Source organism: Nyctereutes procyonoides, unplaced genomic scaffold (assembly GCF_905146905.1).
Source record: "Nyctereutes procyonoides isolate TBG_1078 unplaced genomic scaffold, NYPRO_anot_genome, whole genome shotgun sequence".
NCBI lineage: Eukaryota > Metazoa > Chordata > Mammalia > Carnivora > Canidae > Nyctereutes > Nyctereutes procyonoides.
Window position 1 is genome coordinate 4,800,661 of NW_026575146.1, and position 72,089 is coordinate 4,872,749.

A 72,089-nucleotide genomic window follows, 5' to 3' on the forward strand; every position below is an offset into this window, starting at 1 on the left:
AGCGCCTTAAAATAGTCCCAATATATTTGGAATGCTTACACACACTGTGAAACCTGCTTTTCATAATATGGTAATAATAAGTATTAGTATTATTAGCACAGCGCAAAAAGCTTTCTATGCAAGAAATAACTTACTGCTCACAAGAGGTAGGTACAATTGTTCCCCCCACTTAACTGTCTGCAGCTTAGATTAGAGACTTGGCCAGTGGGGTCCAGACTCTAAAGCAGATCTCCAGCACAGCCTTTATCCCCTTGCTGTTCTGCCTCCCTTAGAATAAATGTACTTTGGGCTAGGTGTCCCCCACTTCCCACCCATCTTATAGTGGGGGGGCTTCACTACTAAATCTTAATTTGTGGGCAATTCATCCATACTCTTCGCACTTATTTTCTTAGCCAGAAAATGACAACTGCCCTTTACCTAGCTCAGTATTCTATTATTTTATTATCATGACACAGATGAATGTGATATAGGCTTATAGCAATATAAGCTATATAAGCAACATAGCTTTAGCTGGCCAGGGATAATGAAGGAAAATATATCTGGAATATATCCTGTTTACATTGTGTGTACAGCTGTAACCCCTTCCATGTTTGCCAGATTGCCAGTTAGGTAAGATATTCAAAGCCATGTAAAAGTAACTAAAAGTTATTTAAGGAACCAGATTATTTTTGTATTTCTCATATCTTCATTAACCTTCTCCTTCTTGCTAAGATTATGTATTAGATTTATTTCTCTGTATGATTTTTTTAAAGTGGCTCCTCTATTTTGTCAAACGGTATGTCATAACGTAGTTGGATTTTTTAATTTTTATTTTTTAAAGGTTTTATTTATTTGAGAGAGAAAGAGAGCATGAATGAGGGGAGGGGCAAAGGAAGAGGGAGAAACGGGCTCCCCACTGAGCAGGGAGCCAGACGTGGGGCTCTATCCCAAGACCTTGGGATCACGATGGGAACCAAAGCAGACACTTAACCAACTGAGCCACCCCGGGTGCCTCACGTAGTTAGATTTTATTGGTTCATGACTGTGTCTTTATCTCAGTACGTTTAGTACTATAAACTTTCTTCTAAAATATTTTCAAGTTTTTAAACTTCATATGCTTTGAAAAAATTGATTAAAAGGTCTGTTTCTGGTTGTGTATTTTTTAAACTACTGGTATTTAATTGTGGCAATAATTGATACCCTGGCAAAATTTTGGTTTGTGCATGTATGCAAATGGTAATTGAAGATTAATGTCTATTTTCTAAACATAAACTTTCCAGAGAAATGGAATTATTTGCAGCGAAGAATGTCACTTAAAAATTCCACTTGAATAATGAGTTATCAAACACTCCAGTGTTTCTCTTTCCCCAATTATTAATGAGCTGCTACCCAAAACTCCTTAAAGTTACAAGAATGATTTATAAACATCATTTAGATTTACTATGGTCGCTTACATTACGGAAAATAATATTTCTTTACAAGTATAAATTTTCTATTTAATTGCCAAACATGCCATTTACTAATATCGATACACTTCTGCTTTATCTGCTAGGTTCTATGGAAGAAGGGTCTGTCTGCCTTTATTTCATTTTGAAAAATGTCATGTGGACCAGTCATACCAGCTGGTGGTGATCTTTCTTTCAGTTTATTCAGAGCCTTATTTCTGGGAAATAACTTACATTTTGGTACCACATTCTTCAAACTGCAACTAATATCATCTGAAGACTTTCCCCTTCATGCCATAAGGGCTGGGTTGTGATGGTGGAGGTGGATGAGGAAGTGGCAGTAAAGGGATGAGAGAGGTGACCCAACTGAAAAATCACTTGGATCGCGGATGTCACTTAGCATCCTGGATGCCACTTTCTAGTTAGCTGGTAAGTATGGTAGAAGGATATTTATCATACAGATGGGTCTTTACAAAATCAGCATTCTCTCAACTGTAAGGTTGTTGATTTTTAGGATTAATTAGTAGGGTTATTAATCCAAACAATTAAGTTCTCTCCTAAGAGTACAGCTGTCTGATTAATTAATCTATTAATTAATCAGTGGCTTCTCCAGATGTCTGTTGAGATACTGTCCCTTGAGCACTGCTGAGATGTGCTTTCAGACCATGAATTAATCCCTTTCATTTATTCAACTTTACAGTAAAAGGAGACTATTTATTAAGAGAGTTTGTTGTGGGTTTGCTGTGAACAAAAATCTATTTGTAATTATTTCAGGTTATCCTTCTCACTCACGTATGTGACACACTTCTGTGTCATGAATTGATAACGTTTGATAAAATCTTAATGGCTTTTCAGATGCATTTCCTCTCACCATTCTGGAAAGTGTACTTACAAAATTAAACATTTTAGTTCAAAAGAGAAGAGTCATCACATTTTAAAACATGATTTATTTATTTCAATAAAGCAAGAAAATTATACCAATATTTCTAGTCATATAAATTTCATGACCTGTTTGAGAGCCCCTGTTTTCCAAGGCAAAATTTTGTGTGGCAAACTCTTTCTTCCTGCGTCTTGCTTCAAACTCATGTAGGACTCAGGTCCCCTGAACAAGTCCTTCTGTGGTGATTTTTGGGAACCCCCAGGGAGTGATTGTTTAGTAAGTGTAGAAGTGACTTTCTTCTCTGGGCATGGCTGAACTGTTCTGCCATCTGGTCACCTAAGTAGTGCTGAGATAGAACCACCTTCTCTCTTCCCTACAGATCACCCAGCACCTCAGCCGTACTTGGCCAGTCCTTCTGATAGCTGGCTCCTTTCCGGAGCCATATTACTTTGGCTGGATTATGCCAAGCCCTTCAGTGTAACCTCATCACCTCACTAATAGAGTTCTTGAGGTGATAAAGCTACAGGATATTCTTTTGAAAAGTGAGAAGAAAAAAAAAAAAGAAAAGAAAAGTGAGAAGAATGATTCTCTCTCCCACTCTTTTTTTGTGTGGGCCAATAAAATAGAGCAGAACACAACATCAATTTTACAGTCAGAAAGACCTGAATTTTAATCATTCAGCCATTAGTGTCTGCATAGATTAAAAAGAGGATAGTGATAATGATACTGACTTCCAGGGTAGCTCTGAGATACTGCATTTGAAAGACAGAATGTTATCCAGGCTCCTCCATCAGGAACTCAGCCCTTGGCCCCCTAAGCAGAGTTAAGAACACTTCTGTACATCAGATGTATACATTCACTCATCAGTTGGTACTTATGGTGCATTCGTTATGTGTTCAATACTTGCACATGTCTTATGTCTTTTTTTGTATAATTTTTATTGGAGTTCGATTTGCCAACATATAGTATAGCACCCAGGGCTCATCCCATCAAGTGCTCCCCTCAGTGCCCATCACCCAGTCACCCCATCCCCCCGCCCTCCTCCCCTTCCACCCCTTGTTCGTTTCCCAGAGTTAGGAGTCCTTCATGTTTTGTCACCCTCTCTGATATTTCCCACTCATTTTCTCTCCTTTCCCCTTTAATCCCTTTCACTATTTTTTATATTCCCCTATGAGTGAAAGCATATAATGTTTGTCCTTCTCTGATTGACTTACTTCATTCAGCATAATACCCTCCAGTTCCATCCATGTCAAAGGAAATGGTGGGTATTTGTCCTTTCTGATGACTGAGTAATATTCCATTGTATACATAAACCACATCTTCTATATCCATTCATCTTTCGATGGACACCGAGGCTCCTTCCACACTTTGGCTATTGTGGACATTGCTGCTATAAATATTGGGGTGCAGGAGTCTCGGTCTTTCACTGCATCTGTATTGTCTTGTGTCTTGAAGGTATGTTGCAAACACATAAGATGGAGAAGACTGGGAGGGAGGAAAAGGCTCTGGGCAGTAGTTGAGTCTATGGACCCATTTGAACTCACCAATATGAGTGTGCATATTAAGAGACAAGAGTTGAGAATGGACCTCTGGGGAATAAAGACCATTAGAGGGATGGTTGTTAGTACTGAACATGGAGGAGGTATGATCAGTGGAGTGGGAGGAGGACCACAGTGAGTAGTGTCATAGAAGACAAGATAGGAGTTCCAAAGAGCAAGTGGACAACGTGACAAATGAGTCTAGGTATCTCTTGGCTTGGGCAAGGCTAAGACGTTGTTGACCTTGATGGAGTCATGCCAAAGAATGCCAAATTGCTATTGGTAGAGAGTGAATGGGAAGGAGAAAATACAGATTTCTTGGAAGAAGCATGGGTTTGAAGGGAAGAAGACAGTGAAGGAGGCTAAAAGGATTAAGACAGATTCATTTTTTAAGATGGAGGAGACAGAACATGTTGTGATATGTTCCAGAGAGTTTTACTTGCCAAAACAATTTAAAAATTGCAACAAGATAAGGCTTCAAGAGCTGTAAGAATGGAAGTTAATCTGTCAGTTCAATTTTAATTATTAAAGCAAAGCATAAATTCTAGTCTAATCTAGCTCTCGTGTTTGTCAGAAGTGGAGGAGAAATGCATTATTTTCATTTCTTTAATTCTTTTTTTCTCCCCCAGATTAAACCTAGTATTTTGACTAGTGAAATAGTTTGGGGGAAAAAGAACCAATCCAAACACTTTCTTGTGAACATCTTTGATGCTTCAACATTCAGTTCAGTTGTTTTCTTCCTGAGTAAGCATCTGAGGCGATGGGAACCAGACCTATCCTCAGATCACATTTCAGTCAGTTTCTTCTCGTCACAGAAAATTTGTAAAAATGAGCACATCTTTGCCTGACTGCTTGGTAAAACTGAAAATCCCTCCACGTACATCAAGCTGGGCCTTTGGCTATTTCTTTCAGTCATTCATTGACGGGCCTTATTTCCATGTATCTTACTGGACTGGCCTGACCTGTGAGGCTGAACCCAGAGGATCTCTGATCCTTCCCCGTGCCTGGGTTTCCCTGAAGTCCTCTATTTCTCCAAAGGAGAGCCACCCCTATTAGCAGAGAGTGGGAGTAAAATGACCCAAGGATGTGGACTCTCCCTATCACAGTGTGGCCAGAAGTGGTGCTGCAGAGTCACCTCTGGGACCCTTGAGAAGCCCCCTTACAGTGGAGAGAGCCCGAGGGCACAGCCCCTCTTGGATGCTCCATCTAGCAGTGGACTGTAATGAGTTTTGCAGTGATTCTCCATGATCCCTCCTTTGTAGCTCTCTCTGCTTTCACTCCAACCCTGCTTTGCAGAGTTCATCTGTGAGTCAGCGTGTTCCTGCATGGGAATGAACTAAGAGCCTATAGTTTGAGATGCCAAACTTTTCTTTCTTTCTTTCTTTCTTTCTTTCTTTCTTTCTTTCTTTCTTTCTTTCTTTCTTCTTTCTTTCTTTCATTTTTCTTCTTTCTTTTTTCTTTCTTTCTTTCTTTCTTTCTTTCTTTCTTTCTTTCTTTCTTTCTTTCTTTCTTTCCTTTTTTTTTTCTTGTGGATTCAGACACAGTCTCAATTCCTTGATAGATAAAGGAAGTAACTAAACAGAACTGAGAAATGATTGCCCCCCGCCACCATTTCCTTCTTTTGGGGAGAGTTTCATTTAGAATTCCTCTACTCCACCTCTTCTTCCCCCCACAACCCCCATTTAGGTCAAAGCACTCCTTGCCCTCAGGTTTGTCTCTCTTTCTCCTTAATTTCAAAATTAGATGAATAAACATATCTATTCTTGGAGTACATTACTTTTCCCCACTTTTCCTCTCCTCATTTAGAATCCTATGTTTTGACATGATTTATCATGGGTTGTCACCCCTGATGATTAGAAAAGGCACTAATGAGACGGAGCTTGTCAAGACTTGATCACAGGATCTCTATGTTCTGTGGGATGGTAATAGGACACCTTTGAGAGACTTGGAGAAAGCAGAAAGTGTGAGAACAAATTATGGATTCTTGTGGATGAGGGCAGAGGTGAGGTGAGGCTCCTCCAAATCAGAATTCCTTAAGGATATCAAATACTACCATAGCAGCTCTGTTCTTGACTGTGTAAATAGTGCACCAAGCAATAAAGGTGAAATGCTAAAACTCAGAACAAGCTATTCATAAGACCTGAATTTTCGAAAAATAGATGTAGGTTTTTCTGGCTGTGAAGATCGTTTTATTTGTGTGACAAACATAACGTGAAAAACTGACAGATCGATTAGCTTTCCCTAGGTTTCATGTGGAATGCACGAGCTGACCCCAAAACAGATGAGATTGAATTTACGTGCTCTTCCGACAGGATTTCTTGTTTGAGATCCAACTCTTATTCTGGATCATTGTGATGTAGCTAGCAAGCTGGCAGCAGTTCATTAGGAAATGAGTATCCAAAAATAAACACATCGGGAAATCCATCAGGTTTCTGCCGTATGAATTTACAGATCATAGTTTTATAATGTCATACATACTCTCAACACCCTAAATTGGAAATCTTCTGTCGGCCTGCACGTGACTGTTTCATTCAGATGTTTAGCTAATCCGGTTATTATTATTATTATTTTTATATCCAGAACAACTTCTCTACCTCAGGTAAGAACTTACTTCAGTTTAAGATTTGCATTCAACCATAACCTATAATTTATTATTTAAAAAAAAATCCCACTGGACATGTGTCTGTTTAATTTTGTTGTAGAGAGTTAGAACTTCAGTACATCCGCGAACATGCTCCCAACCGTCACAACTGAAAACTTGTCCACATTTTATGAACATAAATGTACCTTAGATTATAATCCTCAATCCCCATCATGAATCAGAAAACTCAGGACGAAGATATACAATTTTTTAAAAATTAAATAATTAAGCCAAAGCACTATTTTGTCTTGCATTACTGTTATCCTGGTCTCACATGGTACTAAAGGATTAATCATGGTCCGTTGCTGGTCGACCGGTAGATTTGACACAGCTAACTCCACCGTGAATGTGATTATGCATTTCAGAATTTTCACGAAGAAGCAGCTGCCAGAAGGAACATGTGCTAGGGAGTGTTCATATTTTATGAAAACTATCTTGGTCCATTGCCTCCTTCCCTTGAATTAGCGCTCAATTATCCTAAAGGAAGAGGCTGAAGACTCAGCAGAGCTAGAAGATAACCTCCAATCTCGTTAGCCCAGCAGCAGCTGCCCGAATTTGCTCGCATCAAATTGCAGCACCTCATTTCATTTCATTTGTGCTGTCTTACTTTGTAAAAGACACAAATGTATTTTGCATTTTTAAAATGTCTTAGCACAGATTGAGAGCTACATAACAGCCTGAAAACTGGTAAAAATCTCTCACTTAGGAAATCTCTTTCATACCCATTTGAGAATGGACAGGCTAAAGGCTGCATGCTCTCTTTCTCTTTTTTTCCCCTTAACTTCTGGACTGGAAAGGGTGATGGGGCCGAGTCAGTACCATTAATTCTGTAGTTTTTTTTTTTAATTATGCTAACTTGTTTTCTTTAAAATATTATTTATGGAGATAGTCAATTAAGTCATATTTGGGAAGTGTGCCTTTACTATGTTTGAGGGGATTCTTGTGGAAACAAGCGTAATCACTCACACACACCACACACACACACACACACACACACACACATCTCACCCAATGGAATAAGAGTAGTTCCAGAATAAGGTAATTGTTAGGTAATTTAAAATAGAGGAAGAGAAGAGAGAAATATTTGGCCACGGATACCGAAACAAAATGGTGTGACTGGGGCTGTGGGAGGCTCTGAAAGCATGTGATTCAGCAGACCAACTGGGAACGAGGCTACATTATTTGAAGCTGATAAGCATCAACAAGAATGCATGTAATGGAAATACATTTTCTAAGTATGAAACAAGTTACGGTGCTATAATTTTAAAGTCACATAAAGGTAAAGATGAAATTGAAAGATAAGACTGCAAAAGTTCAAGATTCACATTCTTTCAAAAAGGAACTGATCTTATGTTTCTTCCTAGGGAATTACATCAGATATGTTAACTGAAGTGATTTCTAGGTGATTACAACAGAAATTAAATTGAGTTTTAGGGAGGAAAAGATCACAGGTTATTAATAAAACAGAGTCTTTTGTCAGCATAATTTTAGGCTTACTGATACATGACCCAGGCAAGTGGAATATTTTTAGCACTGTATACAATCATTCTTTTGTGCATGGAGGTCTATACATAGATGTTACTATAAGTTTATATTGACAGACATAGGGATATTGTTCATTAGATTTCTGGTTTTAGCCTTTTTTATTAGTGTCAGGCATTCCCTGAAGGCAATCCTGACTAAAAAAACCACAGGAATCAGAATCAAGATCTCAAAGATCTATACTCCCGTGTTCATTGCCACATTATTCACAAGGGCTAAGATATGGAAACAACTTTAGTGTCCATCAGTGGCTGGATAAATAAACAAGATGTGGTATATACATACAATGGAATATTATTCAGCCTTATAAAGGGGGAAATCCTACAGTATGTGACGAATGAATGACGTTGGAGGACGTTCTACTAGGTGAACTGAGCGGATCTCAGAAGGTCAAACGCCACATGATTCCACTCCTGTGTGGTATCTAGAACAGTCTCATACTCATGAAGGCAGAGATTAGAGAGGTTCTTGCTGGAGCTGGACAAAGGGGGACATGGCAGCTGGTAAATGATGGGTATAAAATTTTAGTCTTGCAAAATGAAGAAATTCTAGAGATCTGTTGTACAACATCATAACTATAGTCAAGAATAGTGTACTATATGCTTAAAACTTTGTTAAGAGGATAGGACTCATGTTAAATGTTCTCAGTACAATTAAAAAAAAACAACGACATAGGAATTGATGTTTCAAATTTGCTCTAGCTAGAAACTGACAAGAATATGTAGATTGAGCTGAGGGAATAATGTACTTTCTCATACCTGCATGGCTGGGTGCCTCTGTTTAGTACTTTTGGGGCCCCACAGGAGTGTGTAACTTGCTGGGTCACAAAACTAGTTATGTGATAAGCCAGGTTTGGGATTCTGGTTTCCCAATTCCCTGGCCAATATATTTCCACTAAGCTGTTGTACGAAGATTTCAGGTCAATTGAAAAATTAGCATATTTATGAATGGAGCAGACCCATTCGATATGATAAACTATGTTGTTGAGAGGGGGAGTTTAGATTTTCCCATGTTTATGCAGAAATGGAAAGCTGAACAGTAGCTTCTGAGACTGCATAGATATTGTTAGGCCTTCATTTTCCATAGTGGCTGGATTAAAATGAACAGTTAATGTGGACTCACTGGTTTTTTACTACATGATGCTTAAATTTCTGCATCTCAACTTATGCCTTACATTACTGCTTAGATCACTTTTTAATATTACCCGTAGTTTGTCCTACTATAAATACCTGGCAGTTCATGACGAATATAGTTTTAAAAGACAACAAAAGTGTTCAGCTCTTTATAGGAGATTGTGATGGCATTATGCCCTTTGCCCCCTACCACGTACATCTGAGCCAGGAGATAGTTTCTCTGTTAGGTTAAGTGCTATATAATTACAAAATTATTTTCAAGAAGAGGGGAGAGACAGTTGGCAGATTTGGGGAGTTTTGAAACACAGGAGACTGTGCCAGCAGTATTAGATGGGGATCCAATTTCAATTCTGGTTTTCAAAAAGGGAATTAGTTTTGACTCATCTTTCCTTGAAGTGCCAAGGATCCTTTACTCAGCTTGGTTGGGAGAATTCTTTTGATCCTGACACATTGACTTAATTAAGCTTCAGCATCATGGAATTTGTGAGGTTGGCAGATTAACCGAATGAATTCACCTAGCACATGATTGCCTTGAGGAGAGCTTCCCATGTAGGTCTAGAATAACTTTTGTCCACATGTGCTGATGTTAGGAAAACACTAGGCTCTACCTTATTGGAAGACTGGAGCATGGAGAATAGGGTAGTTATTCAAATAAATAAATAAATAAATAAATAGGAACTTAAAATGTTTGGCCAGAAGAACTTTTGCAGCTTTATTTTTATTTTATTTATTTTTAAAGATTTTATTTATTTATTCATGAGAGACACAGACTGAGAGAGAGAGGCACAGACACAGGCAGAGGGAGAAGCAGGCTCCACGCAGGGAGCCCGACGTGGGACTCGATTCCGGGTCTCCAGGATCAGGTCTCTGGGCTGAAGGCAGGCGCTAAACCGCTGAACCACCCAGGCGGCCCCTTTTGCAGCTTTAAACTGTGGTCAGTGATTTATATCTTGTGTGGGATGAAGTCGGAGCCTTGACTGCTAAAATATGATCTGGTTGCATTTCCACATCTAAGATTTCTCTGACACTGTCTTGTCACTTTCTGCGTTAGGTTGGTGTCTTGCTCTTGTTGCTGTTTTTAGCAGCATTTTTAACTTTATAAAATATATTGGTAGGAATGGATGGTGAAGAATTGGAAAATAATCTTTGTGCTTTTTTAATCCTATTCTGAAAACCAAAGAATCATGTAAGCTACTTGAAATAGAAATGTTTGTCAGATTTTTTTCTTAATAGAGCAACTTATTATAGAAAGCAGGGTGGACATGAGGGATGTTTTAAAAAATATTAACTCATTTTTAAAAATCTGTTAAAATTCCATTCCAATCAACCATTTATTCCTCTATGTTTTCTTAAATTCAACAGATTTTATAATTAGATTGCAACATTTTGCAAGTTTATCAAGAAACAATCTAAGATAGAATGATGAATTGAACCCCCCCCCCAAAAAAAAAATTATCATTATGATTGGTTCTGGGCAAACATACTTTAGAAGGAAAAAAATTCCTCTTTTGAACAAAATGGTAAAGGGAATACAATTAATTTTTTTTTCCCAGGAGGGATGTTTGAGGTACAAGAATGTTTATTATAGAGAAGACTCTAATTGGTCTAAGGCTGCATCTACCACATAGTACATACACAGGAAATACTTGTTGAATGTCTGAATGAATCACAAGCTTCAAATACTTGGGGTATTGTCATGTGAAAAAGGAATTAGATTGTGTGGTCTCATAGAAAGAATTATGATCCGCTTTGCTGAATATATGAAAGAAGTTTCTACCTCCCAGCTCTTCAGAGGAGGATGGACGTCCTCTAGGGTGGGTTTGCTGCCTGGCACAGACTGGATGAGTCTTTGGTATGGACTCAAGAAAAGAGTAAAAGGTTGGGTCAGGTGGCTTTGGTGGCTCCTTTTAATTCTGACATGCTGTAAAGTGATCTTTTTTGTTTGTTTTTCTTGGATTCCTACTCCATTTCCTCATTTTGTTATGGCAATGTTGAAGATTTAATAATGCCCCTGGACTTCTCAAACCAAGACCAAAAAGCCATGAGTGTGATAAGGCAGGCTTGATGGCCCAAGGTGGGTCGTCCATCACAAAACTGTCTAAGGCATGAGAGGCATATGTTGACACTGCATTTTAGTTTTTAGAATGATTCTTATTAACCCTGATGGAATTTTGAAATTCCTTTTAAAAAGAGCAGTTACTTTTTAAAGGAAGCTTTTTTCCTATATCACACGGGTGAGAGCTACCTTTAACAGCTATTATTTTTTAAGCCTCTCATTATGGGTTTCACAACATTCCCCCCAAATTCATATGCTGAAGTCCTAACCCCGATACCTCTGAATGTGACCTTATTTGGAAATAGAGGTTTACAGAGGTAATCAAATTAAAATGAAGTGTGCTTAGGGTAGGCCCATTGTAATATGACTGGTATCCTTATAAAAAGGGGAAATTTAGAGACCGGACACACATACAGGGAGAATGTCACATGAACATGAAGATGGTCATCTACAATCCAAGGAGAGAGGACAGAAACAGAGCCCTCCCTCACAGCCTGCAGAAGGAACCAACACCATCAACACCTTGATCTTGGCCTTCTAGCCTCCAGAACTATGAGACAGTAAATCTCAGTTAAGCCACTCAGTCTGTGCTGCTTTGTTATGGCAGCCCTAGCAAACTAATACACTCTTTAAAGGACTTTAACATATCTATTGGGTTGCAAAAAGAAGAACATATTTGGTAGGTCAGAGAAAACAGTTACTCATATAAAACATTTTCTTTGGTACACCTGGGTTTAATTTTCCTAACAGTCCAGTTCAAGTCAACACAACTTGTGGCTTTTGTTGCTTTCATTAAACAGCTGTTGACTAGCCATCAACAAAGCATGAAGATCCCACATTATGTTGTATGCTGTGCTTTGTAAACGGTGAACATAATTTTCTCACTTATGAGATACTTTCCATGCTGGGCACATACCTCTTGTTACACACTTTACATTGTGCGCGTTCAGGTTTCCATTTACATTTATATGTGAAAAATATTTGGGCTGGCTGATCAACACACAGGGAAAGGAAGGAAATGGATAATTTACCTGCAGCGTTTAGCCCGTCTCAACTTTTATTATTCCTAGCTACCCCATTGAAGTAAAAATAGGAGGAAAACGTCCCCTTTAAACAGAGACTTTATTCAAGACATGACTGGCTTTGGTGCAATGACTACCCTCCTGGGAGCAATTTTCGTGCCAGGCGATGTTGTGTGTAAGCAGACCTCCAGGGATATGATTCCTAGCTGTCTCACTCCCCACCACCATCTGTTGTACAATATATTTCCTACAAAATTGTATTCAAGCATGGAATTGAAATTTGTATCATTACCAGTAGTTTACTACGAGTGAGACACTTGCTGGACATGTCAAAGAACATCAGGATATCTCTTTGAAATTCAAATCACCTACTGGTCCTTTTAATCAGACCTTTACATACTCTCTGAGAACATCATTATCAGCCTCCATCTTAAAAGACAGACCAGTGTTCTTGAATCGGTCCTTCCAGTGAGTGTTTGGCTTTCATTTCCTTCATTGTTGCAGAAGGTTTGACCAAGGTTTGGGGTTGGGTCCAGAAGGATGGTCTGAGATGGATGACCTACTGGAGACAGCTGAGTCAGGAAGAACTAGTGGGGGTCAGTAAAAGCTAGAGTTCTTTTTTTTTAATTTTAAAATATTTTATTTATTTATTCATGGGAGACAGAGAGAGAGAGGCAGAGAAATAGGCAGAGGGAGAAGCAGGCTCCATGCAGGGAGCCCGATGTGGGACTTGATCCTGGGACTCCAGGATCACACCCTGGGCCGAAGGCAGACGTTTAACTGATGAGCCACCCAGGCATCCCAAAAGCTAGAGTTCTTTATAACAAGTTAAGCTATGGGCACCTGGGTGGCTCAGTGGGCTCAGCATCTGCCTTTGTGATCTTGGGATTCTGAGATCGAGCCCCACATCCAGCTCCCTGCTCAGTGGAGAGTTTGCTTCTCTCTCTCCTTTTTTCTCCCTCTCTCTCTCAAATGTTAAAAAAAAAAAAAAAAGTTAAGTCTAGTTCTGGGAATGTCTAGATACACTCTCCTAGATGGGAAGTGAGAGAAAAGACAAAGAATGAAATTGGAAGCAGGTCAGAAATAACCAGGGAGAGTGAGGGACAGCTGCTGTGACATCCAGTGGGGGTTTTCAGTGTCAGATGGGAAGGGTGCTTTGGACTCCTCTGAAGATTTGAAATTGAGCCAGATAGTTCTCAACTTGTCTGCTGGTCGAAAACTTTAGTTAAGAAGAACAGAGACCCCCTGAAGTCACCCGAAAGTAGTACAGTCTGATTGTAAGGATCCATGGTCACCCAGAACCCTAGGACCAGTCATAGAGTTGAGTCCCATGGAGCTGAAATGTCACCTGGGGAAAAGATACTCCTCATCAGAGTTTTAAGATGGCTGGAACTTCTGTCTTCCCACCACCTCAGCAGAACAGGTACCTGCTAAAGCTGGCCCCTGATGTAGTTCACTCCTCTCTCTGATTCTGTTTTTCTGTATCTACCTTTTGACTTTCACTCCTACCACCAGTTGCTTATCTATCATTGTTTGTTTCAAACAAAGCAAGGGTAGTACTGGTTTAGTTGGTTGGACCATCACCTAAGTGCTGTCCAGCACTAGGTGGATTAATTCTGGGTCAAGTACCCAGCTCTAGCCATTAAGGGGAGGTCACATGGTATCTGTGTTGGTGACTGATGGCAGGGGCTGTGGGCTTGCTACCATTCTGAGACCTGAAGAACTCAAACACGACGGCTCAGTAAGCCACCGTGTCTACCACTGCCAGATTAACCTGGGGCCTCAAATAGTGTTTAAACCTTATACATTCTTGGATGAAAAACAACAACCACAACAACAACCTTAACTTCATTACTGCTTCTCAAGGATCAAGCTTACACTTCATTAGTTGGCATGGACATCCTTAGTCTGGCCTCACACTACTTTCCTAACTCCTCTTTCAATAGTGTTTTATTCTAACTTCTACTTCTTGAATTGCTCTTTCTGAGTTTCTTTCCCTGTCAAATCCTGCTCCTGAACCTCCTTTATTTTGGTGATAGGAACAGTGCTAGACTTGGCCTCAGTAAAACTGCTGGAGAAGAGAGGAATCTGCTGTGTGATATTGAATGAGTCACTGCTTCTCTCTGAGCTATTGTCTCATTTACAAAATATACCAAGTTATACCATATCATCTGATTTCTTTCTTCCTGCTACACGTGTTGTAGGGCTGAGCCAGTGACAGGATTCAGTGCTCTTTCTTTTCTCTTTAATGAAGTCATTGCATTTAAAGTCTCCTTTTTTTCTTGGAGGTTCACTATGGGGCAGCCTGGGTGCCTCACTCAGCAGTTTAGTGCCTGCCTTCAGCCCAGGGCCTGATCCTGGAGACCTGGGATCGAGTCCCACGTCGGGCTCCCTGTGCGGAGCTTGCTTTTCTCTCTCCCTGTGTCTCGGCCTCTCTCTCTCTCTCTCTCTCTCTCTCTCTCTCTGTCTCTCATGAATAAATAAATAAAATCTTTAAAAAAAAGTGAAAGTTCACTATGTCATGTAATCTGCTCCCTACATGCTTGCATGCCCTAAAGTGGCCAGGAAGTGCATGGGGAGTGCATCTAGTTAATGCATCCTCTCTTGTGAATCTACAGCTTTCCCTCCATATTGAAGTTAGAAAAGAAGAAGAAAGAAAATTAAAAATAATAAAAATAGGGGCGCCTGGTCGCCCAGTCAGTTAAGCATCTGCCTTTGGCTCAGGTCATGATCTCAGGGTCCTGTGATAGAGCCCCACATTGGGCTCCTTGCTTAGTGGGAAATCTGCTTCTCCCTGTGATCCTCTCCTAACTCATGCTTGGGCTCTCTCTCTATTTCAAGCAAATAAGTAAAATCTTTTTTTAAAAAAAATTATGGGAACTCAGTAGCCTGATAATCCATGAAATGTGTTTCACATGGTTTAATTTATGTAAGAAAAGAAAAAGGGAGCATCCAAGGTAAAGAAAGCAAGGAGAAGATTAAGAGAAACAGGCAGGGGTGCAGGGGAGCTGTAAGGAGTAAGACTGGAGAAAGAAGAGATAGAGGAAGGCGAGGGATGGAGACAGCAGAGAAAAAATTGGTGGCAGAGAGGAAGGAGAAGGAACTCCATGGAAACAGGTCTTTGCCAAATGAAACATTTTTCTCAGTCGGTCGTCCCTGGCCGCACCTGTTTACACTCATCCACTGAGAGCCCATCCATCTTGTCCCTGTCCTTCTCCCAGGACGGCTGTGTGGTATGGGGGCACCACGCCACCTGAAGCAGGCTCAAGCATGCTTCAGAGAAGCCATAAGCAGAAGAAGAACTGCTAATTTTGCCTGGGAAGATAAAAAATAACTGAGGCTGGAGGAGATGGCATTGACTGAGCTCCACAGGATGGGAGGGCCAGTTTAGCAAGTCGCTGGCATCTGAGACCAAGGAGATGGCCCATAAAACGGTCCTGGGATCAAAGGAGGAACTACTGATTCAGGCAACAACAGGGAATAATCGCAGGAACTCTCTGCTGAGTCCAAGAAGCCAGACACGAGGAGCAAGGGACCTGCCTATGGCCCCGTTTCTATGAAGATGAAGAAGACACAAGAAGAATCTATGGTTTTCGAAGCTGAAAAGTGATTAGCTAGGATTTGAGGGTAGTATCATGTAGACAGGGACACAAGAGAACTTTCTGGCATGTTGTAAGTTTGTTCTGTGCCAACTTGGAGACTGAGTAAATGAGAGTGTACACAGGTAAAGACTCATCAAGTGCTCATTCCTGATTTTTGCATTTTACTGTAAAAAAAAAATACACTGAAATTGAAAAGAAAAAAGCCTGGGGCAGGGGGGCAATGGGTGGCTCAGTTAGGAAAGTGGCCAACTCTTGATTTTGGCTCAGGTCATGATCTCAGGGATTCAGCTGGCTTTGGGCTCGGGGCTCAGTGGGGAGTCTGCTTGAGGATTTCTCCCTCTTCCTCTCCATCTGCCCCTCCCCCCACTTGTGTGTACGCTCACACACACACTCTTTCTCTCTAAAACAAATATATAAAATCCATAAAAAAAAGAAAAGAGAAAAGCAAAAGCTAAGCAGAAGAAAGAATACATGCAGAATAGTATATTTAAAATTTAAAATAACCAACACAGGCAAACAAAGCCTATGAGACACTAGCCCTGATTTTACAATTTATATTTCTGTTTTTTAAAAGCTTGTTGAAATTTAAAATTAGGCTCTATTAACACCATGTGAATAGATTATAGGTCTGATTTTAAGATGAGATTTAATAAACATGTACCTTTAAATATTTATTAACTTAAAAATAGATCACAGGTAATGTTTTTCTCATGCCTTTTGGCATCTATTTTCTATAACTTGGGAAAAAGTATTGATTTTTATTTATATCTAAAATTAGTAAAATTAAGAAAAACTGAGATTTTATTTATTTGAGGGGAAAAGTACCCACTATTTTATTCATGACTGTGAACTTGTTTCTAAAGGCCCTCCAGAAATAGCTGAAGAATTTGCTGTGCATACTATACTAGCAAAATAAATGTTTAGTTCCTTGAAATATGCCTGAAGTGAGTGTTAGTATAAACATACCTTCCTTAACTGAGTGATATGAAAAAATTGGCTGGCATGAGTCATATTTTTTATAAGCCAAAATGTATGCATGAGTATTGTTTTAATAAGTAAATTATGTTAAACCACAGTTTGAAATATACCAAAGACATAAACAATTTCTTCACTGTAACTTTGCTATTCTGGACCAGAGGTCATGACTTTCATCTTGGCTTTTATGCTGTTAAGAGAAAATGCTGGAGGGGGCCTAGGAAGTTGGTCGCAAGGCAGAGTTAAATTCAGACTCTACAGCTTGGTAGGCTGTATTTCTTTAGCCTTTTGCCTTAACCTTTCTGAGGCTCAGTATCCTCATCTGTAAAAGTTTAACTAGTTGTATCTGCCTTGATGGAATGGGAAGCCATGTGAAAAGTGAATGAGAGGATACTGAAAGCATAAGGTCTGGCATATAGTAGTTGCTCAATAAATGCTTCCCACCTCTTCCCTCCTTTCCTGGGGATCCTGTGGTCACTACAATCCTTCTGGTAGGTGGCAGCAGTGGCCACATTGACTTTTCCTAATTCTATTCACTTGTTTTTTTCACATTAAGTCAGATGAGAGGGAGTAATCTCCGGTTCAGATAATTTTTCCCCTTGTTCTCGGTCTTAATAAATACATTCTATGGGATGCCTGGGTGGCTCCACGGTTGAGCATCGGCCTTCGGCTCAGGACCCTGGGATCGATTCCAGCATCGGGCTCCCCGCAGGGAGCCTGCTTCTCCCTTTGCCTGTGTCTCTGCCTCTCTCTCTGTGTCTCTCAGGAACAAATAAATAAAATCTTTTAAAAATAATACATATATACATACATATATACATTCTAGTTGGACAGAGCAGGTTGAAATCAAGGTATAAAAGTGTCTTACCCAAGAATTTCAACTATGAGGATGTGCCTGGTTGAGGCTCTTCTCTACATGTCGATTTTTCTGTTATAGGAGGGGTTTGCTGATGGTCTTTCTCTGGGTGAATCTTACACCTGCTACAAAAAGATGCTATCCTCTGGATGGGAGATTTGCACAGGCTTATGGAAACCCAAAGAGGTATTAAGAAAAATTAATAGTATGCCTTGAAGAGCAAGTGGAAAGTACTCAAGAGCTTCATGAAGAGTAGGATCTCTTAGGCAGGTTGTGTGCTCTGGCCTGGTGGCCAGGCTGCTGGTTCCCAAATGACTGCAGAGATGCCCAGGAAAAGCAACTTTTCTGATTCATTGGCCTTTGGAATTGGTTTGTGACTTATAAACTCAACTTAGAACATAATTATGTCATTTTCCTCTTCGCAAATGTGGCATACTCTCGAATCTAAGCTGCAGGGATAGCTTTATGAAATGAAATTGCCCCATAGTGCTTTAAATGGAAATTGCTGCATCAGCTACATGGCAGTGTCTATTCTGGAAGCTAATTGAAATTGCTCTGGCAGATGCTGGAAACAAATGCTGGGTTACATTAGCTTATGGGGGTCACTTTCTCCACTGTGTCACATGTAAAACTTATCACACAGGCCTGGATTCTAAGAAAGAGCACAGGGCTGAGAAAGGGAATTTGGCCACTGCCTTCTATAGAGTCCACACTTCCAATGGCATTCCAGTTCTCTCTGTGACAGGCATGTGCCTTGTACATAACAATACAGTACTGCTATCCCCTAACCACCACATAGGTTTGTTGACATAAATTCAATGTGAGAATGTTTAAAAGATAAAAGTTACTGGGCAAGTGAGTCATTTAATTTTCTTTTCCTTTTTAGATTTTGTCTATTTATTCATTCATTCATTTATCCATAAGAGACACAGAGAGGCAGAGGGAGAAGCAGGCTCCCCATGGGGAGCCTGATTCAGGACTTGATCCCGAGGATCCTGGGATCACGGCCTGAGCCAAAGGCAGATGCTCAACCACTGAGCCACCCAGGCATCCTATCATTTAACTTTCAATACTGATTTTGTCATTATATCTATATTTATTGCGTCTTTCATTCAACATTTATTGAGTGCCTAATAATGGTTTAATTTTATTGAATGCTTAGAATATGCCAGGACACTTTTGACATTTTAACTGATTTAGTCCTCACTATAGTCCTACCGTCTCTCTTTTATAGGTAAGGAAACTCATAAAACAGAGACATCTGGGTGCTCTGAATATGCTGGGCACTGCTGGATGTTAGGAGCACACAGATCGAGAAGATACAGCCGAAGCACAGTGACCTCCAAGTCTAGCTGTAGGGAGAATGAGAAGAGAAACTGGCCTCGGTTTAAGCCTGAAGGTGGAGAAATAGCTGAGTGCTGGGGGTGCCCCAGGAGGGACACCTGGTAACACTTTAGACCCAGTGGTGGGAGGCGGGGCTGTGGAGCCCCGGGCATAGGCTGGGCATAGGCTGGGTAGCCCAGCTCAGAAGCCAGCCAGACCTACAAGAGTTTTGAAATCAGTGGCTAAGATATCAGAAGTCAATGTAAAGCAAGTTATTGGGAACTGAACACACCGAGTAAGGTGAGGTCAGAGACTCAGGGAGATGGTCCACCCCAAACAGCCAGGTGTGAGGAGACAATGGGTTCTGCTAAGGCTCAGTCCTTAATAGGAGCCCATTATCTGGTCAGCCTTAGTTTCTCCTGAAGCTTGGAACCCATTACTCCCTTGGCCAAGGTGGGTCACCCCCCCCTCCCCCAGAGTACCTGGCCATCTCCTGAGTATAGAAAGGATATTTAAAGAAACCATCCAAGCTTGTTTTTAGGAGAATTGCATTTCTTACTAGGTCATTTGAACAACACATGTCTGCCTATGGGATTCATCTCTTTGTAGGATTGTGTCCCTTTGGTACATTCTGATAGTTCACTGATGTTTTTAAGTTACTTCATCTTTTGAGGAGAATGTGTCTCTACCTGGGAAGTTGAAAGTCTTAGCAGGAAAAATAATAAAATGAGAGATAGACTTTCAAACCATTCAGAAATAACACCCTCTTTTATTCAAAAGAAATAGGAAATCTAAAGTGAAAAAAGAAATGATAGAGTAACACCATGGAGTTGAAATGAAGTACTTAAATGAATGCTGAGTTTATATCTGAATTTCCTAGGAGCCAGGCTAAAAAAGGAAATGCATGGGGTTATTCAGTTCTGATAGCCTGATGGAAAAGAAGCACACACTTTGATTTGGAGAGAAACTTTCCTGACCTCTGTACACGGCACATGTGTTACTCCTAAGGAGATAGTTAAGATGTTCCTTGCTATTCCCACAATCAAAAATTAATTCAAGAAGAGATCCTTGATCACTGTCTCTAAATAAATGAACCGGAGGGGGCCATTTGTATCATTTATGCTTAACTGTGATTTCTAAGAGTGAGAATTGCCACTTCAGAACTTCTTGAGAAACAACAGCCAATGGTCAGGAGAAGCCTGTTGGCAGCATCAGGATAGAAGGGGGTCTCAAGAGTGTTTGGACTCAACACTCACAGAGTCATTGTGACCCTGTGTCTACAGAGGCCTTCCTTCCACAGTGGAGTTTGGCTGCCTGACAAAGGAAGATGCCGTCTAGTGGCGATCACCCTTAAATGACTGACGCCCAGGTCCTTAGGGGTCCATGGGTCCCTGCAGATGTGCCTGGTAAATCTATTACACAAGGACTGGTGGAGTCCTAGTAGACCGAGGGAAGCTTCAGCTGTGTTGTTTGCTGGTAATGGTCTAGTGATACATTATTACCATTTGAGCTGTTACAGATTCTATATGAAGTATAAAGCATTTCATCAAAATCAGTGGAATATGGGTGTTTCGTCCTTGGAACTGTTATAACCCTGACTGCGAAGAGCAAGGGCGCAGGTCTTCCTCTTCTCCAGGCAGCCCCATGGATCTCATTCCTTCCTTCTTCCACTTAAGGAAATCAGAGCACCATCCTGCACTGTTCACTTGCTCTTTCCCTTGTCTGTGTCTTTCATGGCCCTTCTTCCCATGTAATGCCCCCCCAAATTCCAGCCTGAGCCTTCCCCCTGTAGGACACCTTCGCCACCAACTTTGACCACTTCTCTACTTAGCTCTGCTCTCAGAACGAAGAGCACAGTTCACAGGATTTCCTCTGCACCAATTATGGGCAAAGCCTGGGCAGGAATTCCACCTGCAAGGAATTCACAGTATGGGGGAAATGAGACACAGGCATAATTAATTCAGCTTCAAGGCAGAAGTATTAAATGTAGTAGGAGCCATAAGGTTCTTCCAGCAGGACCCAGAGAGACTCCATGAAGGGGGCTGTTCCTGCAGCGGGGATTCCTTACTGGCATGCTGGGGATAGGATGCTGCTGAACTAAGCCACCATCTTCTTAGCCATCAGCTGGCTGGGGGAAGTGGCCAGCCAGAGGTCACCAGTGGCTCTGTTCGCCTCATGGGCCATGCAAATAGCATCATTTCCCATGTGTGTCCTGACGTGAAGACAACGAGTACACTTTGTTAAAGATGGGTTAGATTTGGACATTGGGACTATGTGTGAGGGGGGAGGGAATTCAAGGGGATACAAAGTTAGAAGAAAGAACCATGTATATTTCTGTGTTTGTATGTGTTTGTGGGTCTGTGTATGTTGGGGGGAGCCCATTAGCAAAAAGGCTGTAAAGATGGATCAAGAGTCATCACACAGGATATTATGTTCCAGGCTACTGAAATAGGTTTCTTATGTACTTGGGTTTAAAGGTGGGGCGGGGGGGAGGCTGGAGATAAGGAGTCCTAGGGAAAGATTTTTAAATCTTTATTCAAGAAATAAGGAAAAGTGAATTGTTGAAGGCACCAGGAATGTTTTTCTCTTTCTCCTCCCTGGGTAGATTGGCTTTCTTCACATCTGAGGCCATATAGCAGGAAAGTGACCCAGTGACATCTCTTGTTTGGGAGACTAACCTAGAAATGAATATGATCACTTGGTCACAATCTCACATTCTTGAGTGGACAGCCTGGTCTGGTTTAATTAGTTGCCCAGGTTTGTGAGCTTATGGTTTACAAACATGACAGCTGTGTGTGTGGATGTAGAGAGAGGGGTCAGGATGCAATCAAGAGGGGTCCTTATGAATTACATAGACTCCAGAACATGCCTACTACTCTTATTGCTTATTCCAATAAGTCCTCAAACACAATAGGATTAATGAATAGTTAGCCACATAGGACAAATTAATGTTAAAAATCATTTGAATACTGAAGGACTTTGACACAAAAATCATTTGCCCATGTTTGAGGACATCTGCTATGCTATTGAACTGTAGCAAATATTAAATTAGCATTGTAAAAGGTGGAATAGGAAGAAATAGGGTAGAGAGAATAATCTGGTATTATCTTTGCCATTTCCATGATATATTTTTCTGTTAGAACATTTTTCAATGAAGAAAATAATATAACTCAGCAGCTACTTGGAATAGTTCTTCCTCAAAACAGAGCATATTGTGAAGAAAAATAAGCTTATGCTCATTGTAACTCTAACTGCACTATGCCCAGTGTATCTGAAAATTTAAGATCTCAAAGGGCCATTAAATTTAAGTAAGATTGAACACATTAAAGAAATGAAGAATTGGCAAATGGTCAATGCCAGTTAAGATGTTTCAATTAGACTATAATTTAACCAAGGGCATATACATTTGTTTTTTATTGTATTTCTTTCCTGAGTATACTTATTTTGCATTCCAAATTTCTATAATTCTGAAATCAAAGGGAGAAAGTCTAAACCCAATTAGGCTCTTAAGAAACCTAAATGTGGAGCTTGGCCAGCAGGCCCAGCAGTGAGTCCTGGCTGGGCTGTGCATGCCTCCCCACCCACCACCCCCCCAGGATGCGTGGAAGTTCTCTGGGAACACAGGCCACGGGAACCATGGCTCATCTTCCTGGAGCATCAGTTTTGCTTAATGTGAAGTAATTAAAAACATTATATTTATGTTAAAGCAAACAGAGAAGATTATGGAAAGAATTCAAGAAGAGCTGGATTTTTTTTAACTAATTAGGTTTTTGGGGTTTGGTTTGTTGGTTTGTTGTTTTAATTAAAAACTGTCTGTTTAGGGCAGTTCTCCTCTGGCTGGACATCTAGTCATTGTGGCGACGGGGGTGGGGTGGTATTGAAGGACAATTAGAGTGAAGATCAAGTAGGGAGACCAAGAGAGGTGGGTAACTTCTTTCCAGACCAGTTATTCCATTGGCGAGGCTTTTAGGTGAGGGCTGGAGGGTCCACATGACTGTTGTTGTTATCCCTCCTGCCCAGGACTAGGCATTTCCTAGGACTATAGGCTCAAGTCGCTGATACTCTGTGGTTGCCAAGGATGCAGTGTGGCCACTGGGCTTTTAGTCATTCCCATAAATGCTGCTGTTTTCCTGTCTATGCTTTCCTGAGGTTCAAATCACTCAGTATTAGAGCTGAAAGGGGCTTGTGGTTCATCAAATTAACCTTTCTTTCACTCTACAGAAAGAAATTTCATTTCACTCAGCCTGGCTGAAAGAACTAAATTTAATAGGGGAGTTATTGAAATAACTTGCCTTAGTGATTAATTAAAACTTTTATTTATTAAATTATTTATTAGCCTGAGAATCTGTTTTTCCTAACTCCCAGTGTTAATTCTTTTTTTTTTTTTCAGTTTTTTTTTTTTAAGATTTTATTTATTTATTTATTTATTCATGAAAGACACACAGAGAGAGAGGCAGAGACACAGGCAGAGGGAGAAGCAGGCTCCATGCAGGGAGCCTGATGTGGGACTCGATCCTGGGACTCCAGGATCACGCCCTGGGCCAAAGGCAGGCGTTAAACCACTGAGCCACCCAGGGATTCCCCCAGTCTTAACTCTTATGAGAAAATAAAACTAAACATAGAGGTAAATGTTAAGGCACATAAACAGCCTTACCTACTTAGAGTTTCTTCATATACGGAGCCTTATCCCAAACCTCTGACAAACTACAGCCTTGCTCATAGCTGATTTTTAGATTTAAAAAACAAAAACGAAGATGGACACGTGGCAAAGATTATATGTGGCCTTCAAAGTTTGAAATGTTTACTCTTTGGTTCTTTACTGAAAACATTTGCAGATTCCCTAAGGCATGGTGGCCAACCAAAGGGACCCCAAATCCGGTCCCAACTTGCTCATGGAACCCCACTTCAGTTACAGGCAGCAGGGTACTCAGCTCCAGATGGTCACAAATGGTCAAACCATTCACCACAACCCTGTTTATATTCCCTAGCCTGTTTTACAGTTAAAAGTAACCATGTGACTTAGCTCTGACCTGAGACCTGAAGTCTTCTGACTAGGAAAACGGTAGCGGTTTTGGGAAATCTTTCGCTTTCAGACATATTTAACAGCACCCTCTATGATGTGATGGCTGGAGTTGCAGCAGCTCTATTGTTACCACAGGGAGATAGCCAAGAGGACTGCAGTGTCATTGGCCTTAACATTGAACAATATCAGCAACCAACTCTCTCAAGATGTTTTCCTACATTTAAGAAAATGAAACCCATGTTTACTGAAGCTACTGCAATTGTTTTGTTACTTGTAGTCCAATATCTTCCTATTGATAGAGATACTATCCAGCCCCTCAAATTTCAATTGCTTCTTTTTATTCTAGGAAGTATTTTCTTTTTTTAAGATTTTATTTATTTATTCATAAGAGACACACAGAGAGAGGCAGAGACACAGGCAGAAGGAGAAGCAGGCTCCCCATAGGGAGTCTGAAGTCTGACTTGATCCCAGGACCCTGGGATCACGACCTGAGCCAGAGGCAGATGCTCAACCACTGAGCCACCCAGGTGCCCTGGAAGTATTTCTACTCAACCAAGAGTTACTGGATGTCTTCTGAGGATTTTCATTCATAATTGTCCCACCTCCTTATTAATTACTCTGATATAGATTTAGCTTTTTAAATTAGTGTTGCTTTTATGCATTTTAGATAAGCTATCTAACCTTGGAAAATTGCCTTTTCAGTTTCCAGATTTTTAGAACAGGAATAATAATGGTACCTACCTCATAAAGTCCTTTGGGGGAATAAAAAAAAAATAATGCATGTGAAGCACTTAGCAGAGGGTTTGGTACATAACTTGCGCTGAAAAATGTGAGTTGCTGTTGTTGTAATTCCACTTGGTCTTCCTCTTCCTTCTTCTGGATTTCTACTAAAGGGAATAAGCATTTTAAGTTATGTATGGAACTTCTTCCTTTTACTAATGGTATAAAGGCAATGGACTTAGAACGGTCAGGAAATATTTACCTGAGGACGAGAGACTTTAACTTGAAATTCAATGTTGGAAATAACCTAAAGATTTTTCATTCCTGGATGTAATTTTAATTATCAATATTGGACTGATTTGGAGTACAGAAAATAGCAGGGGGATTTCTTTTTCTTTCAGCTTTCAAAAGTTACCTGGATAAACTGGATGACAACATTTAGAAATGCACCTTATGACCAACCAAAGGCTCTTGCTTATGTTTAACACGGCTTGATGATTTGAAAGGATCTGTGTAGTATGTCACCTGAGTGATATACATTTTGTGTAGGAATTTTTTATCATACCAATTTATATTTCTCATAAAGAATCCTTGGGGGTTTGACAGGGAAGAGAATCTTTTTAGTAAAATTAGGGACAGGGAAAAATGCCTCTTTTTAAAATGATGCTTCAAAAGGAGGAATATTTCTATTGCAATAAATTATTTTTTGATTGCCTCTATACCTCTTCCTGCTCCATATCCCCATTCTGAATGGCATCATTAAACAGTGCCCGATGTGAATATTAATGTGAGTCAGGAGAAGCCTGCCAGCCACACACAATGCATTCAAATGTTGGCTTTACATAATTATCCTTCCTTTTTCCTGTGCTCTTTATGATGCCCAGTCTAGATTTTTGCAGTGCTATCTAGTAAATCTGCGTGAAAATTTCTTTGTATTTGGATGACAGCCTAAAGTATTGCCAGCCTCATACCTGAATGAAATTTGGCTCGAATGAAAGCAAGCTATTGGCAAAAATGAAATTTTATTAGAGTTTTAAAGCCACTATCCACATTCATCTGTTTTACTTCTTTTCTGTACAGATGTCCCTTGCCACCAGGTCATTGTTCTACATCTTTGATAAGTGCAGAAGGGTTAATAGTAGTAGCCACCATATCCTAATGTCTAGGATTTGTTCAAAATAGTTGCTGAATACTAAATGAGAAGCCTAGAAAAAATACGTGTAGTCGGTGAAAACATACAGTTCTTTATGAAGGAAAATATTGAGGACCAGGAGATATTGCTGATAGACTTGCTTGTTGTTTGTTTCCTGAATGTTGATAGAATTTCTTGAATCTACTCACAAGCCTTAGGTAAGGGAGAAAAAAGTTCCAAATAGAAGTTTAGAAGAGAGTTTTTGGTTCCTTTCAATGACTCTAATCCCTTGGTATGAATGAATTACACTTTAACATACAGAACAAATGTAAATCCAATTTATAGACCATTATTGATCATTTCTAAGGATTTGTGGGGAAAAGTGATAATTTCTAAAGTTCTGTCATTTAGAGAGTATGGCACTCATTTTCAAGAATAATAAGCTTAGCTCTCCTTCCAGCCCACTATAAGATAGTTTCTTAAACAAACGTATTTTGAGAATTGAAAAAGGAAAAGGAAAAGCAGTGGATGATTAGGAACGAACACGGATTTGCTAAGATTATTTGCTTTTATGGTAGGATTACAGGAATGCTAGTCAGGGAAGGTCAGTACAATCTATCTGAATTTCAAAAGATGTTTGTCAAAGGATCTCATGATGTACTTATAGGAAATAGAGAAATTTGATCTAAATCATTGATTTTCAAAGGTTCATTTGAACATGGAAGATTTTTTTTTTCAAACAGAAGATCATGAGAAAATGCAATATGCAAGAAAAAGAGAAGAAGAAAGACAGAGTTGGCTTAGGGAAAGGAGAGAGCACCCTCCCTTTGCTCTCTGGCCCCCGGTAGCCCATAGAACTCAGAACTCTCTTTGGAGAATAGGTGGAAAACTGATAACATCTTTGATTGGGTTCATTAATGATTGAATGACATACTCAATGGTGCTCATTATTCTACTGATGACATTCTGGAGTGCATTCTCCAATGGAATGTCACAGAGCTTTTGCCTCTGCTTCTCATGTTTTTCATTTTATAAATTTCTTGGGTGAAGATAAAGATATGGGTGATGATCATATTCCTGAATATGAAACTAGGGAAAATATTAATATGATGAAAGGCAAAATCGGACTCTAATTGGGTCTCAAAGGGGTAGAATGACAAGGAAGTCCAATAGGATGAAATTTAATGGGAATAGATGAAAAGCCTTGCATTTAGTTTATTAAAACCAGTCATATATGTGCAAGACAGAGGATATAATTTAGCAGCAAGTATGAGGAAGGTTTGAGGTTCCAGTTGATTTTAAAGTGAATAGTAGTGAAGAGTAGTAAAAGTATATCTAGGACAGGGGCAACATATGATCCCATATTTTTTGATGGTCAGAGCCAACATGAACTATGGTGTTCATCATGATAATGACAGTTGTTAGCATTTGCTCTGTATCCTGGTGTTTTCTACTTTTGCTTTGTGTGGACTGTTATCCCTGTTTCTGACTACATGGTTTCTTCGTGGGGGTACATCAAGAATCTCCTCTCTATGACGTCTCCTCCATTTTTACCATGAGCAATGATGTGCTCTGAAATACCAATGTCCAAGTCCCATCCACTGAAGGGTTTTTAGTGAATCATGATCCTGGGGTTTTCTTAAGGTAAAATTGCCCCTGTTTTCCACCTATTCATTATAAAAGAGGAATCAAAGGGTCAGGAGGTTTCAGACTGCAGGTGTGGCAAGTGTCCAGTTTCAACAGACTGTTTTGGGCTAGTTGTTCACTTCTCACTTAGTACTGAGTAATAGAATTTGCAAGTGTGTGAATGGCTAAAGTTGTTTTAAAAATAATAGGCCTAGAAATAATATTCTTTGCAAATGGATGCTGTGACAGATATTAGATTAGTTCCCCTATGGGACCATCATGCTTTAAATTTTTAATAGCATGTTTAATGCTAATTAAAGTGTCTTATAGTTAACATAAATTCTTCCATCTTTTCACACTCTTCCTATCCCACCATTTTAACCTTCCTTCTCCTTCATTCTTCTAATACCTAGTAAGTACTTTCTACACCACAGGTACTGTGGAATGAAAAGAATAAAAACCCAGTGTTCATATGTAACCCTTGGATGAAGCAGGAAATTGAATGAAATGACAAACGTACAGGAACTCCTGGTTTTATGATGCCCTTTGAAAGAGACCATCTTATGAGATACCACCTCACACCAGTGAAATTTACAAGACAGGAATTAACAGGACAGGAAACCACAAATGTTGGAGAGGATGTGGAGAAAGGGGAACCCTCTTGCACTGTTGGTGGGAATGTGAACTGGTGCAGCCACTCTGGAAAACCATGTGGAGGTTCCTCAAAGAGTTAAAAATAGAGCTGCCCTACGACCCAGCAATTACGCTGCTGGGGATTTACCCCAAAGATACAGATGCAGTGAAAGACATCTGCATCCCAATGTTTATAGCGGCAATGTCCACAATAGCCAAACTGTGGAAGGAGCCTCGGTGTTCATTGACAGAAGAATGGATAAAGAAGCTGTGGTTTATGTATACAATGGAATATTCCTCAGCCATTAGAAACGACGAATATCCACCATTTGCTTCGAGGTGGATGTTACTGGAGAGTATTATGCTGAGTGAAGTAAGTCAACCGGAGAAGGACAATCATTAGATGGTTTCATTCATTTGAGAAATATAAAAAAATAGTGAAAGGGATTAAAGGGGAAAGGAGAGAAAATGAGTGGGAAATATCAGTAAGGGGGGACAGAACATGAGAGACTCCTAACTCTGGGAAACGAACAAGGGGTAGTGGAAGGGGAGGTGGGCGGGGGGATGGGGTGATGGGCACTGGGGGGGGCACTTGACGGGATGAGCATTGGGTGTTATGCTATATGTTGGCAAATTGAACTCCAATAAAAAAATATACAAAAAAAAAAAAAAAGAGAGACCATCTTGTGGTGCCTGAGTTGCTCAGTTGGTCAGCGTTGGACTCTTGATTTCGGCTGGGGTCACGATCTTGGGGTGGTGGGCAAGCCCCTTGTTGGGCTCTGTGCTCAGTGCAGAGTCAGCTTGAGATGCTCTCTCTCTCTCCTCCTCTCCCTTCTGCCCCTCCCCCCATTCACTCTGGTTCATGCTCTCTTTCTAAGTAAATAAATCTTTAAGAAAAATAAGCATCCATCTTATTAAGGCTTCGTGAAGTTTCTTCCAAAATGTGCCAAATACAGCATTTTTGAGGCAAAGTGCCCTATTGCTTACTTTAAAACTGTGGTAATTAAGGGGTACCTGGGTGGCTCAGTGGTTTTGTGTCTGCCTTCTGCTCAGGTCATGATCCTGGGGTCCTGCGCCGGGATCCTGGCAGGGAGCCTGCTTCTCCCTCTGCCTATGTCTCTGCCTCTCTCTGTGTTTCTCATAAATAAATAAATAAATAAATAAATAAATAAATAAATAAATTATTTTAAAAAATAAATAAATAAAACTGTGGTAATTATTGTAGATAGACTTTCCCCAGAGTTACATGCTACTTGGTTTGAAAAGATGGGCAATTCCAGCTGGCACCATCCGCTATCACTTCTCTGTGAGGTTTCCTGGCCTCAGGCCTATAGTTTCTTATTCCTTTGTCACCCAGGGCAAAATAGCCAGCGACATTATTAGCTTTGCTGGTTGCTGAATGGAGTGGGAGTGACTGGGGACATCTTCTGCTCACATAGTGCAATCTGGCATTTTGTGGAGGTAGCCTTAGGGAGGAAGCATATACCCCCCCATAGGCTGACAACTGCTATTTTCCCAAGAAAAGGAAAATACTGGTATTGGTGTGGAAATAATTTCCCCTGGAGGCCAACATGCAAGGCCTCTATGCAAAGCACTGAACTTGATCTGGCAATTTATATATAATTAAAAATTTTCAGATAATGATTTTTTATAGCCTTACAGCAAGATCTGCTTTTTATTCTAATTCCTCCATTCCTTTCACGAATTTTCTTTTTTGTGTGTGCAAAAAACTGTATCCATTTTCCTTCTTAAAAAAAGTTTGAGTTCTAATCCATACCGTACAATTCAAACATTTAAACTATACAGTTCAATAATTATTAGTATATCCAGAGTTGTGTAACCACCATCACAATCAATCCTGGCACATTTTTATCACCTCATAAATAAACCCTGTGTCTATTAGCAGTCACTCCCCTTTCTCCCCAACTCCCATCCCTGCCAGTGCTTGGCAACTACTGTTCTACTTTTTCTCTCTGAGATTTGCCTATTCTAGACATTGACTAGAAGGGTCTTTTAGATCAATATATGGTTTTTTATGATGTGTTTCTTTCACTTGGCATAATGTTTTCAAGGGCTATCTATGTCGTAGTTTAAATCAGTATTTCATTCCTCTAAATATAGCTCACTAATGTTCCATTGTGTGGATATACTGCATTTCCATTCTTTCATTTTTTGGAATCACTGAAGTTTTATCTCGAGTATTGGATTATAAATATTTTTTTTTGAAAGTGAGTGGGGGAGGGATGCCTGGGTGGCTTAGTGGTTAAGCATCTGCCTTTGACTCAGGGCATGATCCCGGGGTCCAGGGATCGAGTCCCACATTAGACCCTCTGTGAGGAGCCTGCTTCTCCCTCTATGTCTCTGCCTCTCTCTCTGTGTCTCTCATGAATAAATAAATAAAATCTTAAAAAAAAAAAAAGAGGAGGGGGGGAGTAGAGAGAATCTCAACCTGAGCTATCAAGAGTCAGAAGCTTAACCAGGCGCCCCTTGGTTAGATGTATTTTAAGAAGATGGATTTCTTTCCTAACTAGACTTAGGTCTTCTACCACATGATACAAATATGATATTGTTGAATTAATTCTAAATAGAAGTAAATGTAGAAAAAATAAGTTTGGCATCTTTTTAGCTTTGCCAGAGGGGAGGTTATGTAGGAAAGATATGAAAAGGAAAGTGAGAGAAATGGTTTCACGTAGTAAACTGAATGAGTATGAAATAAAAAAAGGATAAAATAAAGAAAAGGAGCTAAACCCCACAGCGGGATGCATAGGACCTTGGAAAGAAGGCGGCTCAGAAATAGAGTGGGAGTAGCCAAATGGAGAGATACACAGAACTAATTTAGGAGCCAAAATATTTTACAGTATTCCCCACGTATTACATTGAGAATTTTGGCAAAGACAACCATGTACATAGTTATGTTTGGTTGGTTTGTATAAATATCCTAAATTGTTGAAATTTAAATGTAGTTCATTAAGGAATAACTGAATTTTTTTTGTGACTGTCACCATTCTCCTCCTCACTCCATTAATACCACCACCACCATCATCATCGGAACATTTATCAAATGTGTGTTAAAATGTACCAAAAATGGGTATTTCTTGGTGTTTGGGATACTATGCTAGCACATTTTATGTAGATTATTTTATCAGTCTTCCTAACAATTTTGTGAAGTAGGACCTATTCATATCCTCAGTTTTACATATGAGAAAAGTGAGGTGTGAGGTTGGAATTTGAACTAGGATGGAACCTACCTACTTTGATGTCCTTATATTCTTATAAAGTAATTTCTAGTTGCAGCTCCTAAACTTTTAGTCTTAATTCTGCTTCAATCCATTTTGACTTTGAGATTATTTTATAGTTGTGATGGTTTTGAAGATTGTTAGCAAATAAACCCACCCTATGCCCTCCCCACCCCCCACTGCTGACCCAGCTGCACTCCCTGTGGGTGGTGTGTGCTTCCCACCCCATTAATTTGGGCTTATGTGATTGGCCTTAACCAGTGGAATATTTAGAGACCTAATGTAAGCAGAGGCCTTAAATGTGCTTGCACTCTGACTTGCCTTTCACGCACTAATGATCTACCACGAAAAGAGGATGCCCACATAGCCACTGCTCCTTCAGTCTGGGACCTAGAATGAATACATATGGAGCAGAGCAGAGCCAACCTGCCTGAGGCCAAGCCCAGCTGACCTGCAACCTGAAGCCCACTCAGATCTGCTCAGCTATGCAGATCTATGAGCAAGAGAATAAATGTTTGACCTTGCAAGCCACTGGGTTGGGGTCCTTTGTTATACAAACTTATTTTTGGCAATATTATTACAGTAGATTCTATGTATGCTTTTACTCATATAGTAATTAATTCAACCAAGACTAATTTTATTGCCTACCATGTACCTGCCACTGGAATAGGTCTGGGCACACAGATGCATAGAATAAAGTCTTTGTTGTCTGAAGTTTGGTGTTTAGTTGGGAAAAATGACGCGTCCATACATTGTTAGAAGACAGGAAGAAGGCTGGTAAGGTGCCCAGCAGGTGGCTGCATCTGTGCTCTGGGTATTCTGAGAAGAGGATAGCATGATGGGTGTATCTAGAAAAGCCGAGGAATTATGAGAATGCAAGAAAATGTTTGTAATAAAAAGGAAGACTTAACTCCCTTGAACATCAAGAAATGTCCCTCTTCAGGATGGTTATGTTTCAAGCAAATAGAGATGACACCTTTAAAATCAAGACTTGAGAAATTTGATATCCATCATCAAAGTTGAAAAATTAGAATATGTCCTGAGTTCTTCATTGGTATGAGGATGTGGTCAAGATACTTGCATGGAAACTATAGGAATGAAATTACAAAATGCTCTCATTTTTTTAATGTCAGCTGGCTTAGATTATAAAAAAATAAGATACCTTGTCATGATACTCCTGTGTCTCTCACTTTTTATCAATTTTGTTTACTTTTATGGCCAAGGCCTGACATGGTGGCTGAGGGTGATGCTGCCCAGTGGTTAAGTGTTTGGGCTCTAGGGTCTGATAGACCTGGGTGAAGATCTAGCTTCTCAAGTTATTTAAATTTTCTATACCTAATAATCCTCAGAAAGTATCAGTCATATGGCGGACCACTACCAAATATTAAGTATTATTAAAAAAATTAAACACTATTGTTCACAGTATGATGTAAATTCTTGATGAACAACCCCTGGGATCCATGGTATCCTGCTGCTACCTAATGTTATGCTATGGTCAGCAGATTAATTTCAAATATACCTTTAATTCAAGCCAAACAATGGATTAAGTGAAGGACACACACACACACATACACACACACACACACCACCACCACCACCACCACCACCAACAACAACAACAACCACAACACTGTCTTGGGTGAATAGAGAAATATAGCTTAGAGATACTGATCCCAGGCAGTAATCCTCCAGCCATGTGAGAAGAGAGAAGTGGTTGAGCAGCAGGTTGAAATCTGGGTGCTGGAAGCCCATGGTTCATCTGGCAAAGAGCAGCCCAAGCCCTGGACAGCCACCATTGTCTGGGGCCAGACAAGACTCTCCAGGCAAAGGGCTCCATCTGCCAGGCCATCCTCATCTTAAACGGAAGGGAAATCCCACAGCTGTAACAGTGGGAGTCTGGGAAGGAGGAGGGGTGCCCCGCCATAGGGTCTGGGACATAAAAGGCTCTCCATAAACCTTACACAGAATGGAGTAAACACATTTCAGCTCCAGATCCCTGTTGAACCTATGTCATCATGGGCAGGTATGACTTAATGTCTCAGAACCACAGCTTTCCTACCTATACAGTGGATAATACCCACCTATCTCCCTTGGGGTCATTTCAGGGATAGAATGAAACACTGCCTGTAAGCCTACTTAAATCCTAATGTGCTTGTTAGTTATAAGAGATGAAGGACCAGAAGGTGGCTGCCATCTTGCAACTCACCAAAATGCTCAGGTATTAACACCTTAGCAGAGGTGGTTTTTTCATTGATTATCTTCTTAAACAGAAATGCGGGCTAAGTGAAGAACCACTCAGGTTTGTAGACATTTTCATTTTGAAAAAACAAAGAAAAGCCCTTAATCTCATCAACATTTTTAGGTCTCCTAAATCTACCCGTGTGAAAGAAAAAAAAAAAAAAAGGTTGTTCACCATGATGGGGACATGAAAACTTCTTGGTTCATTATCACTCTTTAGCAGTGCAGCTGTTTCAGAAAAATGAATGGTGGCCCGTCATCAGGAGGCTTTCCTGTGGATGATTTAAGTGTCTTCCTTTTCATAGGCAGGTTCTTTTTTTTTTTTTCTCTTAAGCCAGTTTAATACTTTTGTTCAGTACCAGTCATTATTAATTTCTCTCATGCACATATTTTAAATTCCTCACATGACAGTTTTGAGAAACTAATGAAAATTAGAGTGTGTTAGCATATCACATTCCTACAGAGACCTGCTAATACATTCAATTACATTTAGTAATGGTAATGGGGACTACAGAGAAAAGCATTACCATTTATACCTGCTTGCTCATATGCTGTCTCTCTCTCTTTCCACCAGATATTTGGAAAAAAAAATGGTGTAAAGCAAAGAAAAAAATCACTTTTGATGCTGTTTTAAAAAATGACTTTCTGAAAATGCTTTGCTTCTTGCTAAGACACAGGATGGTTATAGCACATGTAACTTATTATATGTCAGTTAGGAACATTAGTGCATTTATCTACACTACTGAAATTTTTCCATTTGTTCACCAAAGGCTTCAAAGGAATTACATAAAGATATTTTTCTGCCTAGACATAGACTTTGGCAATTTGATTTTGTTTTAAAGTAGCATAATTACATTTTCTTCATCCATTCTATAAATCACAGCCACAGGGAATTTCTTTGAAAAACTTGATTAGGAATGTGAGACATGAGTGCCTGATATGTGTTGGTGTTGGTGTTCACCTGTCTCCCAAGCTTGGTTTAAAATTTAGCTCTGCCCAGCAGGGCTTCTCTTAAGCTGTGCGGCATTATTTTGTGACATGTGGGCCCAAGCGAGCAGGTTGGCCAAGTCATCTTTGGGCAAATAAATATGGGGTGCTTCAGTCCTTGATGTCAGACATTTTTATAGCCTATTATGAAGTAAATTATATGCACATTTATTCTTCATGAGACTGTCAACTTTAGTATGTTCTGCTTTAGATGGTGACCTTCTAGAATTCAGGGATAGTGCTGTTAAATTTATTCTGTGTTACTTATATATGCATCTTGATAGAAAACAAATATATTAGTAAATTTTTTATCTGATGATTTGATAGAACAATGGTTTAAAATATGGTTATTAATTTATTGGTGTCAGACCAAATACCAGCTGATTTTTCCCAGTAGGATAGAGTGATTAGCACAAATATGTAAACATCCATTGACGTGGACAAGTTCTGTGCAGGCAGGGTGCTTTGTATTCTGGCTGTAAAGATAAACGAGACAAAGTTAATTATTTGAGATGTAAATTGCAAGTACTTGGCAAATGAAAGTTATTCAGTTTCTAACCTTTTTTTTGAAGTTTTATGGTGTTGGAATCCATGCCTGGAAGCCAGAATTTCTAACTATAAGGTGGTTATGATTCTAAGTATCATACTGTAGTTACATGAATTATTAACAGAATACAAAAGAGCAATTAATGAAGTTTCTAATTTTAAAAATGCTGAACACTATCCAGTATGTGAGTCTATGAAAACACATGTATTTTCAAGATAGGGATATTAAAGTTTTATTCCATACAGCCAATGTATATATTTATGAGTGTGAATGGCATTTTCAGTAAGACCTATTTCTCCCTAGGCTTCCTGTACATTTCAAAAGTATGCCCACACTAGTCAGGAAGAATGGAGCTTCTGTTCTGGGGGCCCTAGGGGAGTTATCCGTGACTCATCTTCATCTTAGTGGGCTCCTTGAGCAAAGTGGGGTGCTACAGCCTCTTCCAAATTCTGTAAACCAGAGGCCTCCTGGCTTGTTGTGCTTCCTCTAGGGCATAGTAGAGGCTAGCATAAGGCTTGCATTCCCTCTCAGCTACCTTCTTTCTGACTAAGAAGGGTTGAAAAATGTGCTTGTGAACGTTTTCTTTGCATCTTTCTTTGGAAGGATTTATATATGTTCACTCTTGGAACATCACGAGATAATAGTTATTCAGAGATTTATCAGTTTGAACATCCATTCTGTTTGGATTGGCAGCCCATACCCTAAAAAGTTAAGTATAGGTAATCTTTTTCCCCCCTAACTATAAAAGTAAATTTTGAGACAAAGATATTTGAATTGTAGTTTTAATATATAATAATTGTAAAGGAATTATTAATTTTATGTGGGTCTATAAGAAAGTTTCCATATTTTTAATCAAGGCATGCTAAAGTATACACGGATAAAAAAGAACTACAATGTCAGGAGCTTTTACGATATTCCAGGAGGGAAGAAATAGGTGAAGCAAGTGTGTTAACATTTAGAAAGTTGTTGATTCTGGATGATGAGTTTATAGTATTCATTATACTATTCTATTTTATGTATTTGAATATTTTTACAATTAGAAATGTTTAACGAGGCAAGTGAATATCCTCATCCCCTTTTCACAAATGGAAGAAAGTGAGATGTCTTGCCCACAGTCATAAAGCTGTAAAATGGTAGGGCCAGAATTAAATCTCAAATTCATCTCTCTCCTTCCATGTATTCTGTGTCTTCAGAACTGACTGCAATTATTTACTTTTACATTTATTTCCAATTTTGGGTACCCATGATTGTTTTTTTTACATACGATTGCTTCTTCACACACTCTCATTGTTCCATTCATTGCTTTTTTTTGTTTGTTTTGTTTTGTTATGGTATTAGGCAATCTTTAATAACCATTTAGAGACAGGGACAACTTCCAATTGAGATAGTTACTTATTGATTTATTTTTATTAGGAAAGGTTGCTGCTTGATGGTAAAGGCCAAGAATATTGTAGGTTCTTTCATAAGGTAGGGAAAAGAAGAGCTTGCAATCTGAATTGTTAGGTGGAGACCACACATATTACAACTAAAAATGCTTAATGGTAAGACATGATAAATGTAAAATGCAGCAGAGCTCTGCATTTTACAAAATCTAGCCAAGTTTCAAGGAGGAACCCTAATTTATGTTAAAATGCTAAAGTCAGGCAGCCCAGGTGGTTCAGCGGTTTAGTGCCACCTTCAGCCTGGGATCCAGTCCTGCATCGGGCTCCCTGCATGGAGCCTGCTTCTCCCTCTTCCTGTGTCTCTGCCTCTCTGTTTCTCAAATAATAAATAAATAAATAAATAAATAAATAAATAAATAAATAAATAAATAAATTTTTAAAATGCTAAAGTCTTCCTCACAAATTAAAGAAAAACACATTTAACTTAAACATTTACCCAAATAAACCAGTATTATTTTGTTCTTCCCCTTTAAAACAGATTCAGTGGGAAGTATTCTTATTATAAAAGAAATGGACTTTTAGGATGTTATTTCCTTAATACCAAAGTGGAAGATCACCTAGAAAAGTTGCTGAGCCAAATGGCCACCGGCTTTGCAAGATTTTCTATCAGGGCCATGACCTCCAAAGTTAGACCTGGGGACTTTGTCTTTAAGAAGATCACTCAGATGCTTATCTTGTTGCTTAGCAATTAAGTATTTTTTAATTTAATGTTAGCTTCTCTTGTTCTGCTGCCCCAACTCCTCAAATATCCCTTTGAAGATTCATTGAACTCCTGTTGAAACTTAAAAATTGTGTAATACTAAGTTTGGACTCCTTAATCCTCTGTAAGCCTGCTTTAACATCCAGTAGACATTAATAATAGCCGGACAGTGATAGATGAGTATTTTTGGACAAAGCATCTGGGAAATCTTGATTTTTAACATGAGCTCTCAAGTGTTCTGCTTGGAACAGCCTGCTCAATGCTCAGCTCTTACAGCTAACCTATTTGGTTCAAACTTGGAGACCCAACATTGGGAGATTCCCCCCAAGAATTTCCTTTCCCACATTTTCGCATGAAAATAGGCAGTAGCAGCACGTGATACAGTCCCCTGGATTGTTGCTAGAGCTGCCCCTGGCTGCAGTGAATGTGATCAATGAGTGTGATCAAGCAAGTCACCCCCATTGGGAAGGTGGACCTTCTAGACATGGTAAAGTGCAGTCAGTGTTCAGGAGAGAAGTATGCTTTGGAACAGATGTTGGGACTTCCATGTCAGGCTGCTTCTCCAACTTAGTTATTTCCTTATGCAAACTCTCTAACACTTTTCCTCTCCCTGCCTTTTAAAATTTTTTTGCTCAAAAATTTAATGGTTGGATGATTAGACTCTCATCATAAAATTTCAAAATGTCTATAAAGAGTGTGTGTGTGTTTTAAAATGATGATTCAGATCCTAAATTTTTAAGAGTTTTGTACATGATTAACATCCAGCTGTCTCAAAACCCTGCTGTGAGCTTTCTTTGGTATTCTTTGCTGCATGCTGTTGCAAGACTTTTGTGGTTACATTTATAGTGTTTGATGGGAGGCTTGCAATACAGAATCTATTCATCTTACCTGTTAACTTTGAATAAGTTTTAGAGTTTTGCAGTAAAATTCTTATTTGTTTCACTGGAGTTTGAATTCATGATATGTTTACTAAAATTATTTTTCACTTAATTCAGTTTTAAGATGCTTAGAAGAAAGTCATATTCTTAGGATACTTGTTTTTTATTCTAATAGTGACAGTCTAACATGAAGATGTTTGATTTATTTTCCTATTTTATTGTTGTTTTAATTCGTATGGATTTGGAAATAATGAATTATACCTTTTGTTAAAACTTACCTTTTTGTTTTCTGTAAAGTGAACAATGAGGTTATTACACACACATTGCACAATGTTTTTTCTTCTTCTTTGTAGGAAAATAATGAGCTAGATAGCAGCCCACTGTAAGAATGTATGTGGCACTTGTAATTATTTCTTGATTTAAAAAAATTCATTTGTTTTTAAACCCTCTCGCTTTAAAGAGCTGATAAAATATTGTAGTTTGCAGCTATTCTCATGCTACTCATTGTCCTTCTTGGTGCACTTAACTCTATATGTGAGCTGTGAAAAAGGCCCTGAAGAAAGGCCTTAGTATGAATGTCACCTCTCTGGGCCTCAGATTCCTCAACTGTGAAATGGGAGACTTAAACCTAGATGATTCCAAAAGTCTTTTAAAGTCCAAGTTAGATGGCAATGTGATCATGGCAATGCTCAAGGTTATTAGGTCACTTACCTGACTAATTGGCAAAATTACCTGACTCATGCACTGCGTTTTTAAGACGTGACCTTTACATTCAAGCCGCAAGGTCCTGTCTTGCATGTTCTCTGAAAGACATTCAGTGTGAGAGACGTCTACCAGCACCAAGGCCGTGGTCATGCAGCCCAACCCTTTCATTTTACAGATAAGAAAAACAAAGCCGTGTTTTATTGAGACATCAATGTGAGAGCAAAGAAACTGACTTTCTCTTTTCTTTCTAATAGCTCTGCAACCCCAGTCTTACTATAAATGATCCCAAACTGAGGCTGGCAAAACCTCAAAGCTAATTCTGTAAAACATTTCAGTTGAAGGTCGAAACCTGCTTCCCCAGGGCCACCTCTCTTGGCCGTTTGGGTGTGGAGGAGCTCAACGCTATTGTGAGCAGCATCCCAGGGGTTAGCTGGTTGCCATCTGCACTTTTGTCACCCCAGACTGAAGTCGCTGAAGAGAAACAGAAAGCACATACCACTTAGGTGTACCCAACTCTGTGAAGATCTTTATTACTTGCCCAGATACAGGAAACTTAGCAAGTAAACGCATCGTGACGTCATAACAAATGTATTCATTATTCTGTGAAGAACACTTCGCTGTCTCCTACCTATTTCACGCTCTCTGCTTTGACATTCTATTTGATATTGCAAATCCTTATGTCGAGGGACACGTGAATAATCATTTGCTCACCTTTTTAAGGAGACTGAGATATTTAATGTACATGCAGGGGATTTATATTTTGCATGCAGTGCTCTGTGCTTCATCCCTGGCTAAGCTCAAGAATACTTTGGAAGGACGGAATTGCTTGGTGAGAGAAATGAAGCTGTGACGGGGAAATCTGGCCGAAGATGAGAGTGCAGGGAAGGGTCAGATTTCTGTCACTCCTCTTTCTTTCCGAGACCCTCACTTTACACCAGTGAGTGCTAAGTCAGGAAACTGATCATGGAAGCAGTTTTTCATTGTTAGCACTAGTTTTGCCTGTGGAGTTGACTTTGCTTTCAGGACCTAGGTCAGCAGGGAGGGCCCCCGAAGTGGGTTGGGCAAGAGGAGGAGCTTTCGTTCTAAACCCAGAACTCAATCTTCACAAGCTTTATTCAGATTCCAGAGATATTCCTAGTCTCCTAGATCCCTCCAGTTGGAATAGGGGGGATAAAAACAATAATAAAATCATCCCACCATCATAACATTCCATTTTCCTACAGTGTCGAAGACACCATCCCATTTTATTTGATGGCGTTTACCCAGAGCCTTGGCGGCTGAAGTACAACGTTGCTGCCAGACGTGCAGCAACCTGAAGTTGCTTAAATGGTCTTTGGCAATGGGACCTGTGTGGGATTTCAGGATGACGTCAAACAGCACAACATCTATGATGACACTTGCCCTAAATTGAATGCTAAATTTTGTTGTGCGTCCAGGGGGAGAGGTCTGTTCAGACTCGTACCCTTGAGAATAGGGTTTTCATAGATTCTCAAATATTTGTTTTTTTTTTTTTAAGCTGTCAAAAGAGAGAATAATGTAGCTGGACTAAAGAAAAGATCCTAGGTTTCATGAAGGGACAAATGAACGCATGTTGTTCCCTCCATATAATTAGCTATACCAGATTAGTGGTTAACTGAGAAATAGCTTGAAGGTGTGGGATCACAAACTTTGTCACCACTGGTGCCACATAAGCCATAACTAGTCTGTGTGCTTTGTTATAAGACGTGAGACCAATGGATAATTCATGAACTAGAGCCTGCAAATGGGGAAAGAAAAGGATGTAATAACTCGTGCAGTGTTCATGTGTAAATAGTATGTATTCAGCAAAAATATCCGTATGCTTCTGCAGCAGAAGATCACAGTTTTCTGTTTGCACGGGATCAGGACATAAAAACATAAAACCAGGTGATTTATTTATTTATTTATTTATTTATTTATTTATTTATTTTTTTTTAAACCAGGTGATTTAAATAGTGCAGCAGGTGCTGGAGGGAGGATGCATAATCAAATGACCAGAAAACATCTTTATAGAAAGTATGGAATAGAGGCATTTTAAGTGAAAGGTGCTCAGTGAAAGGTAGTCAGCAAAATGTTCAAGTGACATAATTATACTTGAGGAGTATAGACAACGAAGCCTGAGTAATAGTTTAAATTGTAATATATTGAGAGCTCCTGAAAATTATTGGTACATTGAAAAGACTGTTCATTCCATTTCTTTTTTTTTTTTTAAGATTTTATTTATTTATCCATGAGAGACACAGTGAGAGAGACATAGGCAGAGGGAGAAGCAGGCTCCCTGCAGGAAGCCCAATGCGGGACTCGATCCCAAGACTTCAGGATCATGCCCTGGGCCAAAGGCAGACAGACGCTCAACCGCTGAGCCACCCAGGCATCCCTCATTCCATTTCTTAATGCTGTTTTTAAAAATTAAGAATGCATTTTTTGTTTATAGTTAACTCAAATATACCCTCTATATTTGATATTTTAATATATGTTTTATACTTTGTATATACACTATATTTTTCTCTATACTTGATATATTTTTTCTAAATATATTTTCATGGGCTTCAGCATTCCATCCATCTTTTAAAAGGAATTAAATATTTGCTTAGTAATTAGATGAGTCTTTTACAGCCCTTTTAATTTTGTAGATAGATTTTGTTTCTTAATTATTTAAGGTAATGGGGACAAGATCAACTAAAAAACACAGTAAAGAAGCAAATTCTATCCAACTATGTAGTTGTTATTCCAATCCTTCATTTGACTTTGATATAGTTTTGAAAAGACCACTTGCCCTGACTTGAATTTTACTTCTCTTACAGTGGGGGAACATTTCTAGGGAAGAGAATAAAATCTCCAATTGGAAGATCATCCCAAATCCATTAGACTTGTGACTTATCTTACCAATAAGAAGCAAGTTATTAAGTTGTGCATTTCTGTGTGGGTAAAGCATATACTCTGAAGCATTTTGTCACACAGTATTTGGTATACTTTTTTGGCAGGCTTTGCTGAAAGGAAAGAAAGAAAAAGATTATGAGTGCCTGATGTATTAGCAGGGGTTTGTTTGGGATCTTAACTTGCCTGGGGTTAACTAGTGTTGTAGGTCCAAAGTAGCTCGGTTTAAATGTCACATATAATGACAAGTAGGAAAATTGGGACGTTATTTGCATGTGAATGGGGATAAAGGTGACTGGATGTTGATTCATTGCGTGATGAATGTTTGCCCTTGGTGAAATGTTTTACCTTCCGTGAAATTATAAACAATATTTCTTATTGACTGTAAAATGTAGACACCAAGCCCAGAAGTCTTTGCTCCTGAAATGCTGCTCCTATTAGAAAACTGTTTTTTTAAACCCAGAGGAGACAAGGAGACTTGGAATTGCGCCCTTTTGAGATTAAGACTTCCCTTAATGTGTCTTTGTTTGGGAGCGATGAGAGGGGAGTGGGGTACTATATTCCAAGAAGCATTAGAGATTAGTGGACGAAGACATTTCACTCGCATTCCTTAGGAAATATTTTGAAGTCTTTAGAATAAATTAGATTCATTCTTATTATTAACATTTCTTTATTGATCTAATGTGTTTTATTTATAAAGTTAATGCTTCTGTGGAAATAAACGCACCCTCAACTATGAGTCTGTGAAGGAGAGATTTTTTTTCTAGACAGCCTCAGTATCTCTTCAAGACTTAGGGAGTTTTAGAACTTGGTCAGAACGATAAATACATTTCTTAATTTTTTGGTGGAAGTATTATCAAATACATCCATTGCTTTTTTCAAGGCCACTGTGCTTCCTAATCCCTACATTCACCTAGATTATAGCTAAAGCATGATTTTATAGTGCGTGTGTTTATAAACCCTCTTATGTGCATACATTTGCGTGTTATGTGAATCATGTATTTTAACTCAGGAATTGTCCAAAACCTCAAAGAGAAAGGGGATTCATAAAAACCCCTTGATTAGCCCTTGGTCAAATCATAAATTAGGATCAGAGTCAGAATTAGCGTTGACCAGCAATCCTGAATTTTGAGCTTGTTACTGAAGCATGCTGGGTGTAGTTTGATCTGCAGAGAAGCTGAGATCAGGCTGCTCACACAGGTTTCTGTACTCTGTGAAGAGACACAACAAAACCAAACATCAGAGACCACATGGGAAGCACCCTTCATATGGTATGGAACACCAGCATCCCAGGATGCTGAAAGCAGAAGGAGATGCCACAATCAGAGGCTCTGTGGGCTGCTAGGCTGGGGCACCCCTCACCCCCACCCCACACAACAGGATGCCTGGATGATTTGAAGAAATGCCACTTGCTGCTGATGGCAAGTGCAAGGAGGAACACTGATCTCCCCTTGGGGCTCACTGGGCCTGACATCTTTCTTTTAAGAAATTGAGCAAAGGCCAGCTCCCCTGGACTATGCAAGGTCAGCTTGCCAGTCAGCATCACCTGTGGAAGCTGGTTTGGAAATTGTTTTCAAAGAAGCACTCTCCGGGTTCATTTCTCTAAGTTCATACAGTCTGCTTCTGAAACAAAAGGAACATTGTCCCTTGCTCTGCTTGAGTTGATAATGCTGACCCCCCTCCCCCAGGTTAGAATCAGAGAATTTTTCTATAGCTGAAAATATTTATAAATTTACTGCAGCTTAAACATGTACACCATCTGGAGAAAGAGAGCCAGTTGCATTGAATTCCAGTATACAAGGTATAATCTTGTACATGTGTGCTAGTATTTTTCATCTCAAAGTATTTTCCATAATTTTGTGCTGCAAAGGTCTTATGCACAGATGATCTTAAGCTGAGAAGCAGGTCAGGGATAAGATCATAAGGATTAGTGAGGCCTGTGGCAAATTGAACCCTGTGTTTTGTTCAGGAAGGGGCGGTGTTTTATTGGCCCTGGCTGAATGTCACATGAGAAATACAGGCCCAGGGCTGTCAGCTCTTAGACTTGTTTCAGAATAAAGTAAAACTCAAAGCTTTTATATGAAACCATTCAAAGTTAAATAACAGTTTGAGCTTAACGAAATACATCTACCAGGCCAGAACTGACCCTTGGGTCATCAGTTTGGAGAACAATAGGATCATTATCCATGTCAAGCTCTGTGCCAAGTGTTCTACGTATGTGAGCTCTTTAACCTTCAGTGTAACCTTGTGAGATAGGTGTTATTATCCTGTTTTACTAAAAGGATACTGGAATTTCGATGTAGTTAGGTAACTTGCATAGGATTTAGTAACTATTATATAGGAAGAAAAGGATCCCAAGTTCAGACTTTGAGTTAGCGAATGTTTATTAAATACATAATGTTTTCCAGGGACTTGGCAGGCCAATAGGGAATGAGACAAATGTGGAATGCATATAGTCTATGTAAATATAGGAGATGAGGGTGAGGGTAAGATGCTTTTGGAATATAAAAGAGGAGGAGGCTTCCAGGAAGTAACATGATCTGGGGCTTGAGGGATGAATAGGAGTTGACCAAGTGAAGAAGGTAGTGATGGGATGTATGGTCTAGGAATAAGTAAGTGGCAGGAATCCCAGAAATAAGGGAGGAGAAGAAACCTATGAAGTGATATGAAGTGAAAATAGAGCTCAAGATAGAATGGAGAAGGGCAAGAAGAGATAAAACTAGAGAGATAAGGCAAGGGGCATATAGTTTTCCTTTTTTCCAGCTTTATTGAGGTTTGACTGACAAAAATTGTGTATATTTAGGGATAAAAGAGAAGGAGGCAAATCATGAGACTCTTAATGATAGGGAACAAAATAAGGTTGTTGGAGGGAAGTGGGTAGGGGGTGGGCTAAATAGATGGTGGGTATCAAGGAGGGCACTTGTTATGATAAGCACTGGGTATTATGTGTAAATAATGAATCACTAAATTCTACTCCTGAAACTAATATTACACTATATGTTAACTAATTAGAATTTAAATAAAAAATTTTTTAGAAAGGAAAAAATGTATATATTTAGGTGGTACAATGTGATTTTTTAAAGGTGTACAACATGATGATTTAATATATGTATACATTGTAATATGATTGCCATAATCAATTAATACATCTATCAGCTTACATAGTTAACTTTTTTTTATATGTATGTGATAAGAACACTTAAGAGCTACTCTCAAAAAATTTCAAATATACAATGCAGTATTATGCACTTTAGTGATTACCCTACACATTAGATCCAAGAATTTATTCATTTTGTAACTAAAAGTTTGTATCCTTTGGACAACATCTCCCCGTCTGAACACACCCCCTGTCCCCATGCCCACAAGTCCCTAGCAAGCACTGTTGTTTTGTTGGTTCTATGAGTTTGACTTTTTTAGATTCCACATATAAGTGAGATCATACGTTATTTGTCTCTGTGTTTGGCTCATTTCACTTAACATAATGTCCTTCAAGTTTATACATGTTGCTACAAATAGCAAGATTTCCTTCCTTTTTATAACTGAATAATATTCCTGTGTGTGTGTATGTATGTACACATCACACTTTTTTTTAATCCCATTATCCATTACAGACATTTGTTTTTTTTCTTGGCTGTTGTGAACAATCCTTCAATGAACATGTGAAAGCAGGTACCCCTTCAAGATACTGATTCATTTCCTTTGGATACATACTTGGAAGTGAGATTGCTGGATCATATGGAAGTTCTACTTTTTAGTATATGTACTGCCAAAGTGAGCACTGGAAGTTCTATTTTTAAGTTTTTGAGAACATCTATACTGTTTTTTTTTTTTTTTTTGTAATGGCTGTACCAGTTTTACATTTCTACCAAAGGTACACAAAGTTTCCCTTTTTTCCGTTGACATTTGTAATCTTTTGTCCTTTTGGTAATAGCCATTCTAGCAGATGTGAGGTGATATCTCACTGTGGTTTTGATTTGCATTTCCTTGCGTTGTGTGAATTCTTATATATTTTGAATACTAACCCCCTTTTCAGATATTTGGTTTGCAAATATTTTCTCCCACTCAGTAGGTTGCCTTTTCATTTTGTTGATTATTTCCTTTGTTGGTGTTAGAAGTTTTTAAGTTTGATGGAGTCCCACTTGTTTACTTCTGCTTTTGTTGCCTGAGCTTTCGATATTGTATCCAAAAATTATTGCCCAGACCAATGTCAAGGAGCTTTTCCCCTATGTTTTCTTCTAGGAGTTTTGGCTTTAGGTCATACATTTAAGCCTTGAATCGATTTCGAGTTCATTTTACACAAAAAAATTTTAAACCAGGGAATGACTTAATAGTTTGAATGTTAGTGTGATCACTGTGGAGACATCAGACTGAGAAGCTCACTGGGGATGGAGGTGATAACAGAGGCAAGGAGACCTATGGGAAACTAATTGGAGTAATCCAGTAGAGGGGATAGTGACTCAAAACAGGTTAGTGACATGGAATTGACATTACATGATCCAAGAAACATGTAAGAGGTAGAATAAACAACAACAACAAAATGGTGACTAAGTAGATCCAGGGAGTGTGAGAGAGAGAGAGAGAGGATAATCAAAGATGAGGTGAAGATTTCTTGCTTTGCTAATTGTGCACATGGTAAAACTATTCAAAAGATTCAGAGTTTGAAAGAACTGGCTTTGAAGGGGGCTGCAGATTAAGCCATCTGATTTAGATGAGTTGAGTCTCAGTGTGAAGTTACAGTGGGATATTCAAGATGAAATTCCCAGAAGTCAGTTGGTGATACCAATCCAACACTCCAGGGAGCATTCTGGGCTGGACGAAAGATTGGAAGTGTGTAGAATGTCATGGAAAGTATGGAAGAGGGCAGGTATTGAGAAGAAGCCTATTCTCTCCCAGATATATTGCGATTCACTGAACACGGCTCTCATCAGGGTCTGGAGCCCTGACAGGAGGTCACTCAGAACAAGTGGAATATCCCTGCCATCAAGCTAAATTCATCTCCCAAGAGGAAATTTAGATGAAAACATATCCTTTGATCTTATCTTAAATATAGTTTTCTATAATTTAGGTGATAGACCGTTGATTTTACCCAAACCCGTTGTTCTGCAGGAATTCCTGAAGAGATTAAAGTAAATTGATGAAGGTTATATGACAGGATTTGAACACATTTCTGAAACTTCATATCACCATATCATCAGTTAGCTTGATTCTGGTTGGTGGGTGAAACTTCTATCTCTGAAGCCAGCTTTCTATCTGTTTTAGAGAAGTAGACTGTGAACAGCATCGCTACATTTCCCAGTCTGCAGCCACAAAAGGTCAAAGCCTCTGGCAGGCCAAGATGTATTCCACCATCATCCCTTCCTCTTCCAGCTGATGTACAAGACCCACTAACCATTCCTCTGCTAGAAATTCTTAACTCTGAAAAAAAAAAAAAAAAAAGAAATTCTTAACTCTGGAAGAGATGTAAGCCACAGTCTCAACCATGGATCTACAGAGCTGGAGATGATTTCTTAAATACCTCCATTTAGGCAGAACACATGGACTTGTGTTTTTATCTTACTGATGCAGCTGCAAGTCAGAGAGAAAGTAGAAGAAGGTAACTAAATGTAATTGGTCTGGAATTTTATTTGGAATTGTACCCTGATCAGAAAGTTTACTATTAACCTACCTACCTATTTACTATTAACCTACTACTATTACTAGTAACCATTAGGTACTGGTTAAAAGTTCTTGACCATTGATGCTTTGCCATATACATTTAATGACTATAAAAACTTGATAGGAAACATGATTACTTTTCTTCCATATTAACATTCCATTATGCTTTAGCTCTTTGAACTAGTAAGAGCCATGGCCCTGCAAAATAGAAAGGATTGTGGAAGCATATTCACACAAGAGGATGTTTTCTAGATTACCTCTGTTGGATTCTGATTAGCAATGTTTATGTTCCATTTTGTGGTTTCCATATGCTGTTACTCTTTGAAAGTTGGGTCTGTGCATGTATTCTCATCACCCAGCTGTGGAAGCCGAGCCTGTGCAGCAGCTTCAAACCAAATGTCTGCATATTCTGGCATCCTGACCACCAGAACTGTTTATTTTATTTTAGTTCCGTTTCATTTTTCTTGGAACGAGGGTTTGGATGACATATTTGTGAATATAATCACAGACTTCGGACGTCCTTTATCTTTATGACAGGACCATCTTGTCATATGCTTAGTTGACTTAAAACTTGAAGAATCTTGGCATTTTCCATAGCTGTAAAGATAGAGCTGAATATTCTTTAAAAATTCACAGGAAATAAATTATACGGTGACTTTTTTGAAGTAGATTTATTTTTGTAACTGTGATGCATATGCAACGAATGAAAGGAAAGTCAATTAATAAAAACAAAATGGAGGGGAAAAGTCATCTGAAATTTTAGCACCTGGGCAAGAACATAGTTCAGTGGTCGTCTTTCCCAGATTTCTCCCTATGGATGTATTGACAAGTCTTTTAAATGATATTGGTAATTAAAAAGGCTAGATGTTTATCTTCTATTTTGACCAATAGACCGTGACCATATAATTTATTGTCCACAGCTGGATACTTTTGTGAATGAATAATTAGGCTGGGACAACCAGGATGTACCTGGACTGTCTCAGGTAACTTGGACTGGGATTACCCCCTTCATAGACCCATTGCCACGTACAAATTTGTTCAATGCATTTATCGAACACTTATTCTCTACCAGGCATTAATCAATAAAGTAAATAAAACACAGCTCTGCTCTTCTGGTCTCAGAGTCCAAGAGCAGTTAAATGTCATGCAGTGCAGACTGGGGTAGAAGGATGCCTATCATAGTATGGGAAGATAAATGGTCAGTCCATGAAGGCTGAGGCTGAACAGTAGAAGGGCTGAGTTGGGTTTTAAAGGATTAATGGGGTTAGCCTGACAGAGAAGGGAGCAATGGACATTCCCACTAAAAAGGGATGAGATATGCAAAGACTGTAAAAAGAGAACAAAGCATATGGGATGATATTAGGAGCCTGCAAAAGGCTCAGGAGGATGAGAGCTTCTGGTGGGAAAGTCATCAGACTTGCACTTTAGAATGCTGGATTAAGTTGCTACTCATAGGGAATATTGGGATGTTTCAGACCCAGTTACCAGCCTGAATCAACAGTGTTTGGGGCAAAGGAGAGGAGAGTCATGGAGCCAATTGAGGCACCAGGCTGGATTGTGGAAACACTCACAGAAACACAGAACATTGGAGGAGGAGCTGGTTTGGGAAGGAAGAAAGCAGGTGATGGAGATAATTGCGCAGTTTTAGGTTCCACAGGGCACCAGGTGGAGATGTCGTCTATGTGATTTTGGTCTGAACTCCGTAGAGAGATCTAGGCTGGGGAGAGAAATTGAGGAATTGGTAGTTTATAGGCAGTATTTGAAGCCATGGGAATTTGAGGCCAGTTTGATTTTTATTACTTATCATGAATTTCTATTAACTCTGGTTCAAGGTTATTGAATTTGTAATAGAGTAGAATAAATGGTAGCTTAAATGATGACATTTTGAAATTCATTCATCCCCACCCATTTTCATGAAGGAAACATTTGTCTGGGAGATATAAAACACCACTTTCAGAATTTATTGTCCAAAGGAATTGGCAAAGAGACTTTCAGCCAAAAATCAAATTTAGTAAAGTCTAATATTCTTTCTGTTTTATAATTACAGCTCTCTGGTTAAACACTGCAATTGATTATAGTCCAACGCGTGTCCTGGGGACAAGGAACCTTTGGATCCTTGAAATTCACACACAATCCTGACATACTGTAGCCACTATAACTTGCTCTCTTGCTGTTAATATTTCTCCTCTGAGAATTGCTTTTGAGTATTCAACATTCAGATGAAGAACAAAAATATAAGAGAGAGAATAATGGAAGAATAGGGGAGCTATGAGAAATCTTAGAGATTCTTGATTCAACTGTGTCAGTGTTTTAGAAGAGGAAGCCTAAGACCAAAGTGTTTGGTGCCTCTTTCATCCAGGGCCCATGGGCGAGCAGGGGTCAAAAGCGCTCTAGCTCAACCGTTCCCACCCCAGCCTAGCACCCCCTGGCAGTGAATGAGCAATCCCTTCGCTATTCAATAAATACAGATTTGATTTTACTTTTTGCTATTTAGTAGCCATTGCTGTCTGAAAATACTGATAAATAAAAGTGTGTAATAACTACATTTTAATTGGCCAACACGTAGGAGCAGAAAGAGAAAAGAAGACAAAGGAGTATTTCTCATTGAGTTACTTTGTATTTTTCTCCTTAATTGCAAATATACAAAGTATGTTATCTCTCTGGTTACATGTCCTTTATTTAATTGCACTAAAAGCCATTTGGTTTCATCATACGGTCTCTGATATGTCTCTGACTTAATAAGCATTATTATTACCCTATTATAAATAAACCATTTTATAACAATTGCTGTTCTCTTCTCAATCTAGCAGAAACATGCAGATAAGAAAGGGCAATAACAAAGTAGAGATTCTGATGTGTTCTGCTATTTTCTCCCATTAATTTTCTGCAGTGCTAATGAACACAAGTTCACTGGGCGAGAAGGGTCCAGGCAGTGGAGACACTGTGGCTCAGTGGAAATGGTGAAGAAGGCAGGTGCTCTTCAGCCCATGGCCTTCAGTGGCCTCTTGTGTCTCTGATCCGATCCACTCCTTAATATGGGAGAATTGGGCCAGATTGTTTTTACGGCTCTTTACAACACTAACAGTGTATTATCCAACAGTGAAGGCATAAATTTTCATTTTCCCACAATTTTTGACTCCTCACACTTTTTCTTATCTAATGTGTTGCTGAATCCTGTCACTTTACTGGGTCAACATTAATTTACTATTTATTATTTATGTCCTCGGTGCCAGCCAATGTCTTAGACGCTTTTTTTTTTTTTTGCCTGTCATCTCTTACATTCATTAGACCTGCCTGAGGGCTGAGAATACCCAATATCTGTGACTTCCATTTGCTTGCCTCCTAGAGAGTAAGCATACATTCCTAGTTCATAAATGAAATGCTCACACTTAAATACACACTCTGTCATATTCCTTCCTGAAAAGTATAAATATACCTTCTGAGTAGTCCAAGGTACTAATGGTTTATTGTCTTAATTTAACACATTAGAAAATGAGAAGTGAGTTGAACAAATTATGGCACCTATTTAAAATCCACATATTTCCCAGAAACATCAAATGTTGATCTAAATAGGAAATAACATAGTGGTCAGAAATAAATACTCCCAGATGCAGTTTAAGTTGACTTTATACCCGGAAATTCAAATAAGAATATCATCTAAAGCTTGCATGCATTGCTTTTTTAAAATTCCATTTTATTTGATTGTTTCATTACAAAATGGCAGCCAGAGACATTTAGGACAGTGGAAGTGTATGTCTCAACTGCACATATCACAAATATGAAGTGTGTATATGTGAAGATGTCACACATCCATATGCATGTTATCTATTGCTCCATCGAGCAGTCCTCTTAATTACGCTTTATATATGCTTTGTGCAGCCAGGCATTGATCTTTCGAGTACCGTTGTCTGGTTCAAAGACTTGTAATTAGGCAGAAAGATCTGGTAAAACGGATTCTATGGAATTATTCAAATGTTCTGTGTGTATGAAATTGTTCATCTAGAATTATTTATCTGGAAAAAGACACTTTTAAATATGCACTGAGCCTATTTTGAAATTTCTACTCCTCTCCATTATTTACTGATATCTCATGCATTTCTTGGACAGTTGCAAATTGCAGGGCTTTTCTGTTTTGATATGAAACTGCTTTGTGCTTTCCTGTGGGCTTGTTAATTGGTGAGCTCTTTATCCGCGAGATCAAGAATCGGGGGCTTCTTTATTAACCCATTGTGAGCTCTGAGATATTCCCATGGGTGTGGAGAAGAGGAGTTGCCTTTGAGACTTCATGCTCTTCCTATTCTTTTACAACACTGATCACAGCCTGGAAGATGCAATCGAGAATGACGCGAAGAATTTAATAAACAGCTTAGAATAGAATCTCCTGATACTGAGGATTCAGTAATGAGCTTTTTTTTTGTCTTTTCTTTTTCCCCCCTTTTTTGTTCACATTTGCAATTCCTTTTACTTAGGGGAACTTTCTCCTGCAGGATGAGACAGTCTTGATAGGGGTTTTAAAAATATATAATTGAGTTTTGCGTTGCAGTCTGAAAACCCTGAAAGGCTCGGTGTTTATTTTTCCAGGAGGCATTGTCCGGGTCCGTAGGTGGTGATGTGAAAATTCGTTGAATTTTCTCCCTTGAAACTAGACTAGATTCCTTGTTCCTCCTTGCCGCATAAACACACCATCATCACATGCCTTCCTATAAATGTATGAATTTACCTTCTAAGTAGTCTGAGAAATTCTCTGCACAAAAGCTCCCTGGGGATTTATAGGGTTTGGAACTGGGGGGGGGGGAGAGTGAGAGAAACCTGGCACCGTTTCAGTGACTCTTGGGGCTTTAAATTCTCCATTGCCCCAGGACACCCCCTTCTAGGGTGCTGCTGTGGCTCCCCTGGGGCAGGTTTAGGGGACGGTTTTTCTTCCCCCTGATTAGCCTCAGCTCTGGGCTCGTCCTGCTGCTGGGTTCTGCTCTAAGTGCCTGCGAGTAAGCAGGAAGCTCCAGCACGCGGGCGAGATTTTTTTTTTTTTTCTTTCTTTCTTTTTTCTTCATGACTCTTAACAGCTTTTACCTCCGAATGATTTTCAGTCTGGCTGCTTGGACTAGTTGTCCTGAAAATCCACGCGGGACGAGCCCGCGCCCAGAGGGACACGGGCACCCACGCAGGCGTTACCCACCTGTTTAGTCGTCCTTATATTGGCAGCCGGCGACTGTTTCCAGGAGCTGAGTCCATTTTCACCTGTTCCTTCTGTCTTCTTCTTTCCCTTCCCATGGTTTTGTTGTTGATGTTGTTTTATTGTTGTTGTTTTGTTTTTGTTTTTGTTTTTCCTAAAGCAGAGGTTGGTGCCCTTTGAATATTTCATTTCTCATATAAGTGGCCTGATTTAAAAAAAAAAAAAAGATACACACGTGTGTCATATAGGCTTGTTTGGGCACACACATTTTCTGTTTGTCAAGGTATTTGCAAAGTGGAGATGGCACTCTGAGGCCAACAGAAATTACTAATGTGAGCGTGAAAAGAGCGCCTCACTGGGGAAGCAGCCTGCGTGATGGGAGTGATTCTGTGCTTCCTAGCTGTGTGACTTGGCAAGCCCTTTCACCTTGCTGGACCTCGTTTTTGTCCTTTGTAGTCTCTTCCAAACTGAAACATTCAATTATTTTTATTTCTGTAAATCTTCCCTTATGAAACAATAACGATGCCTACATATATATTTTGTCCTAGTTTTCTTGTGAGATCTTTAGGCTTCTGGAAACTTGAATAGTGCCAAGTGAACAGAAAAACAAATTTCTAGACAAAGATACTCAAAGGAACTATGTTACTTAGAATTTGTGTAACAAAATCAACTCTTACCATACGTAATTATAGCCACCACAAAAAATGCAAAAGTACATTTATGTAACTTATTAATTGCAGTATCTCCTTAATTCTCTAGAGTTGCCATGCTATGTACACAGAAGAGGTTGCAAACTCTCCACATCATGCATCCAATTAATTACTTGTCATTGTACTTTTCTAGTACAAAGCTGTGCTAGTGATCAAAAAATGTGTTAATCATACAGTACAATGAATGTGACATTTAAAATCACATAAGTGCAAAACTCTATAGGTTTTCAGACAAAGTGAACTTCATGCCAAAAAGCATTAAATAAGACAAAGAGAAAACATGAGAGGGCATATTATACATATTCTACAGTGTTTATAACAATTATGAATATCTGTGCACCAAAAAACACAGCATCTGCCTACATAAAACAGAAGCCACTAGAACAGAATAAACTCCATGATAACCCAATTACATATAGAAATCCAATATAAAATAAAAGTAGTATCTTAAATCATGGACATGAATAGGTCTTTGTATAAAAATTGGTGTTGAGGCAACTAAAAATAGCCATTTTGGAAAAGGTAAAATTCGATCTATTCCTCATACCATGTACAAAAAAAAATATACTCCAAATGCTTCAGAGCTTGAAAAGTAATAAACAAACAAACAAACAAATAAATACATGTATATGTATACTAGAAGAAAACATGACTGAATCCCTCTAAAACCTGGGTGTGAGGAAAGGCTTTTGAGTCATTATTAAAAATTCTAATACAATAAAACAAAAGATAAAACTGCACAAAAAATAAAAGCTTTGCAGGTCAAAAACAAACAAAACACTGAAAAAGGAAAACACCGTAAGCAAAGAAATTAAAAGACAAGTGGCCTCTAGGAGAAAATTTTTTCAGCACTTATCACAGATAAAAGACTAATATCCCTATTTAGGAATCAATTTGTAAAACTTAAGGGAGGACAGACAAAGATCCCTTAGAAAAATTGGCAAATGACACAACTCACAAAAAGTACATATGAAAAGACGTCCAAGTTCACTCACTCAGACATACAAATGGAAACAACACTGAAAAATTCTCATCCACCAGACTGGCAAATTTAAAAGCTTGAGAATACATTATTTGCCAAGGCTGTATGGAAACAGGTGCTTTCATAGATTGCTGATGGAAATAGAAAACTGTACACATCTTCACTGAGGAGGATTTGATAATAAGTGCATTTGCTTTTTGACCCGGCAATCCCACTTCTAAGAATTTACCCTGAAGATAAACTTCCAACAATACAAAAATATATGTGCATATGGTTGTTCATCGAAGCATTTGTTGTAATTGCAAAATATTGGGAGCTAGAGTGTATAAGCATAGAGATTGGTTGCCTAAACTACAGTATATACACACACTGTACCATTTTGTAGTTGTGAAAAAAAATTATGAGGAGACCTCTAGAATGGAGTGATTTCTAGGATATATACTTATATGAGAAAAGCTATGTGCCAAGACATAGTACGCTTCTTTTTATGTATGAAAGAAGGGAAAATTAGAAAGCATACATATTTCTGTTTATCTTTATTAAGAGATATGCAGGAAGAATAAACCAGAACACAATGAAATTGTTTGTCTATGAGTGGTGAGTAGAGAATAGGATGGAAGGGACATGGAAGGGAAGAACACTTCTTTGAGTGTATCTTTTTATGTTTTAGCTTTTGAAAGCATGTTAATGCATACAAATTCAGAAAATAAAATCAGTAAGAATTGGAAGCAAGCTGCAACAAATGAAACAGTATTTCATAATGAACATTTTAACCCCACTGAAAGGAAAAGGAAGGAAGGATCCATGTTTCATAGAAACACAGAATTTGGTTATATATCCTCAATCTTAGGATGGGTGGAGTGGCAATTGCGAACAAATCCTTACCCCTGTTTAGTATGTTTGTTTTGGGATTGGGCAAAGCGATTTTCAAGCTTTGTTCAAGATATTATAGGAAGCAGCAAATAAGTAAATGTGTTGATTTTGGGGGTCTCACTGGAATAGACACAAAAATATGGGATGAGACAAGACAAGGAAGCACCCCCGTGGGGATATGTAAAGTCTGGCAGTATCTGGATGACTTCATGATTTAGAAAATATATATTTTATGCATATATGCACGAATAATTTGTGCTTGTATATAATTGTATCTGTATGTATATATCTGCATGTATTTCTGAGCTCTGTTTGCTAGACATGTCAAGAAGGAAAAACCTCGGTAGCCATGACCCTCCTAGTTCTGTATCTGTTCCCTACTATAAGAAATCAGAGATTGATGAAGAAATGACTGGTTGCAAGACATGGGTAGGATGGGTAAAAGAAATGGAATCTTCTTGCTCTACCACAAAGGAAGGAAGTACTCATAGGGAGGATGGTGCAAGGACATAGAAACCAGCATGAAGGGGGGTTCTCCTGCCAAAGCTTAGACATTGTGAGCATTAACATAAATTAAGGGCAGTAATGAATTACCAACCATTAAAAATAATAGGAATCCATCAGTCCCACCAGTCACCAAAAGGCAAATACAATAATGAATGGGGGACAAGGGAGGGTCCTGCTTCCAGTAGAATGCTGAGGGCTAAGTGATGAATGGGGAGGAGCGGAGGGTGTGCAGGAGCAGGAAAAGTCATATAGATTGGGTAAGGCAGGAATCATCAATTGACACTAAATCTAGGGAGAAATTTTTTTAAAATTTCATTTATTTTAGAGAGATAGTGCATGGGGAGGGGCGGAGGGAGAAGGAGAGAGAGAATCCCAAGCAGACTTTCCACTGAGCATGGAGCCTAATTCGGGGCTTGATCCCATGACCCTGAGATCATGATCCCAGACAAAACCAAGAGTTCGAGGCTTAACCGAATGAGCCACTCAGGTACCCCTAGGAAGAAATTTTGAGGATGAGGAAGAGGATATTTGTATGGTCTTGGTGTCTTCCCACATACTGCTTATTAATGGTGAGGAAGAAAATCCATAGTAGTATTACACTCTAGAAATTGGGCAGTGCCTTGACCAGATGATCAAAATGAACATTATCAATGAGACATTGTACACAATAAACTATGACACTGAGAAGGACACATCACCTAAGCCGTATTTTGGCCTAGAATGATACCTGAATCTATTTGTGAGGAACAGCAGGCACACTTAAAGTGAGGAATGTTCTAATAAAATAAATAATACATGAGGGTGTAGGGAACCATATTCTTCAAAAATGTCAATTCTATAAAAGACGTTGAAAGTTATTATAAAAGACTGTTTGATGTTCCAGATTAAACACTGTCGAGACATGACAGGTAAAGAAAGTAATGTGACTGTAGACCAGATCCTATACTGGAGGGCAGGGAATAAAAATGGGGTAAAAGGCATATATGAGACAAGTGATAAAACTTGGAATACTAATTGTAGATTGGAGAACGGTATTCATGTAACTCACTGAAGTTGGTAACTGTACTGTCACCAAGTAAGAGAATTCCCCTATTCTTGTATGACTAAGGACTTTATATATGTAACTATTTTAGGGATAAGGAGGTATGCAATCTACCTTTAAAGAGTTCAGGGGTTGTGGGGATGCCTGAGTGGCTCAGTGGTTGAGCGCCTACCTTCAGCCCAGGGTGTGATCCTGGAGTGCCAGGATCCAGTCCCACATCGGACTCCCTGCATGGACCCTGCTTCTCTCTCTGCCTATGTCTCTGCTTCTGTGTGTGTGTGTGTCTCTAATGAATAAATAAATAAGATCTTAAAAAAACTTTATTAAAATAATAAAGAGTTTGGGGGGATGGGTAAGAGGGAGAGCAGTGATAAATAAGGTAAAACATTCAAAAATAGGTGAATCTGGTCAAGGGTAGATGGGTATTCTTTGTTCTGTATTTATTTTTGCATTTTTAGAGTTACTAAAAATTACTTTTCAGTTAAAGGTCTTTAAAAATGGGAGGAAATCGCTCTCTCATGGATCCAGAGGGGGCTTCCACAGCAGTTAGGAGATAGTCCTTGTCACTTTGTTTGAACACATCATATAAACCTTTCAGGCCAGTCTTGCGGCCCCCAGGATCTGTCCAGGGCTCTCTTCAGAAGCTCCTCCAGGAACCCACCTACCCAGCAACCCAGCATTCCAGCCCAGCCCAGTGATGCTGGGCACATTTCATGTATTTCACTATAATTGTGTTTCTGAGGATGCTAGTAAGATAGCTTGAGGATCAGTTTTCTCTTGTAGCTCTTTCTGTGAACTGCAGGAGGTGTGGGCTGTATTTAGAGCCGCCGAAACTAGTAGTGCCCAAGATGAAAGACCCCAGTTTAAATGTGGACTTGTCTCTCCTGAGTCTTTTCCCACAAAATGATGGTTGGTGTGGCAACTGGGATAATTGATGCTATTGATCTCGAAATGTAGCAAACCTTAGTGAGAAAGTGAAGAGTGGTCATTAAAACCCTTCACAGTTTTCAGCCCACCTCTGCACTTAGAAATGATTTGCTAATTGAGGTGGGAGGATTAGAGAAATTAAAGAGCCAGATTGTCCTCTCCTGCTGAGATAATGTTTTTTTTCCCCCACTTTTAAGTCAGAATGTGGGTGGAAGAGACCATTCATTGAGCACAAGGGATGAAGGTAAGAATGGGGTCAAAGGTGAATGAGGATCATGTTTATTTTGTGGGGCTTGATCTCAATCTTCCTCAGATATGTAATAATGATGCTAGTAATAGCCACCATCTATTGAGTGTTCTGGGAGAGACATGCTGAACCCTCTTGGGGACCAGCTAATTTGATCACCGTGTTCATTTTAGAGATGAGGAAACAGGCACAGAGATGTAATTTACCCAGTTAATGAGTGGGAATTACTGCAGAACCCGAACTACCAAAGTAGGTAGACCCTGGGATTAAAAGCATTTAATACAGAATAAAAGAATGAGCATAGAAGACACCTTCCTAAAGACCAGTGTTCATATAGAAAACATCAAAGATTGTGAGCGTAATGGGTCGAAATATGTACACTGGTGTATTCCTAACAGCTTTAAAAGTTAATCTTTAAGACTTAAGCTTTAAAATTGGCAAGTGACAGTTGATGTGCTTTGAATTGTTAATAGGTTAATAGAATACGTATTCTTTGGGGAAATGAGTTTCCTAATCAGATAAGATTAGGAAGCAGGATATGTTATCAGAACATTAACAAAAATAATAACTTCCGTATTATTGGCCCTGTGAACATGTCTGGGTTGTTTTTTTTTTCCCCCAATCCCTGGTTCTGTGAATTTGTTTACTCTGGATTGCTTTGCTGTCAGTGAAGCTTTATCAATGATGACCCCAAAAGATCATGTAATTGAGAAAGAGAATAAATACAAAAGGATTTGTATGTGTATTTTTTTTTTTTTTCACATCAACTTCAGCTTGCTCTACTAGCTTAACTTCCCTCTGGATCAGGTGGGATGGTCTGAATGATAGAAAGGTGGTTCATTAGAAAAATAAAAGAATTTTCAAGGTGATCAAGAAAAAAAGTAGCATATTTTTTTTCTACAGTTCCCCTGTAGTATAGAAGAATGACTATACTCCACTTAGGAATTTCTGTTAAATTGCTTTAATTAAAAATAAGAGAAATAGCATCTAGAGTATATATAATAAGCTATATTGAATAAATATCTGGAGATACCCAGCAGTAGGGTACACATTTATAGTATGAGGATGTATTTCCCATTTCTCCCCCCAGTGTTAGATTTTCAGAACTTGTAGCTGGACATGGAACTGGGGAAAGCTATAGAGTACCCCTCCTGTAGGTCACTGCTCTGTTGTGCCTATGGAGAGAAAGCAGCTCTGTGGGGAGGGAGGGGAGACGGCCACAAAGTCCTAATAGGCCATTTCTGTCTTCTCCCTATGATTGTTCTCAATCACTTGGCAATCACGTTGCTATTAGGAGTGCCCTGACCGAAGACACTCACATGCTTAGATTTGCCATTAACAACATTGACAGGAAGCTTTGAGGTTGCTGCGGAGCTGATGGGTCTTGAAGGCCTTGAATTAGAAATGTGCCTGTCCCTATGACATGCTGACATGTCCCAGCTCCTCCTGTGGAAGGATGCTTAGGCAAGAATGGGAACTGTACATGTGTGAACATCTCAATTATTTCATCTCCTGTATCTCTTTTCATACAGTATGTTACATGCAAGTGCATGTTGTCTAATATGCTGGTAGAGGTTTTGCTAAAACTGAAGTTCAGCACACCCTGGAAAACAGGATTTCCGGAGTGACTTACAGGATTCCACCCTTCCCTAGATCGTTGTCCTCCGGCCACCCTGTCTCTTCACAATGCTGACCTAGTGCCAGGATATTGCCAAGGTCTACTACCCCATCTCAGCCCTTTAGGTTTCATGATCTGTAGGAATTGGGAAATCAGGTCAAGGTTTCTTTGGGACAGTCTTTCAAGCCTTATTTCCCAAGTTTCATTGAGGTCACTCTTCCTGTCAGGGTACTCAGTGAGGTTATACGCAGACTTGTCCCTATATTATGGGATCAGGAGGATATAAATTTCCAGATTGACTATCAGGGCTCATGTTCTGGATGGCAATAGGCTGTTATATGTATATTCCCTTTAGGAGCAATATTGGCCAGTCTTTCCCGTTACCCGCTAGGTAAGAACAATCATAAAAAAAAAATGGAATCTTGAGATTCTAAATAAGTGTCACCATTAAAATGCATTTGCATTTGTGACTTTACCCTCAGACTTTTTATTGAAGAATATAATTTTAAAATATAAAAAATGAAAGTGTTGTTTTTACCTGGAAGAAGTAATTACCTAAAATATTTGGGAAAGCACGCCTTATATTGTGATGGAAGAAAGACAACATTTTAAATTTTTGAAGGCAAATGTTTCTGTAAAAGTTCTCAAAGGTCTGAGAAATATGGGCGTATCATATCTTGAAAGAAGTTGTTAGTCGTCAATTATTAATTGTTCTCAAAATAAAACCCATCTTGCAGAAAACGGACTTGCTAGAAGGAATAGTGCTGAGATGAACCAGAGTGTTCTCATTTCTAACAGGAACTTACTCTACTTTTTTAACTAAGGGGGCTTGCCACACATTTAAGTTCCTGGTTTCTCCATTTTCCCCTTCATTTCTGTAGGTTGAGGAATGGTCTTCCTCCACTCATTTCCTCCCCTTCTTTATGTCTCACATCCTCACAAAAGTAGGAAGAAACAGAAGCGAAGGGCAGGTGACCACCCATATAATAGTCTTAAAGAAGGAGAGGATGGGAATAACAGATTAGCTATGCTTACTGGTAAGTGGTGTTTTCTTGGTGTAATGATCTGAATTAAGTGAAAGATGAAAGAACTATAGTATTTTATGGACTTACCTTTCTCAAATAAACAGCTCAAATCCATCCCATTTGTAATTTATCAAACTTTGGGAACAGAAAACAAATGATGTTATAACTATCTTCTTTCAGAGATGGATGCCCTAGGCAAGCCTTGGGACACTCTGGTTTGCTTGGCAATTAAGGGTCTCATTCTAAACTTGTAAGCTGGCCCTCTCGTTTACTCTTAAAATGAAAACCAACGAAGAAATAAAATCTTAGAAACAGATGGAAATGGTTAATTTTCATTTTGTTACGGAAGAAAATTATTTGAATTAGTGAAGGATTTAAAAGTTAAATATGAAACCTGAACAACCTGGTTACTGAATTATGCGGCAAATAGTGTAATAAATGAAATCCCTCTCAGAATAATGATCTCCTTCACCTATTGATGAATGCACATCTGTGTGTCAGTACTCTTCACTCCAGGCTCCTACTATGGATGGGAATGTTCAGGGTCCAAAGGCTTGGGCTGAGTATCACTGATGGAACAGTTGAAGTTTGGGGCCCACTCAATCGCCTTCGATTATCCTAGAAGAAGAATTCCAAAGAATTCTCCCCTCTTGCTACATCACTCTTGCCTGCATTTAATCATTTTAGTCTGCTGTCAGGCCCCCTCTAAACAGTGTGCATAATTGGGTGCATGTCCTACAACAAAAAGACCCACTTTGACACCTGCCATTTCAGAAAACAAGTGCAAGGGGAGAAACAAAGATATTGTAATAGACAGATGTATTTATTTTGACAAGTGTGATTTGTTTTTAATTATTAATATTTCACAGTATACTAGTAACTGTCTTCTAGGATATTTTGTAAAAGCAACAACTGATAATATGTCATTACCACATTAGCATACCTCACTGCAATTAAGGATTTAGTCAGAATAGGGGTTGACTTTCATTTTTAGTGTGAATTATCTTGAAGCTGGGGAAACATGAATATGAGAATGAATCATTGCATTTATGTTAAGCCTTTCATCAGCGATTTGAAAACATGTCACTGTTTCTACCACAATGGAATCTTGAAACCTTAATACAAAAACCTCCCATGATAAAGAATTCTGCAATTGTTGCATTCATCCATTTCTCTGCGTTTTTTATATGTGGAATCCATTTTTTTTTTTTTTTTTACGAAATTTGCACCCTTTGTCTTTTGGGATTGCCACAGAATGCATTCGGAGTTCTCACAGATGAAGCTGTGAGAACAAACTTCAGCTGAGGAAGGACTGGAGTTCAGATCTTTTGTCTTTGTAATGGGTAAGGAAAGCTGAAGGGGTGTGGGTAATTGTCTCACACCACTTTACTCCATAATGAAAACTTGCCCATTCAGTGTGCATCCTCTCTGTTTAAATTTTCTAGTGTGAGTCTCCTTGACAAACTCAAAACAGAGAGAAGAAAGGTATGGAAAGAAAGATTCGCCCCTCCCCCACCCCTGCCACCCTTTCAGAGACTAAAAATCTGATTTCCCTTTAATTTGTACTCAGCAGTGTCAGCTCTGCCAGAGGAAAGGGCATCCCTGCTGACAGTAATCATTATAACTCCAGGAGACCAGCAGAGATAAATATACTATAAGCCATCTTCTGAGTGGGTCAAACTTGTCCCGATACTTTTGAGGTCCATGTACTTTGCAGAAAGATTTCCTCCATCATACTTGTTTCTCACTGATACCCATAGATCTACTTGTTTGTGATCCTGTCATAGAAAAATACTAATATATTACATTTCGCAATATGCCAATTGTGTTTTTTGAAGGACTCTTTTTAAGTGAACGTTTATGCTAATAGTCCACAAATAGGATCTCCATAAATGAAAAATAAATAAAAACACAGATTGTGAAACATTTAACATCATGTGTAAATTTAATTGGCATTTCATTCTAATCTCTCACAGCTGAACTGAATATTTGCAGAATTAATTGAAAATCGAATATATATTTGATATGTATATAAAATGCAAAAGCATGAAGTATCTAGATTTTTGGTGGCTTGTTTGGTTGGGTTTTTTGTTTTTGGGGGGATTGTTTTTGCAATTAGAAATTCCTAAATCCTACAAAAGGTAAAACAAATAGCACTGGGGATCCCTGGGTGGCTCAGCAGTTTAGCCCCTGCCTTTGGCCCAGGGCGTGATCCTGGAATCCCAGGATGGAGTCCCACGTCAGGCTCCCTGCATGGAGCCTGCTTCTCCCTCTGCCTGTGTCTCTGCCTCTCTTTCTCTCTCTCTCTGTGTCTTTCATGAATAAATAAATAAAATCTTAAAAAAAAAACACAACAAAACAAAACAAAACAAAAACAAATAGCACCAAGCAAACATCTGCTGGTGAAATTAAATTATGTTGCTTTCCATTGCTGCTTTGAATATTATTGTTTTTTTAATCTCCTTTGTTCTCTGGGTTTGGCCTACTGTAACCTTTATAAAATGTACTTAGGTAGCAATTTCTTTATCGTGTCCCAAGATTGTAGAGAAACAAGTGGGAATCACTCAACCTTGTTCAACTAGAATGGGCATTTGCACTGTTACTGTGGAACATGGTTCTGGTAATGAATATCTTCCCCTAAAATAATGTTTTTATTGTATTTTCTACTGTATTGCCTTTATTTCATTTGGGGATAAAATTTAAGCAACTGAATCTACAAACACAGTTTAATGTAGTTTATACGATTATTCCAAGGTGCTTCTTTTTTTCATTTCATGTATATAGGTCTCTCTTTTATATATACCAGTCAGATACAACCTGTGATGTATCTTATACATTAACATTTTGAAAGTGTTGGAATAATATAGGGGGAAAAAGGAGAGAAATCTCAAAATGAAAAGTTGTTATGTTTGTATAGTATGATTATGGGTGAGTTTTCTTTCCCTTTCAGAATATTTTTGTACCTTATAAAAGTTTGCTATTGACAGCAAAGTATTTTTATAATCAGAAGAGAAAAAGAACCCTGTTTTAGACAAGATGGACAACAGATGAGTGAAGATCAGGCCGCCAACAAGTGCTTGCAGAATTCCTACTGTGTACCTTTCACCAATCAACTCCATGGTCAGGATTCAGGCCCGATATAATTACAGGGTGACTCCCCACTGCTTTAGGACTCGGCGCCTTTAACCAGCCACAGAAACCATTTCTACAGGTGCTGGTCCCTGAAAGGTCAACTAACATAATTTTTGCCGAGACAGTCCTTGATGTGATACTATCTTTCAATGAAGGAGGTATCTCTAGTGTGAAAATAATTCTTTTGAGAATCCTGTAAGATAGTATTTCCTGTGGAAATCTTAGAAATTAACAGTTAAACTATTTTTACACTTCTCTGTGTGTTTTTGCCCTCCTAGGGTGCTTATTTAAGCAGAGACTGTGAAAGGATTGTCGTTTTCCTCTGTTTGATATCTTATTAGTTTCTCAAAGTGTGCATTTTTAATTTTTACTTTCATTACACGTGATTCAATAAATTTGCCTTCCTCAGCCTTAAAACAAGGAATTGTATGGGACAGGTTTGTACCAGCTCAATGGTATGCCTATGCGGACTTGGAGAATAGGACATTAAATAAAAAAGCTCTCCAGAGAGTCCCCAGATGACTTTATCCATAGTCAGCCCATAAGAATAGGGCATATGCCCATTTCTGCTTTCCCGTTGGCTGTTGAAAGCTCTGGGCCCTGGCTTCCTCTCCCCTGTGGCCCAAGCTGCATTAGAAACCCAAGGAGGACTGTAATGTCTCCCCTGGTAGCCCCAACCAGCCACACTCTCCCTCTGTGTCTGAAGTGGGAATCACCTTTCTTTTTGTGATCAGATTACAAATGAAGTGATTTGGGAATAGCAAAGCTTTTTTTTTTTTTTAAGTTTTAATTTTTTAAATTCAAAATGGCCAATTTAGCAAATATAGTGAAATACAGTGAGATCCTCATTTTATCTGACTTTCATAAGCAAGAAATAAATCTCAAACCAGAAAAAACAACAAACAAAAAACCCCCACAGAGAATCCTCAAATAAGAGGAGACGTTTAGTGGGATGTTGTTGAGAACTTGTGCTCCAGCTTTCTTTTTAGGACTGATTCCCAGTTCTGTGTGCCTCCTTTCCCCTTTCCTTTCCCTCCACGTCAAGCTTCACCACCACATTAGTGACAATGCTCACCCTTAAGCCTTTTGTCACATGGATCCTTCTTGGAATATCCTGCTCCCCCATTTTTTTTCAAGGCCTAGATGACATGTCATTTTCCACATGAAGCCTTCTGGAGCGCATCTGGTTAGAAATCACCCTCCTCCCTATGAGCTGCCCTGTTATTAAAGCCTTTATGGGATGCAGCCTGATAGTAAAGTGGTTGTTGACATAGCTGTCCTCTCTGTGACATCATGAGGGCTTTTAGAGAGTGAGGCCTGTGTCTTACTCAGCTTGTGTTTTTCCACAGTGTATTGTGTGGGGTTTTGCACATATGAAGCATTAGGTAAGGGGTGCTGGTGGTTGTTTAATTTAAATTCCTAACATTTATTTATTTTTATGGCAAGGGGTTGATTAGAGAAAGGAAGAAAGGCATTAAAAAGTAATTTGCAGAAACTGGAAATAATCACATCTAACAATTTGGATGGCGATTTGCAGTTTTACAAAAAGGCATTGGCATGTAATAGGGCAAGACGTAGTGGCAAAGCCTGGTTTGGAACATCTTTATGGCAAAATCCAAAAAGGGGCTAAGAAAAAGAGCAGAGGGTGGTTTGGTCTTGTCTGCGTCTTGTCACGTGCAACTGTGTGTGAGTGTCTGTGTGTGTACACACGTGTGTGCGTGCATGGGTGTATACGTGTCTCTGTACATGCATGCGCAAGGGAGGATGTAGATGCTTTCCATGCACTAGGACCTACACAAGCTCAAATTCCCATCTGTCTGTATTATGACAACCCAAAGGCTGTTTTCAAGGCCACTGTTTTCCACCACTCTCAGGTGGGGAGAGGCAACTGGGCACTTTATGTAGTAAGAATACAATTGGGCTTTTTGCACATCTTGTGGAATTGCTCATATTTTCCTTATTTCTTCTCCTCTCTCCCTATTCTTTTCCATACAAACTTTAAATATCATAGTGGGAAAAAAGAAAAACCAAAATGTAATGATTAAATTGAAAATTGAACATTTAATTTTCCAATTCCGTACTACTTGTAATTTTTCTTTCTTACAAAAAAGTCCAGGTGGGACGCCTGGGTGGCTCAGTGGTTGAGCATCTGCCTTCCCCTCAGGGCATGATCCCGGAGTCCTGGGATGGAGTTCCGAATCAGACTCCCTCTGGGGAACCTACCCGCTTCTCCCTCTGCTTATGTCTCTACCTCTCTCTGTGTGTCTCTCATGAATAAAGAAATAAAATATTAAAAAAAATAAGTCCAGTTGATAAAATTTCAACTTACATAGGAAATGATAAACATATACTTGACATAGGCTTTTTTCCTTTGGTATATTGGCTTACAATACTTTTAATATTGTACTATGAAAATGTATTTAATTACAAATGGATGCAAACATTTCTGCCCTAAGGAAAAAAAAATTCAGTCTTATACTAGAATATGTGAAGTAAAATGTGAATTTGTCTCTGTCCTATGCCAATCTCATTCTCCTTTTCAGAGGGAATTTTTGTTAAACATTGGATGTATGTTTTTGCAAACCATTTCCTGTGTACATATGTACATTTATAGATTATAAATTACTTGTATCTTGCTATCCATAATGTTCTGCAATTTGCTTTTCCTGCTCTCAGTATCAAGTATCCCTTGGGTTATCTGCCCATATGATACACAAGGTTTTGCCTCATTATTTTTATGGCTACAAAATTCATAATCTTTATTTTTTTATTCTTTTTAATTCATAATCTTTAACGTAACAATTAACATTTAGATGATTTCCAGGATTTTTTGTCAATAGATATTACCGTACATGTATATTCTTTTGCACATGCATGAATATAACTTCATGACAGAGCCCTAGAAATAGAATTTCTGAGTCAAGGTTTAAGCATATTGAATATTTAGATTTCCAAATTGCCCCCAGAATGGCTGCAACAAGTTCCTCACAACAATAGCATATGGGGACATAGTTTCCCCATGTATCTTCCAGATTTCAGTATTATTTTTTTCTTAATATTTCCAACAAATTGGGCAACAAGTAGCTCATTGCTTAATTGTTATTTCTCCTATGATCAGAGAAATTTAGCCTCTTTTCATGTGTCCTTCAGCCTGCGCAAGTGTGAATTGCTTGCTTATCTTTTCCCCATTTCCATTCATCATCTTGTTCATTCCTGCTCTTATGCCACATTTTAAAAAATTACTGGAAATTTATAATGTGTTTGATATCTAGCAAAGCAAGGCCCTTTTTGTTTTTCTTTTTCAGAATTTTCTTAGCTAATTTTGCACATTTACTCTTCCAGATGGATTTTAGAATCAGCTGGACAAGTTCCATAGAAAATCTATTGAGGTTTTTGTTGCAGTATGCATTGAATCTATAAATTAATTTTAGGAGAGCTTATGGGTATGCAATATTGAATTTTCCAACCAGGAACATGGTTAACCTCTCCACTAACATGTTTTCATTTGTAACTTTCTATAAAATGTTATAGCTTATGTACATTTGTTATCCGTTTTGTTGCTAGTATTTTATGTTTTTTGTCACCATTGTGAGTGGGACATTTTCACATTACATGTTCTAATGATTGTTAGAGACACATAGGAAAGCTACTGTCTTTGTTTACCTTGTTCTAGACACTTTCACTAATTTCAGCAGATGTTCAGTGGATTTTCTTGGATTAAGAAGTTCTTATTCTTTAATTACAAAATAATACATGTCGTAGTAAAAATTTCAGTAAAATGTATAAAGAGAAAATGCTTCTCCATCCCTTTTAAAAAGTCTGCAACATGAATATTTTTTCATTTACCATATGTTAGATTATTTTTCATGTTAGCATATAGGCGTGTACCCTATTCTTTGGAGCAACTGCATACATACTATTTCATTGTATGGATAATCGTGACTTATTTTTACCCAAGATATATAGGTGCATAGTTAAATAAATCCATAGTAAATAATATTGAAGGGCTGATAATGAAAAAAGTCAGTCTCTTTATCATAGCCCTTTAACTTCATCTGCTGTCCCCAGAAGCTACTACTTTAAGCAATTTTTGATATTTTTTTCCTGGCATTTTTCTTTGTATTTCTAAATGTCCTGATTATACTGATCTTTTTCAATATATCAGCTTCTGTAGATTTTCTGGATGAAAATTCACTTTTCAAGCTCCTCTCCTTTGCTCCCTCAATTCCTCTCAAATAACATACATCACAATTTGTTTTTTCAAACCAATAGCCACTATTTACACTATCAGAAGTATTTAACATTTTTATTACTGGGCCAAATAGTATACCATGATTTGATTTTTGTCTCAGATTTTTTAAACTGAGTAAACCTTTGCTTCTTCTCTTCCTATGATACACAAGGTTTTGCCACTCATTATCATTGGGTAGAACTCCCAGAATGTTAAATAGGAACCATAATCCTGGTTATTCTTATCTTGTCCAGACTCTTATAGAAATATCTTAAATGTTGATTAATTATTTAGAAATCTACAGGGAAAACAATATTAAAAGAAAAAAAGTCTTAAATATCAATCTCTCAATGATGGGATTGCAGTGAAGCTCACCTGAATCTAGGACACTCAGCAAGAGCAACATGAATGAAAGATGGAAAGGAAATGGAGACTTTAATCTACGCAGGAAAGGGATTTTAAAAGAAAATGGAGGTCAATTTTCCAGAAAAAGAAAAAAGCATCATGGGGTCTTCAAGTATCTGGACAATGAATAAAAATGGTTATATTGTACAAGGTCACTTTAAGCTCTATAATTATTAGGAAAGGTTAACCGTAGTTTAAATTCGTGTTTAATCATAATTATTCAATGAGTGCACTAATGGTAGAATGTTGTGCTGTAGATGTAAACTGCAAACTACTCTTTTCTGTCCTCTTTGGGTAGGAGGGAAAAGAGGGATAGTGGTTGTGACAGTCATTGCTTAAGTACTACATAGCCCCAGAGGTCCTTGAACAGACTTTGGTAGGAAATATAAGACCATCTAAGCTTTTCCTGGATAATGGAGGTAGAGCAAATCAGGGGCTGGAGGATTGCAGCTGACATTCGGTCTGCCCATTGTAGCACAATATGAGCCTGGGGCTGTCATGCAGAGCCAGGATCCACCTGCAGCCCGTCAGTTCCATCTTAGGCTTAAAGTTCAGATCTTTCCACCCACCTTTCACTCTTCTGAGCACCAACCTGAAAGCCAATATTAGTAGCATACATCTAGCACACGCTCATATCAGGGTTTCCTCATTAAACATCTGATGGATGATCTCTACATCTACTTCCCCAACTTCTTCTAACTTGGGTTTTGGGATGGCACAGAGCAACTCCACACCCTATGCCCATGACTGTCTAACATTGTTGAACTCTCTTAGAACCTTACGTAAAATCTCTTCCTGCATGAAATATTTAGAATAGACTCTGCTGTCTTAATGGAACCTCAACAGATACAGTGTCATTCTCTCACTGTTTCATGTCCTGAGAGGTAGGTAGCTAGTTTGTACTTTGTAAAGGAATTACCTGCCTTATTCAAACAAACAGGCAAAAACATAAACACAAGACTGTATCAAAAGGAGAGTCTGCAAGTGAGGAAGGACAGCTGGATAAAACTATTGCCTACTCTCTTCCTGCTGGTTCATCCTTCTTTTCAGGTCTCAAGCTAGATTTTCCCTATCACCATGTGTGCTTCATGCAATAATGTATTATCATCCTTTGAAAACAAGAATAGCATATGTTATAACATTAACTCTAGCCCGAGGCAGACATTAATAATTGATCACAGCAGTCTTGCCTGCTGATAGCAGATTTGGTGTACATTCTTCTCAGTAGAGTGATCTGGCCAGCCACTACTAATTGATTGGCTTGTAGAAAGAACCTTATGTATTGCCCATCACTTTGACAAAAACCCCCAAAGACATAAAAACCATAATGTTTATGCAAAAACAATTACATTCAGAGAGTAATATAGGAATCATACATCAAACATTCTTTTTCTCTTAGGTTTTATGGGTAATCTGTCATGGTAACAAGGAGACTAAAAGCTTTAATTATAATGAAAGCATGGTTCCAGTCTATGTTCATGAGCTTCCTTTGGAATTATAACCAAAAGTTCTGGAATGCAAAAGACCCATCCTGCATGTGTTCCCTCTGCCTCACTGTTGAGGTCATCTTGTTGAGTGAGTGCTTAATACACATTCACACTGTAAAACGTGACTGCTTCCCCAACAATGTAATTGACACAGATATTCTAGAAATAGTTTTACTCTTCAATGGTGTCATCTCAGTAGGAATAAGCTTTTGTGCTTTTCTGTGAGTCACTTTAATTCATTCCACGAGGGTTTCCCTTGTGGAATGGTTGTCAGCTGGTCACTAGCTTCTTCTGGAGACTCACACATGACCTATGTCACACTAAGTCCTCATTTTAATTTGCTGCATTTGATCAGTATTGTAGCCATTTATTGGCTTAGTCATATCATTGAAACATAGAACTTAGGATATTTTTATAAAAGGGGAAAACTGTTACCTCCAGAATCCATTCAGACTACACCGACAGTGACTTTTCCAGTAATGTAGTACTGCTGTGAATCACTGTACATTAAGGATAATGCAGTGCGTGAAACTTTCGGTCATTGACATTAATGAAATGCCATGCAAAAGAAATCAATTTCCTTTACATTTTATTAGACACTTGTAAATATGGTGGTGAAGGCCAAGAATTTAGCTTTAAGGTTCAATATATCAAATGAAAGACAGTTCTACCTTTGCACTGTTTATTTTACAACAAGTGCTGAAAGCATGGGGTGTGTTGCTTTCATGGTAATTAAAGTTTGCCGTCTTTCACTCAGTTGCCTATTTGTAATGTTACTTCTGAGAAAAGTCACCTGAAAATGTGGAATGTACCCAGACAGGGAGAAGTAGAGTATGCTGTAGGTAGCAATTTCAATTCCAACATCATTTTCAACCCTTACAAGATGGCCAGGAACCATTCTGGAAACTAGAGGCATAAACATCTGTAAAAACTAATCTCTATCCTCACAGAATTCATAATCCGACTTTGCACATCAAAATGTTAGCTGCACACAGTGATCTTGCTGCCCTTCAGCTGCAAGTTCACTTCTCAGACCCTTTGGATTTTTGCCCAAAGGTCACCCACTCGGTGGGGCCATCTCAGACTACTCTGTTTTATTGCTTTTCCCCTTCTCTCAGCACTCATTCTTCTAGCCTGGTTTGTAGCATGTATTAACATTTTTTTATTATTATTATCGGTTTCTTTTCAGCAGAAGGTAATTCCAGGATGAATCTCTGAATCTTAGAATGTGCTTGACATGGTTCAGGCACTCAATAAATAGTTTATTAGGAATAAAAAATCCTGAGAGCTTGGGAAAGATTCAAAGAAAAAGTAACATTTAAATTTGATGAAAGTGGAGAGAGAAATTTCCAGAGGAGATCCAGCCTTCTGGTAGAGAGAGGACCATGAACACAGGTGCAACATGCCTTGGGAGGGAAGCCACCTGGGGGTGTCTGGAAGGGCAAGGCTCCGGGAGTAGGAAGGGATGAGGGATTGAGGGGGAAGGAGTGGGAGTAGGAAATGAAGGAAGTTGGAGCCAGATGGCGAAGGGCCTGATAAAAATTCAAATTAGCATATAGATGGACTTGCTTTGCTAAATCAAAAGAAGGATTTTCTTTCTTAAGGACAGGGGCTGTTTTCATGATTTTTATGACTTCAGCTTATAAGCCAGATCTTCAAAGCTGCTAACGATGTCAACCTTTCAGTCCAGAGAGCTGGATATCTTCATTTTGCTGATTGTGATCATAGATCGTATTAACAACCCTGAATCTGTGCTCAGGTTTAGCAGCAGAAAGTGGCAGGGAAGTGAAGGGACAGTGGACAGTCAACGGTGGTGATTAGCAGCAGTTACTTTAGAATCCCTGAGCAGAGTGATCTCAGAGTGTGACCCTGGCCTTTCCTGTGTGAGATCAGGCTAGGCGACCCTAGAAGGTGCAGGTGATGGAGGAGTGATTTTCCCAGATGGTGAGGCAGTCAGGCTCTGAGAATGATGGTTGAGAAATGAAGTTTGTGAATAAGGTGGAGGAAGGGGAGAGAACGGTGCCACAGGTGCCCTGAATGTCCACGGAGGAGCAGTGGGTGATCTGGGAGCGATGGTTGGAAGCAGCACCGAGGCACAAGGCAGCAGGAGAGGAGGACCCTCCTGGCCAGGGTTTTAAAGAAAGAAGAGCTGCACCAGGAGAATTTGGAGGATGAGGTTTTGAGCTTGAGAGAAATGAAGTCACAGTTAATGTAAGAAACCAGAAGAAAAAATGGTTTCAGTGGTTAGTGTGTAACACAGAGACTGAGATTGAAAGACCCAGAGTGGGTGGAGTGCTCACAGTGGCACAGATGGGATGGGA